General features: G+C 37.2%; 3 protein-coding genes across 3 annotated transcripts; 2 read left to right on the plus strand and 1 right to left on the minus strand.

The window, feature by feature from the left end:
* Positions 1 to 2,952: 2,952 nt before the first annotated feature.
* Positions 2,953 to 28,181, minus strand: LOC141391974 (aminopeptidase N). The gene is made up of 10 exons (XM_073964784.1): positions 27,520 to 28,181; positions 13,491 to 13,649; positions 12,943 to 13,420; positions 12,717 to 12,876; positions 8,123 to 8,204; positions 6,763 to 8,038; positions 6,643 to 6,697; positions 4,788 to 4,912; positions 3,428 to 4,723; positions 2,953 to 3,362 (listed from the first exon to the last, which is right to left on the minus strand). Exons 1-10 carry the CDS (start codon positions 28,110 to 28,112, stop codon positions 3,069 to 3,071), a joined length of 4,518 nt encoding a protein of 1,505 aa, XP_073820885.1. The 5' UTR covers positions 28,113 to 28,181; the 3' UTR covers positions 2,953 to 3,068.
* An 11,832-nt stretch (positions 28,182 to 40,013) lies between these two features.
* On the plus strand, positions 40,014 to 47,871 carry LOC141389580 (aminopeptidase N-like). The gene is made up of 5 exons (XM_073961290.1): positions 40,014 to 40,580; positions 45,097 to 45,252; positions 45,322 to 45,793; positions 45,946 to 46,184; positions 46,350 to 47,871. The coding sequence occupies exons 1-5, from the start codon at positions 40,024 to 40,026 to the stop codon at positions 47,800 to 47,802; spliced, it is 2,877 nt and encodes a 958-aa protein (XP_073817391.1). The 5' UTR covers positions 40,014 to 40,023; the 3' UTR covers positions 47,803 to 47,871.
* A 9,547-nt stretch (positions 47,872 to 57,418) lies between these two features.
* LOC141391291 (uncharacterized) lies at positions 57,419 to 58,664 on the plus strand. The gene is made up of 3 exons (XM_073964203.1): positions 57,419 to 57,601; positions 57,773 to 58,159; positions 58,233 to 58,664. Exons 1-3 carry the CDS (start codon positions 57,464 to 57,466, stop codon positions 58,296 to 58,298), a joined length of 591 nt encoding a protein of 196 aa, XP_073820304.1. The 5' UTR covers positions 57,419 to 57,463; the 3' UTR covers positions 58,299 to 58,664.
* Positions 58,665 to 72,089: the final 13,425 nt, after the last annotated feature.

Below are 72,089 nucleotides of genomic sequence, written 5' to 3' on the forward strand. Positions count from 1 at the left end.
ATATAAGCTAAAAAATGTGTTCAGCTAGGTGAAGGGTACCACCAACGGGGCTATATCAAAGAGTCAACCTATCTTTAAATTTTTTTGGCGGAAAAGTTTTATAGCTGCAGGAAACTTCAAGAGCCAAATTGAGGGTAGTTTCATCAAAACAATGTAGAACCTCAAAAATGGACCCATATTGACGAAGTGAAGAAATTTCGTGACCACTGAAAATTCCCGAAAATCGGGAGGTACAGTTATATGGGGGGATATACCAAAACATGGACCTATATTGACGACTATTTTTGAATAGACAAATTTGTAGCTAAAATTCTCAAAATACCGATCATTACAGCTAGTTCGGTTGAAAAGTGCAGCTAAAATTCTCAAAATACCGAAAATCGGGAGATACCGTTATATGGGGGCTATACCAAAACATGTACCTATGTTGACTATGCTTCGTTGGAGATGTTTTATGACCACTGAAAACTTCAAATGTCAAATTACAGCTATTTCGGTTAAAAATTTTAGCTAAAATTCTCAAAATACCGAAAATTGGGAGGTACCGATATATGGGGGCTATACCAAAACATAGACCTATGTTGACGATGTTTCGTGGAGATGTTTCATGACCACTGAGAACCTCAAATGTCAAATTACAGCTAGTTTGGTTAAAAATTGTAACTAAAATGCTCAAAATACGGAAAATCGGGAGGTACGGTTATAAGGGGGCCATACAAAAACATTGACCTATGTTGACGATGTTTGGTGGAGATGTTTCATGACCACTGGGAACCTCAAATGACAAATTACTGCTAGTTCGGTTAAAAATTGTAGCTAAAATTCTCAAAATACCGAAAATCGGGAGGTACCGATATATGGGGACTATACCAAAACATGGACCTATGTTGACGATGTATAGTGGAGATGTTTCATGACCACTGAGAACCTCCAATGTCAAATTGCTGATAGTTCGGTTAAAATTTGTGGCTAAAATTCTCAAAATACCGAAAATCGGAAGGTATCGTTATATGGGGACTATACCAAAACATGAACCTATGCCCATATCCTTTAAGATATAAGTTTGTTGATCACTAGAAACCCTAAGTGCCAAATTATAGCTTCGGTCTGCAAATGTGGCGAAGAACGTCAAAATACCGCAAATCCGGAGGTACCATTATATGGGGGCTATACCAAATAGTGGACCGATATAGCCCATCTTCGAACTTGACCTGCCTATGGAAAAAAGACCCTCGGGTGCAAAATTTCAGCACTCTATCTCAATTATTGCGGACGCTAGAGTGATTACAACAGACGGAGGACAGACGGACATGGCTAGATCGTCTTAAATTTTATCCTGATCAAGAATATATATACTTTATAGGGTAGCAAATGATTAGTTCGATGTGTTACAAATGGAATGACAAACTTAATATACCCTCCATACTATGGTGGAGGGTATAAAAACAAGTGAGCAAATGCTATATTTGGGACGGGGCCAACTATGTGATAGCATACACCACTACATTTCTTTTAAGGAGACACTAAAGTCTTCTATGAACAGAAGATCTTTTGAGGGCCTTTTATGAACAGAAGACGTTTTAAGGGTCTTCTATGGACCTTTCAGGAGCAGATAATCTTTTAGGGGCCTTCTGTGGACAGAAGTCCTTTAAAGAGCCTTCTATGGACTTAAGACCTTTAGAGGGTCTTTTATGGTCTGAATTCTTTTTAAGTGTGTTCTATGGATGGAAGACCTTTAAGGTTCTGCTATGGACAGAAGACATTTAAAGGGTATGTTATGGATAAAGGAACTTTTAAGGGTCTTCTATGGGTAGAAGACTTTTAGGGTTCTTCTATGGACTGAAGACCATTGGGGATTGAATATCTTTTAAAGTTTTCCACGGACAAAGGATCTTCCATGGAGAGAAGACTATTGAAGGGCATTTTATGGGTAGAAGACCTAAGGACCTTCTATGGACAGAAGGTCTTTTAAGTACTTTCTATGGACAGAAGACCTTTTAATGGTCTTCTAAAGAAAAAAGAGCTGTTAAGGTTCTTCCATGGACAGATCAACTTTTAAGGATCTTTTATGGGCAGAAAACGTTTCAAAGGTCTTCCATGGAGAGAAGACTATTAAAGGGTCTTTTATGAGCAGAATACCTATGGACCTTTTATAAACAGAATATCTCTTAGAGGCCTTCTATGGACAGAATACCTTGTAAAGGTCTTCCATGGACAGAAGAACTTTTAAGGATATTTTATTGCCAGAAAACGTTTCAAATGTCTTTCATGGGGAGAAAGCTCTCCCATAGGCAGAAGAATTTTAAGAGTCTTATATAGTCAAATACCTCTATGAGGGTAGTCTATGTTCGAAGGACCTTTTTATAATCACATTACATAGTATAAATTGCTTTGTAATGGCAATCCTACAACAACAAGTGTAGATCAAAGAAAATGCATTTTCCGAAAATAACTATTTTTAACCCAGCAAAAATTTAGATGCTTTAGTCATTATGTAACCCATTACAAAGTAATGTAAAAAAGCTATTTTCTACACTACCAGTAACCACATGCAAGCATTTAAACAACCCTTAATGTTCGTACGTGTGGCACAGTGTGTTCGGCTACAAATCAAAAGTTCGCATGAACAAATCCAGCAGAGAGCAAAATAAATTAAAAATATGAAGTGTGTTGAAATTGAAAACAAGTTCCACCTCAACTGTTATAAAAATCTACCATATGTTGTTTAGCTTATTTTTCAATTTCTAGTGGCCATAGAATAACTAGTTATTCTAGTGGTTACAGAATAACAAGTTATTCAGTGTGACATGCCTTTGTTAAAATAATGGGTTAGTAGGGGGTTTCGTAAGTAGTTACTACTAATAAAAAGTAGTATAAAAAACAGTTATTTGGTAATGAGTTTTTTTGCATGGAACCTAAACTTTTTTCTGAAATTCGATTTGGACTTTAAAATTTGTATATGTTTAAATATTTGTATGTATATATTTTAAATGTATGTTTTAACAATAATATGGCAATGCATTTCTGGTCTGAGAGAGAGAAGGAGGTAGACGATCCTTAATACAAACTTAAGTTTTATTTTTAAATAATTTTCTATAGAGATTTCCAGCTAAACGTAGGACGGGGCCAAAACGATTTTGTGCACTGTTTCGATTCGGCGCCAATGAAGCGGCATACATTGGCCTCTGATGCCTTGTCAACCATTCATAAATATCAGCTTCAAATTTATCCAAAAACGATTCGGTCATTTTTATTTGTTTTCCAATATCCTGGGAGTTGGATTCTATGAGCGGGGCATTATACTCCACTTTGTTGGATAGCAATTTCAGTTCTTTGGAAATCAGTTCATGGAATGAACGGAACTGTAAGGGAATAGAGAAGAAAAACACGTATAAAATAAATCGCTTAAAGGAGAAAGTGTACTTACCTGTTGACTGTGTGTGGTTGGTACATATTCCGCCATAATATTGAATATTTCCGTAAAGTAAGGCTGTTGCATAAGGCTTCTATAATTATTGGCAATATATTGGCGTAAAATCGATCTCGATTTGACATTGGTCCTAGACAGGCGTTTCACATTTAAAGCCGAATCATTTGGATTGACAATAAACTCTGTGGCATTTGGTCCAATAATCATATCCAAATATAGGCGAATATGAACGGGATTTTGAGTGCAACGCAAGGCAATGATGATATCGTCAAAGAACATCGTGTCGTGATTGGTGTTGACAAGTACCCCAACAACATCATGGAATTCATCATCCGTCAAATATTTCAGACCATAACAAAGAACATCACCCGTCACAACATAAAAATCTTCCTTGGAGGTGACAAATTCAATTTGTTGGAAGATGTAATCGAAGGCCAATTGTCGGGCATAATCCAAGCATTCGGTGAGATCAACTTGACAGGCCATTTTGAGAATATTTTGTCGTGAGGTATGTTCCGAGCCAGCTTCTTCACTTATGGCCTGACGTGCCTCATGTATGGAGGGGAAATATTTCAAATAAATGGGTCTCACCAAATGCCTTACAAACTGTTTGTAGTGTTCATGGGGAGCAGTGTTATCCAAGTGGCGCCCAAACAACTCCACAGAGGTTTGGACAAAATTCCACACCAGTAACTCCTCCTCATGGTTGAGATAACTTAACAACTCAAATATCACATTGACATTCTCCACTTCGTTGTGATCCAGCAGGGGTTGTAGGCAATAAAAAATATCAGCACGATTAAATTCGTGAATATCCAAGTGATTCTCCTGCAATGCCATGGCAATGCGTCGCAAATTCTCATCATCATAGAGGACATGATAGAAGCCGGTTTGTTGCTTATTAACAATCAGCCAATCCGAGGTGCCCAAAATAATACCCAACTCGGAAACATTTAAAACTTGTCGCTCCACCGGCGGCATGAAATAATCTGCTGCTGTATTGTGAAAATCATGATCCGAACTGGAGGCAAAATTCAATGGGATCCAAAGATTTTCAGCATATGACGCCCGTTGCTGTTGCACCAGTGTTACGGTGTTATTTTCATAGTTCCTGATCACTTTTATAATGGGAACTTGTTTACTATGGGTCCATGATAACATTATCTCGGGTACTAACGGTATCCACTGGGTCAAATTGGTCTTCTCTTCACTTTGTTCCAATGCCTTTTGCAGACATCCAAATAAATCCATTTCATTGGCCACCGAATATTGACTTGACATGGAGGGTAAAAACTTTTTCAGATTAATTGTTATTGACCATCATCATCTCTAAGAGATTTTCTGAGAATGGACTTACTATTTCTTCAAATACTGTTGTATGCCGCGCATAAAGGTTTTCTCTCCGAAGGCATGGTGGAACATTTTTATTACACAGGCGGCTAGAAGAAGAAAACAAGTGGAAAATTGAGGTTTCAGTATAATCTTTTTTATAGAGGGAAGAAATAATAAGGGCCTCCTATGGACACAAGACTTTCTGAGAGTCTTCAAGACAAAGGAGCCTTTAAGAGTCTTCTATAAACAGAAGACCTCTAGGGGTCTTTTATGGTTAGAAGACCTTTTAATGGTTCTCTATAGGCAGAATCCTTTTTAAGGGTCTTTAATTGTCAAATGAGAGCCTGCACAGTCTTCAGTGCAGGTCGCTTATGAATATAAGATCTGCCAAGCGTATTCTGTAGTGATCAACCCATAAAGGGTCTTCTACAGACACAATACTTCTTAAGCTCTCCCAATACCTATAAGGGTCTTCTGTGGTCAAAAGGACCCTGCAGGGTTCTTCTATGGAGAGAATAACTTTTAAGGATCTTCTATAGTCAGAAGACCTTCTAAGGGTCTTCCATGGACATAACACCTTTTAAGGGTCATCTATGGACAGAACACCTTTTAAGGGTCTTCTATCGTCTTTTAAGGATCTTTTATGGGCAGAAAACGTTTCAAAGGTCTTCCATGGAGAGAAGACTATTAAAGGGTCTTTTATGAGCAGAATACCTATGGACCTTTTATAAACAGAATATCTCTTAGAGGCCTTCTATGGACAGAATACCTTGTAAAGGTCTTCCATGGACAGAAGAACTTTTAAGGATATTTTATTGCCAGAAAACGTTTCAAATGTCTTTCATGGGGAGAAAGCTCTCCCATAGGCAGAAGAATTTTAAGAGTCTTATATAGTCAAATACCTCTATGAGGGTAGTCTATGTTCGAAGGACCTTTTTATAATCACATTACATAGTATAAATTGCTTTGTAATGGCAATCCTACAACAACAAGTGTAGATCAAAGAAAATGCATTTTCCGAAAATAACTATTTTTAACCCAGCAAAAATTTAGATGCTTTAGTCATTATGTAACCCATTACAAAGTAATGTAAAAAAGCTATTTTCTACACTACCAGTAACCACATGCAAGCATTAAACAACCCTTAATGTTCGTACGTGTGGCACAGTGTGTTCGGCTACAAATCAAAAGTTCGCATGAACAAATCCAGCAGAGAGCAAAATAAATTAAAAATATGAAGTGTGTTGAAATTGAAAACAAGTTCCACCTCAACTGTTATAAAAATCTACCATATGTTGTTTAGCTTATTTTTCAATTTCTAGTGGCCATAGAATAACTAGTTATTCTAGTGGTTACAGAATAACAAGTTATTCAGTGTGACATGCCTTTGTTAAAATAATGGGTTAGTAGGGGGTTTCGTAAGTAGTTACTACTAATAAAAAGTAGTATAAAAAACAGTTATTTGGTAATGATTTTTTTTGCATGGAACCTAAACTTTTTTCTGAAATTCGATTTGGACTTTAAAATTTGTATATGTTTAAATATTTGTATGTATATATTTTAAATGTATGTTTTAACAATAATATGGCAATGCATTTCTGGTCTGAGAGAGAGAAGGAGGTAGACGATCCTTAATACAAACTTAAGTTTTATTTTTAAATAATTTTCTATAGAGATTTCCAGCTAAACGTAGGACGGGGCCAAAACGATTTGTGCACTGTTTCGATTCGGCGCCAATGAAGCGGCATACATTGGCCTCTGATGCCTTGTCAACCATTCATAAATATCAGCTTCAAATTTATCCAAAAACGATTCGGTCATTTTATTTGTTTTCCAATATCCTGGGAGTTGGATTCTATGAGCGGGGCATTATACTCCACTTTGTTGGATAGCAATTTTCAGTTCTTTGGAAATCAGTTCATGGAATGAACGGAACTGTAAGGGAATAGAGAAGAAAAACACGTATAAAATAAATCGCTTAAAGGAGAAAGTGTACTTACCTGTTGACTGTGTGTGATTGGTACATATTCCGCCATAATATTGAATATTTCCGTAAAGTAAGGCTGTTGCATAAGGCTTCTATAATTATTGGCAATATATTGGCGTAAAATCGATCTCGATTTGACATTGGTCCTAGACAGGCGTTTCACATTTAAAGCCGAATCATTTGGATTGACAATAAACTCTGTGGCATTTGGTCCAATAATCATATCCAAATATAGGCGAATATGAACGGGATTTTGAGTGCAACGCAAGGCAATGATGATATCGTCAAAGAACATCGTGTCGTGATTGGTGTTGACAAGTACCCCAACAACATCATGGAATTCATCATCCGTCAAATATTTCAGACCATAACAAAGAACATCACCCGTCACAACATAAAAATCTTCCTTGGAGGTGACAAATTCAATTTGTTGGAAGATGTAATCGAAGGCCAATTGTCGGGCATAATCCAAGCATTCGGTGAGATCAACTTGACAGGCCATTTTGAGAATATTTTGTCGTGAGGTATGTTCCGAGCCAGCTTCTTCACTTATGGCCTGACGTGCCTCATGTATGGAGGGGAAATATTTCAAATAAATGGGTCTCACCAAATGCCTTACAAACTGTTTGTAGTGTTCATGGGGAGCAGTGTTATCCAAGTGGCGCCCAAACAACTCCACAGAGGTTTGGACAAAATTCCACACCAGTAACTCCTCCTCATGGTTGAGATAACTTAACAACTCAAATATCACATTGACATTCTCCACTTCGTTGTGATCCAGCAGGGGTTGTAGGCAATAAAAAATATCAGCACGATTAAATTCGTGAATATCCAAGTGATTCTCCTGCAATGCCATGGCAATGCGTCGCAAATTCTCATCATCATAGAGGACATGATAGAAGCCGGTTTGTTGCTTATTAACAATCAGCCAATCCGAGGTGCCCAAAATAATACCCAACTCGGAAACATTTAAAACTTGTCGCTCCACCGGCGGCATGAAATAATCTGCTGCTGTATTGTGAAAATCATGATCCGAACTGGAGGCAAAATTCAATGGGATCCAAAGATTTTCAGCATATGACGCCCGTTGCTGTTGCACCAGTGTTACGGTGTTATTTTCATAGTTCCTGATCACTTTTATAATGGGAACTTGTTTACTATGGGTCCATGATAACATTATCTCGGGTACTAACGGTATCCACTGGGTCAAATTGGTCTTCTCTTCACTTTGTTCCAATGCCTTTAGCAGACATCCAAATAAATCCATTTCATTGGCCACCGAATATTGACTTGACATGGAGGGTAAAAACTTTTTCAGATTAATTGTTATTGACCATCATCATCTCTAAGAGATTTTCTGAGAATGGACTTACTATTTCTTCAAATACTGTTGTATGCCGCGCATAAAGGTTTTCTCTCCGAAGGCATGGTGGAACATTTTTATTACACAGGCGGCTAGAAGAAGAAAACAAGTGGAAAATTGAGGTTTCAGTATAATCTTTTTTATAGAGGGAAGAAATAATAAGGGCCTCCTATGGACACAAGACTTTCTGAGAGTCTTCAAGACAAAGGAGCCTTTAAGAGTCTTCTATAAACAGAAGACCTCTAGGGGTCTTTTATGGTTAGAAGACCTTTTAATGGTTCTCTATAGGCAGAATCCTTTTTAAGGGTCTTTAATTGTCAAATGAGAGCCTGCACAGTCTTCAGTGCAGGTCGCTTATGAATATAAGATCTGCCAAGCGTATTCTGTAGTGATCAACCCATAAAGGGTCTTCTACAGACACAATACTTCTTAAGCTCTCCCAATACCTATAAGGGTCTTCTGTGGTCAAAAGGACCCTGCAGGGTTCTTCTATGGAGAGAATAACTTTTAAGGATCTTCTATAGTCAGAAGACCTTCTAAGGGTCTTCCATGGACATAACACCTTTTAAGGGTCATCTATGGACAGAACACCTTTTAAGGGTCTTCTATCGTCAGAAGTCCTTTTGAGGGTCTTCTATGGAAAGAAGACCTTTTAATGTTCTTCTATGGACAGAAGACTGTTTAAAGGCCTTCTTTGGGCAGAAAAACTTTTAAGGGTCTTCTATGGGGAAAAGACCACTTTAGGGGTTCTATGGACAAAGGACTTTTTAAGAGTATGCTATGGGCAAAATATCCTTTGAGCGTCTGCTATGAACAGAAGACCTCCAATGGTCTTCTGTGAACAAAAGATCCTTTAAAGGTCTTCTATGGATCCTTTAAAAATTTTCTATGGATCCTTCATGTGTCTATTGTAGTAAAAGGACCCTTCAGGGGTCTTTTATGGAGAGAAGAAGTTTCAAGGATCTTCTATTGTCAGAAGACCTTTCAAGGGTATTTTGTGGACAAAAGACCATTTAAGGACCCTCTATGGATTAAAGACTATTTAAGGACCCTCTATGAATTGAAGACCTTTCAAGGGTATTCTATGGAGAGAAGATCTTTTAGGGGTCTTCTGCGGACAGAGGACCTCTTAAGGGTCTTCTATGGACAGAACACCTTTTAAGGCTCTTCTATGGGAAGAAGACCTTTTAAGGATATTCTATGGACAGAAGATCTTCTAAGGGTCTTCTTTGGACAGAAGATCTTTTAAGGGTCTTCAATGGGGAGATGACCTTTTAAAGGTCTTCTGTGGGAAAAGGACTTGGTCTCCTATGGACGGAATACCGTATAAGGGTCTTCTATGGACAGAAAACCTCCTAAGGGTCTTCTGTGGTAAGAAGACTTTTTAAGGGTCTTCTGTAGACAGAAGATCTTCTGGGGACAGAAGATCATATAAGGGTCTTTTATAGACAGAAGATATTATAAGGGTCTTCTATAGACAGAATACCGTTTTAGGGTCTTCTATGGACAGAAGACCTTATAAGGACCTCCTGTGGACAGAAGACCTTATTAGGGTATTTTACAGAGAGAAGACCGTTTAAGGGTCTTCTCTCTAGGATAGAATGCCGTATAAGGGTCTTCTATGGACAGAAAACCTCCTAAGGTTCTTCTGTGGTAAGAAGACTTTTTAAGGGTCTTCTGTAGACAGAAGAGGGGTCTCCTTTTAATGGTCTCCTATGGACAGAATACCTATAAGGGTCTTCTATGGATAGAAGACCTCATAAGGGTCTTCCGTGGACAGAAGACCCGTGAGGAACTTCTGTGAACAAAAAGACCTCATACGGGTCTTTTGTGCACAGAAGACCTTATAAGGGTCTTCTATAGACAGAAGTCCGTTTTAGGGTCTTCTATGGACAGAAGACCTTATAAGGATCTCCTGTGGACAGAAGATCTTATTAGGGTATTCTATAGACAGAAGACCGTTTAAGGGTCTTCAGTGGACAGAATACCGTATAAGGGTCTTCTATGGACAGAAGACCTCGTAAGGGTCTTCTGCGGACAGAAGAAATTATAAGTGCCTTCTATGGATAGAGGACCTCATAAGGGTCTCCTATGGACGGAATTCCGTATAAGGGTCTTCTATGGACAGAAAACCTCGTAAGGGTCTTCTGTGGACAGAATGGTATGGGCAAAAAACCTATGTATAAGAGTCTTCTTTTAGGGGTCTTCTGCGGACAGAAGACCTCTTAAGGGTCTTCTATGGACAGAACACCTTTTAAGGCTCTTCTATGGGAAGAAGACCTTTTAAGGATATTCTATGGACAGAAGATCTTCTAAGGGTCTTCTTTGGACAGAAGATTTTTTAAGGGTCTTCAATGGGGAGATGACCTTTTAAAGGTCTTCTATGGGCAAAGGACTTGTTAAGGGTATTTCATGGACAAAATAGACAGAAGATCTTTTAAGGGTCTTCTATGGCCAGAAGAACTTCTGTGGACAGAAGACCTTATAAGGGTCTTCTATGGGTAGAATACCTTATAAGGGTCTTCTATGGATAGTAGACCTCATAAGCGTCTCCTGTGGACCGAAGTCCTTATTAGGGTATTCTACAAACAGAAGACTTCTTTGGACAGAACACCGTATAAGAGTCTTCTGTGGACAGAATACTGTATAAGGGTCTTCTATGGACAGAAGACCTCATAAGGGTCTTCTATGGGCAGAATACCTTATAAGGGTCTTCTATAGATAGTAGACCTCATAAGGGTCTTCAATGGACAGAAGACCTTATAAGGGTCTTCTGTGGACAGAATACCGCGTAAGGGTCTTCTGTGGACAGAAGAAATTATAAGTGTCTTCTATGGATAGAGGACTTCATAAGGGTCTCCTATGGACGGAATGCCGTATAAGGGTCTTCTATGGACAGAAAACCTCCTAAGGTTCTTCTGTGGTAAGAAGACTTTTTAAGGGTCTTCTGTAGACAGAAGACGGGTCTCCTTTTAATGGTCTCCTATGGACAGAATACCTATAAGGGTCTTCTATGGAGAGAAGACCTCATAAGGGTCTTCCGTGGACAGAAGACCCGTGAGGGTCTTCTGTGAACAAAAAGACCTCATACGAGTCTTTTGTGGACAGAAGACCTTATAAGGGTCTTCTATAGACAGAAGTCCGTTTTAGGGTCTTCTATGGACAGAAGACCTTATAAGGATCTCCTGTGGACAGAAGACCGTTTAAGGGTCTTCTGTGGACAGAATACCGTATAAGGGTCTTCTATGGACAGAAGACCTCGTAAGGGTCTTCTGCGGACAGAAGAAATTATAAGTGCCTTCTATGGATAGAGGACCTCACAAGGGTCTCCTATGGACGGAATTCCGTATAAGGGTCTTCTATGGACAGAAAACCTCGTAAGGGTCTTCTGTGGACAGAAGCCTCTTTAAGGGTCTTCTGTTGACTGAAGAGGGGTCTCCTTTTAATGGTCTCCTAGGGATAGAATACGTATAAGGGTCTTCAATGGATAGAAGACCTCGTCAGGACAGAATACCGTTTAAGGGTCTTCTGTGGACAGAATACCTTTTAAGGCTCGTCTATGGGCAAAAAACCTATGTATAAGAGTCTTCTATGGACAGAAGACCTCGTAAGGGTCTGCTATGGTCAGAAGATTTAAAGCTCTTCTGAGGACAGATGAGCATTTAAGGGTCTTTATGGTCGAGGGACAGAAGATCTTAAGGGTTTTCAGTGTACAGAAGACCATTATCGGATCTTCTATGGACAGAATACCGTTTAAGGGACATCTATGGACAGAAGACCTCTTAAGGGTCATAGGGAAGGCCTTTGATGGTCTTCTATAGGCAGGGAAACATTTAAGGGTCTTCTATGGAAAGAAGACCTTTTCAGGGGTTTCCTTCTATAGTCAACGCACTATTTAAGGGTCTTCTATAGTCAAAGCACCCTTTAATGGTCTTCTGTGGACAGAAGGTCTTTACAGGGTCTCCTATGGATAGTAGACTTTTTAATGGTCTTCTTTGGTCCAAAGAACCTTTAATTTTCTTATTTAGTCAAAGGACTTTTGAGGGGTCTGCTATTATGTCCATAGCAGATCCTTTAATAGTCCTTTGACTAAAGAAGGGAATTAAAGGGTATACTGACCATAGACACTCGCACAGTCTTTAGGGCACAGAATGCCTCTTCAGATCTTCTATGGATAGAAAACCTGTGGAGGTTGTCCAATAGTCAAAAGACCCTTTATGGTCTTTTGGTCTTCTATAGTCAAAGCGCCTTGAAAGCGTCTGCTATAAATATAATACCCTTTAAGGGTCTTCTGTGGACAGTAGGCCTCTACAGTTATAAGAATTTTCAAGGATCTTCAATAGTCTTCTGTAGACAAATCACCCTATAAAAGTCTTCTATAGACACTTTGTAATGGCCTTCTAAAGTGAAAACCCCTTAATAGGTCTTCTATAAACAAAATAAATTGTATGGATCTTCTATCGATATCTGATTTTTTAAAACTTTAACAGGTCTTTAAAATATCCTCTGTCTACAAAACAATTTGAAAACGTCTTTTTAAGACCCCTCCGAAAGAAGGCCTTCGAAAACCTTATTTACTGCCCTAGAATATTTTTTGTACTTACCTTTCTGATATCCAATTAAGTCAAAAATACCAGCAATATCTTTTTCCTCTTCCACATAATGGGTCATGGCACGCCAACGTGTACTATATTTATGATAGCTATAGGCCCGATAGGCAGTGTCCATTATGAAATATTCCAATGGTTTAAATTCGGGATGAAGCTAAAGAAAAACAAAAGTCATCTTAAATAACATCGTTTCACATTTTCCCCCCTGACAAATACTTACCATATCAATAATGACGTGTGAAAGGTACGTTGCAAATCCTTCATTCAACCATGCATAAGACCACCATTCAGGTGAGACAAGATTACCAAACCATTGGTGGACAATTTCATGCACAATAGTTATGGTATCTCGAAAACGTTGCCGTAAATCATCCTCGGAATAGAGTAGGCAATCTTCACGATATGTTATAAGGCCCCAATTTTCCATTGCTGCTCCATAGTTTTTATTCAACGCCACATGATCCAATTTATCCAAGGCATAATCGACACCCAGATATTCTTCAATGGCAGCCACTGTTCGGATGGCAAATTCCAATTGGTGTTCTCCTTTGTTCGCCGACATAGTGGGTGTAAAGACACGTTGTGTAACATGGCCTTGTCTCTTTGAAATATAACCGAAATTTGACACGACAAATGCAACCAGGTAAGTTGAGATTGGTGGTGTTGTATGGAAAATGGTTGTTGACAAGTCACTATCACTGTTAAGTGGGAAAAGAGAGTAGGACATTTGTTAGACGCTCTTTGTGAGGAGAAGAATAGAGATCTTACTTGTGATGTATTACTTCTTTCATTGGCATATTTGAAATGGCCGAATATATTTTTCCGTGCGTAATCTGTATTGTAAAGTTGGCCTTAAATGCAGGTTCATCATAGCAGGGTATTGCCAGTCTTGCACTTGTCGGTTCGAATTGTGTGGCAGCTTGATATCTGTAATTTAAAAAATAAATCAATATTTAAATGATATCTGCTTAAAGTGGTTTAGAGTTGTGTTGGGGTTTTAAAGATTTTCTTATTATATATAACTTATCGAATTTTTTTATTATAAATTTTGATACCATTAAAGCTCAGGAGGTAGTGTGATCATGGCTTTCCCGATGGTTTTAATTCAAAGTTTTCGTAAGCAAATTGAGTAGCAGCACCACATTTAAATACCTCGATATGCATAAGGGCTGTCTCCAGATGAAAACAACAAAAAACCAAATTGATAATTTTGTTATTGAAAGAAAAACCTTTTCCGCAGAAAAAAGTGAGAAATGGTAAAGCGGGAATGTGAAAAAATCGAGATGTCCCTAAAGTCTACCAAAGAGTGAAAAATCAATCTGGCTTCTGGCGTAAGAGTAAATTATTGATGGCTTTGGTACAGGTACATCCTCCTTTACCGACGAGCAACGTAATCTGGTTACAGATACATATAGTGTGCTAATTGTTCCAAACTGTTGGTATTCAATGCTAGTGAAGACGACGATGATAAAACAGAATAAATCTTAGACGATGGCAAATACAACAGTAAACCGGCTGAAGAATAATAAGTCAGCAGGAGCTGTTCAAAATCGGAGGAGATACGCTGATAAGGTGTATGCATCAGCAAGTTAGCACTATCCACAAGATAGAGATAAGACTATGTGTTCTAACTAAAACGGCTATGTCTGTTCTCTATTGCTTATAAGATAGTGTCAGGGATATTATATGAACGACTAAAGCCTATGGTCAACGGAATCCTGGCAAATCCTGGAAAAGATTCAACAGATGCAGATCGACACAAGCTATATCTTACAAAGGTATTAAAAGCCATGTCATTCGGCTCCAACCGAAGACAAGGACGAACAGACCAAAGATATATTCTACGAGCGCCTAGAAGAAACATATGACCGTTGTCCTGTCCATGACATTAAAATTATTCTAGGCGATTTTAATGCCAAAATTGAAAAGGAGAAAAGGAAAGGAACAAAAAAGGAGACTTCGCAACGTCAAAAAACATGGTACTTAGCAGTACCAGATTTAGGCATCTCGATATTCATAAGGCCACCTGACTGTCTCCAGATCAAAGAAAAATAAATCAAATTGATCACGTTGTGATAGATGGAAGACATTCATAGAGCGTGTTAGATGTGTGATCGTTCCTACGAGCAAACATAGACTCGGACCACTACCTTGTTGCAGCAAAGGTACGTTCTCGTCTAAACGTTGCAAATAAAACACGAACAGACGCAACACGGAAGTTGGACATCGTTAAGCTGCAAATACAACAGATATCCACAGCATATTCCACTCAACTAGCCCAGTTGCTTAATGAAATCACTCCTCGTCCCGATAAAATATCAGCACAATGGCAAAATATTGCCCACTCCATGCAAACAGCCGCAAAGTCCATACTTGGATACCAAAGACATCCACCGAGGAATCTATGGTATTATCAGGAGTGTCGTGCTGCTACCGAAGAGAAAAATGCGGCATATAGGGCTACTCTACAATCAGTAGCAACTCGTAGCGCACGAGAGAGGTATAAGGAGAAAAGGAGAGAGGAGAAACGGAAAGGCGGGAGTGTGAAAAAATCGAGATGTACAGGAGCCAGAATGAAGTCCGAAAGTTCTACCAAAGAGTAAAACATCAAACTGATGGCTTTGGTACGGGCACATCCTCCTGTAGAGGCCAGCAAGGTAATTTGGTAACTGATACATAAAGTGTGCTCGGGATATGGAAAGAAAATTGTTCCAAACTGTTGGTATCCAATACTAACGAAGACAACGAAGATACCACAGATCCAATCCCAGAAGATGGTGTTGAATGTATACCGCCAAGATGAGGTAAAGACAGCAATAAACCGGCTGAAGAATAATAAGGCAGCAGGAGCCGATGGCCTAGCAGCGGAGCTGTTCAAATCCGGAGGCGATTTGCTGATAAGGTGTATGCAACAGCTAGTTTGCACCATCTGGGAGGAAGAACGCGTACCCGACGATTGAAACCTGAGTATCCTGTGTCCCGTCCACAAGAAGGAAGATAAGATTGCGTGCTCCAATTACAGGGGCATAAGTCTGCTCACTATCGCATATAAGATGGTTATCTGGGATATTTTGTGAGCAACTACAGCCTCCCTTGTCCCTTATGGGATGTTTGTGGAACAATTATAACTACAGCCTATGGTCAATGAAACAATTGGATTCTATCAGTGGGGATTTAGACCGGACAAATCCACCATTGACCAGATATTTACCTTGAGACAAGTCGTGGAAAAGACCCAATAAATGCAGATCGACACCTATCACCTTTTTGTCGATTATAAGGCAGCCTTCGACAGCCCGCTAAGCCCAAAGGTATTCTAAGCCATTTCTGGATTTGGTATCCCATCAAAGCTCATTCGGCTTGACTTTAACTGATATTAGGTCCTCAGTTAAAATAGGAAAGAACCTCTCCGAACAATTCAGTACCAAAAGAAGTTTCAGACAAGAAGACAGCCTTTCGTGTGACCTGTTCATCATGCTGGAAAAGGTTATACCAGATGCAAATGTCAAAAGAAATGGCACAATATACAGCAACAGCCACATGTTATGCTTATGCTGATGACATTGATATCATGGGACGATCAGTAAAGGAAGTAATTGATACTTTAAGAAGGTCGAACATCAACATCAGTTGTGAAATAAAGAGAAGAATTGTATTGGCCAACATATGCTACTTTGGCTTAAGTAAGCGGTTTAAAAACAAGACCACATCTCGTCGAACAAAAAGAACGCTTTACAAAACATTGATACTACCTGTGCTAATGTAAGGTTCCTAAGCCTGGGTACTTGCGCAAGCTGATAAGGCAGTGTTTGGTGTTTTTGAGAAAAAAAATTCTTCGAAAGATCTACGGACCGATCTGCGTTGCCGGTGAATATCGACGTCGTATGAATCACGACATCAATATAGTTAAACTTATGGAGATGCAGCGATTGCGTTGGCTAGGCCATATGAAAAGAATGAGCGATGATAATGGAGAGAACAAGTGGAAAAAGATATAGAAATACGCGGTATTCCAAAAAGCGAAGTAACAAACAGAGAGAATTGGAGATATTTTCTTAGTTCGGCTTATGGAACAAATGTTCTGTAATGGGCCAGCTAAGTAAGTAAGTATTCCGTCACAAATTCAATCAAAATCGGACGTCACACATAAATAGCGTGTTTGGTACATCAATGAAATGCTACATCCAATTCTTTCAATATATTTTGGAAAATTTATGTACAGACATAATTCCGTCACACACTCCTAATGTCATGCAAATCGGATAAATAATAATGCATGTTTGGTGCATCATGGGAGCTACATACATATATCCAAAGCAATAACAATAAATACACGGACAGACGGACATGCATAAATCAACTTAGAATGAGATGCTATGTACCAGCGACAAATCACTAGGATACAAGCAGACTTTCCACCTAAAATTTGTCGGTATAGGACCACGCCTTCACTTACTCCCCATAGAACGGTATCTCCCGACTTTCAGCATTTTGAAGGTTCTGGCCTCAATATCCCACCGAAAAGGCCGAAATTTGGTATTTAGTCTTTCCACCTGCAATTTGTCAGCATAGGTTCACGTGTTCACACGGTGCTCTTGAACCAAATTTAAATGGAAGGTGCTTACAGCGGGGAAGTTTTTGCGGATGCTGAAACTACAATGTTCATAGATGAGAAAAATCAAAAACAAGTAAGAAAAAGTATCAGTCAGCTGAGCTGACAAAAAAAAACCAAACACAATAATTATGCCGTATATAAAATATATTGATTTTGTAACACGAGTTTGCTTTAAAATCTGCATGTATCGTAATGTGGGGCTATACCAAATCATTGACATATGTATACCAAATATGTTTAGTAACCAAACTTCTTCATAAAGGAATTGAAATATTTAATTACGTTAAACTAAGGTTGGAATACATTTTTGAAAAAGTTTTACAGTTGTCTTGCACAATATCCATTTTTGTATGCTTACTTCTCTTCTCAGGAAGTATTGACTTACACCGGAAAAAGATTGTACCGTTGTAAATGAGGCCGCTAGAACAACCTACTGAAACCAGAATCAAACCGATGTAGCCCATATTTCAACCAGGTACATAACTTGATGAAATAATTTTATGTGCAAAGTTTACACTAATCAGAAACTCCCTGCAAGAATTATTTTGCAGATTTGCCATTTTGGTTGGTGCAGTCAGGGTTTCTTAGAAATGTTAGGCCAATATCTCAGGAAGTATGGACTTGCGCAAAAAAAAAATTTACCGCCGTAAAGGGAGCCGCAAGGACAACTTACTGAAACAAATTTCTAAACGATTTGAGAGTAGCTCTTAGACTTCACTTTATCCGAATTTTGTGTGGGAGGCTTGCGAAGGAGTGGACCACTATAGTCCATATTCGAACCCGATCTATCTGGAAGGAATAATACGATGTGCAAAGTTTGGACCAAATCGATTGTTCCCTTTGAGAGTTATCGTTCACACCATTTTACAGACAAATTTTGAAATGTTGTGGGGGAGGTATCCGAAGGAACTTGAACTAAGTTTGGACAAAATATTACAATACCCAAAATTTGGTTCGAATCGGTTGATCCGTTCGAGAATTATCGTGCGCACCAGCCAGCCAGCCAGACTGACAGACAGACAGACGGACGGGTATGGCTAAATCGACTCAAAATTGTCTGAAACGAATTTCGTCCTAACATACTTGGGGTCTAAAACCGTTATTTCGATGAGGCACATTTTTGGTCGTATCAAAGTGTATATACCCTTTCTAGCCTAAAGGCTGAGGGTATAAAAAAAGTCGCCGGAGCTCTTTTTAAATACATCGCAATTCAAGTTGACATTTTTAAGGGGATTTTAGGTTTTCACGATTTTCTTGGAAACCACAAGTAATATCGAAATGGGACTAAAGAAATTTTGTAGCTATGAAAATTCTCTACAATATTGACTTTTTTGATATCTTCGTAGTTTTTACCGTTATTGAGGTATAGAAGTTCAAATTAGGACAATGGTTTAACTGTATCGCCTCCTTATAAAACAATGTCATGACTGCAATTTCCCAACTCAAACTTACATATCTCAAAAATGGTACAACCTAGGAAAAATTACGAAAGCCAATCTTGTAGAGAATTTCATAGCTACAACATATTCTTTAGTCCTATTTCGAAAGGATATGCAATTTTCAAACTAAATCCTGAAGACCTAAGAAAAAATCTAAAAATTGCATCTGATACAGTAGAATCGCGATAATTCGTAACTCGATAATTCGTGTAAACTGTCGGTCCCATGAAGCGGTTTCCTTTGTATTTTAATCTCGCTAATTCCAAATCGTCAATAATTCGTATTAAATTGCCGGTCCCTTGGATTACAAATTATCGAGGTTCTACTGTATCTCAAAAATGGTAAAACCTAGGAAAATATCAATCAGCCAATCTTGTACAGAATTTGCACAGCTATAACATTTTCTTTAGTTCCATTTCGATAGGACTTGCTGTTTCCAAGCAAAACCTTTTTTGGATTTTTCTCATCTATAAACATTGCCGTTTCAGAATCCGCAAAAACTTCCCTGACGTAAGCGGTTTTCATTTAAACTTAGTTAAGGTGCACTGTTCATAACATTGTAATTAATGGAGGCTACAGTCAATCCATTGTCCTTACTAGAACATTTTTATATTTCAATTTTTTGGATTTTTCTCATCTATAAACATTGCCGTTTCAGAATCCGCAAAAACTTCCCTGACGTAAGCGGTTTTCATTTAAACTTAGTTAAGGTGCACTGTTCATAACATTGTAATTAATGGAGGCTACAGTCAATCCATTGTCCTTACTAGAACATTTTTATATTTCAATAACTGTAAAAAGTACGAAGATATCATAAAAGTTAATCATATAGAGAATTTTCATAGCGCTTAAAAATGTCAACTTGAATAGCGATTTATGTATGTATTTAAAAAGCGCTCCGGCGATTTTTGTTTTGTTTTTTGATTTTTCTCATCTATGAACATTGTAGTTTCCGAATCCGCAAAAACTTCCCAGGTGTAAGCACCAACCATTTAAATTTGGTTCAAGAGCTTCGTGTTCATATAGCCCCATGGAACGGTACCTCCCGATTTTCGGTATTTTGAAGGTTTTAGCCTCATTATCACACCGAAACGATTGGAATTTGGTACTAAGTCTTTGTTGGGATATACAACTTTCCACCTGAAATTTGTGGGTATTGGTCCACGCCTTCATTTAGCCGCCATAGAACGGTACCACCGACGTAGCCAGGGGGCCGGGCCCCCCGGGCCCCCCCCGAAATGGTTTTCGTTTCCATAGGATATTAGCATATGTTACACATTTTTTTAATTTTTGAGTAAAATTTTAAAAGGTTTTAGATTTTTAAAGAAATATGTAAAGTATTTGGGTAAACTAGATTGGTTTACTTATTAAAAGTATGAAATAATGAAGAAGTTAGGTTTTTTGAGCAATTTTCTGCATAGTTGTTGGTAAGTTTTAAGGTGTTGTTTAAGCGTTTAATAGTAATTTTAGGCTGATTCTAAGTGTTGTTGAGTTCAGAACAAGATGTTTACTGGCTTGTAAACAATATCTAGAAAAACATTCTTGTGGTTCCTATTCTTTATTATGTTTCAAATTTGCAAAACAAGAACTATACCAACCGTTTTTTATGATAAAACTTCTGTTCCACCGCAGTCTCGTTCGTTGAGATTATTAGAAACTGGTCTCTTGTTACAAATTAGTAAATGTCTATTGTACAAAAAAGGATTTTTCTGTCGTACTTTTATGTTTTGTTCTACCTTTCGAGTGTTTTTAATAACAAGATTAACGAGATTGAGGTCAATATTTATATTTTATTTATTGCATATTATTTCCAATATTTCGAAATTACATTGAATTTCAACTTCAGGGATTTTTTCTATCGATTACACTGTGCAACATTTTTAATGTGATCTTGTGCAAACAATTCGAACTGATGATTTTTTGAAAGTACAGACCCAAACGACAAAAAACCTTAGTTGGGTTTTGCTGTGCGAGATCCAGCTCGGATTTTATGGCCCCATCTATACATGGTTAAATATTGAGTTTTTAAAGAAATTCGGCGCTATATCTCTGAAACCAATGCGAATCTTCTTCTGACCTCTGAACCAAATTTGTTGATAAGGACAAGAAAAAAATATTTGGAGAAATAATGAACTCGAAAAACTGCATTTAATGCCTAAAATTTAAAAATATATGCAAAAATTCCAAAATTTTTATACATTTCGCACCGTATCTCCACAACCGTTAATTTTTTCTGAATATTTTCTTTTGAAAAATATTCCCTGGAATGTAGTACACAACTCTTCAGAACATGCCATTGTTGTAAAATGCCTCTATGCTGTTGTTTTCAGTACATTTTTCAACGACGATTTAATAAAAATGTCAATAATGTAGTGAAATCCGAAATGCGAGAATAAACTGTTAGTGTGAACTGTGTTTGAAATACGTGTTGTAAAAGATATGATGCAAAATACCGCTGAAACAACATGAAACAAGCATTCCAGAGTTTCAGCATGTTCTAAAGAATTGTTGAGAACTTTATTTGGAAGATTTTTGCAAGAGGTTACTTGGTTCAACTCCCAATAGTTTAGCCCATACTGACCAGAATTTCAGCAGTTATGTAAAATTTTCTATATTTTATAGATGTTGATGCCGTAGATGGAGTTTTTCTTATGTGGGTTTTTCAGAAGATAAGTTCTGCTAGTACAGGGCTACAATATTGCTAAAGACAGCAAGGCCAAATTCCTATTCGTTTCTGAGATAAAGGCCTGATAAATGCAAAAACGTGTAGATTTAGCCCGGTTTAGATGAGGCCTTAAAATCCGAACTGGATCTGACAGGACAAACCCTACTAGGGTTTTTGTAGTCTAAATATGTGTTTTTAAAAAAAAAAAAATCATACTAGAAGTTGTTTGCATTTTCAGTGTTGCATAGTGTTACTCTTTGAATTGAATTATGGATGCACATTTGTAGATATGTTCCTTTTTCCTGTTTTGTCAAAGGACTTTGTGACGACAAACGAAATCAAAAATAATAAAAAAAGCTGATCGGAAACAGATTCTGTTCTTCGTCAAAATCTCAAAAAGAATCAGTCGGCTTAGCGGACTGAAATATACCCTGAGTCTGTGTGAACTGAAATATTCATCTATGGACAGATCGAATAGGGGCCACACAACCAAAATCCTTTAACCCAAAGCTATGTATTAGGAGATTTTCAGAATCGTGTACCCATTATCGGACGTATGAACTTGGCGACAAAATGGGGATTATATCATTGATCACAAGTGTTGTTGCGGTACCTGAAGAAATGGACCGGACCGACATAGGTCATTTTGGAAGTAGATATTATTTTGGAAGTCATTCCTTTTAAAAGAGTTTTGCTCCCACCAGTCATTTCAGTTCGTCACAGAATATTTTTCAGTTTTTTTTTTCAGGATATATGGACTTGCCCACGAAAAACACAATACCGTTCTAAACACAAGGAATACCTTCAGTAAACATTTCTAAGGATCCTCGAACAGACCTTAAACTGCATTTAACAACTATTTTGATGGTTTTTGAAGGATGTACCGCAGTATAAGGTTCGAAAGTTGTCGTGCGCACCAGTCACTACACATGACGGCCGTAGGTGTTCTTTACAGCTTTCGGGCCATTTTCTCTGAAAGTATGGACTTGCCTCTGAAAAACTTGTACTGTAGTAATAGTGGCCCCGAGAACACTTGTTGCAAAAAAGGAAAGCGTTTCCAGAGAGGTCTTTTTATTTATTAATTTATTTATATCATATTTTTACTTATAACTAAATTATTAGCAAAAAGGGAGTGAAGCCATGACTACTTAGGTCTTCAGCTTACACTTATCCACTTATTTATTGTCGAGAGAGGTCTTAAACTGCACATCTCTGAAATTTGTTTAAATACTCTGTGGAAGGTTACCGAAAGAATGGATTGATATGGTCCATCTTCGAAGTTGATCAAAATTTGGACAAAATAAAACGAAAGTCAAATTTTGGACCGATCTGTTCGAGAATCATCGTGTCCTCCACCAAGACGGATGAACATAGCTAAGTCGACTTCAAGTTTTCTGAAACAGATTTCTACCAAACACACTTTGGCCCTAAAACCATTATTTCGATGAGGTTTATTTTGACTAAAGGTTGAGATTATAAAAAATGTAGATTGGGAAACATTTTGTTAGTGGGTTTTTGCTGAAAGAATGTATGCATGTATTGATCTTGGGTTGGACGCCAGAATTTAATTTTAAAAGAATTCAAGACTGATTGCCAGAGTTTTCCTAGTTCCTGATCAATTTATGAGAAGATCCACGATCGAAAACCAGAATTTCTATAAGAGAAGTCCGACGATTGAACGCCAAAATAGTCTATTTACATGCACGATTGGGCAATAGAATTCGTCATTTACATACCGCGATTAGGTGCTAGAATTTTAAGATTGATAGACTCACTATTGCTTAGAATATTTTTTTATCAAGAAAACCACTATCTGCATTCAGAAATTCTTTGTGATAAGATCTACGATTGGACACCAAAATATCTTTAGGGAAATAACGATAGTTGGTTTCCTTATGAAAATAAAAACGATTGGACACCTGAACTTCCGAAATTGAAAAATTGACCATACTCTGAAGTGGAAAATTGAAGCCTGAAACAAGGGGAAATTGGCCAAGAAATCTTACTCCATTTTAATTAAATAATAGTAATAAAAATTATTTCATCAGTAAAATAAGCCTAAAATAAAGCTTAAATCATTGCTAAATAATAAATTTTCGCTAATATTAACTTTAAAAATTTTGGTCAGGTGGGCCCCCCCCGAAATGAAATCCTGGCTACGTCCCTGAACGGTACCTCTCGATTTTCAGTGTTTTGAAGGTTGTGGCCTCAATATCCCACCAAAAAGGCTGAAATTTGGTATTTAGTCTTCGTAGGGGGTATAAAACGTTCCACCTGAAATTTGTCGGTATAGGTCCACGTGTTCATATAGCCCCATAGAACTTTCCACCTGAAACTTGTCGGCATAGATCCACGTGTTCATGTCCCCCATAGATGGGTACCTCTCGATTTTCAGTATTTTGAAGGTTGTGGCCTCAATCCCCCACCGAAATGCCTAAAATTTGCTACTAAGTCTTCTTTGGGGGTACAAAACTTTCCACCTAAAGTTTGCCGGTATAGGTCCACGTGTTCATATAGCCCCCATAGAAGGGCACCTCCCGATTTTTGGTATTTTGAACGTTGTGTTCTCAATATCCCACTAATATGGCTGACATTTGGTATTTAGTCTTCATTGGGGGCATAAAACTTGTCACTTAAATTTGTTTGAACGATAGCTCCCGATTGTCGGTATTTTCAAGGTTGTGGTCTATATATCCCACCGAAATTCCTGAAGTTTGGTATTTAGTTTAGCCACATTTTTATACCCTACACCACTATGTGGGGAGGGTATTATAAGTTGGTTTTGGCCAAAAAGTTTGTAACGCATCGAAATAATGGTCGTAGACCCATACTTATATATATCAAAATTAATGTCTCGACGAGCTGAGTCGATCTGGCTATGTGTGTCCGTCCGTCAGTCCGTCCGTCCGTCCGTCTGTCCGTCTGTCCGTCTGTCCATCTAAACCTTGTAATCACGCTACAGATCGCAATTTTGATCGGATCGTCACGAAATTTTGGGTGTTGATGGGGGTCCCGGAGGGGAAGAAGCCTATTGATTTTGGTGATGGTCGGATAATATTTAGGGGTCGGAATGGGCAAAAAACTTATGTGGATAAAATGACAACGTTTTTTTCCAAAGCGAATATCTCAGCTTCTATATGGGGTATACCAAAAGCAAAACCTGACAATGAAAGTAGAAAATATCACCTTTCTAATGATGTAAAGTAGGTTCTTGTAGGTGATCAAGCAACGAAGATATCACAATAGTCGCAAATAAACCCCAAATGTTCATGTTTGCGATTTTAGTTATAATGACGAATATCACAGCTTTGGCTGGGGACTTTCCAAAAGCAAAGCCTGACTATGGAAGTAGAAGATTCCACCTTTACAATGATGAAAACTAGGTCGGCGTAGATGACCAAATAGCGGAGATATCACAATAGTCGGTAATTCATCCCATTTTTCAATTTTTTTGGAAATCACGCTACAGGCCGCAATTTTGATCGGATCGTCACGAAATTTTGGGGGTTATTGGGGGTTCTACAGGGGAAGAAGCCTATTGATGTTGGTGATGGTCGAATAATATTTAGGGGTCGGAATGGGCAAAAAACTTATTTGGATAAAAAGACAACGTTTTTTTCCAAAGCTAATATCTCAGCTTCTATAAGGGGTATACCAAAATCAAAACCTGACAATGAAAGTAGAAAATATCACCTTTCTAGCGATGTAAAGTAGGTTCTCGTGGGTGATCAAACAACGAAGATATCACAATAGTCGCAAATTAAACCCAAATTTTCATTTTTGCGATTTTAGTTATAATGACGAATATCACAGATTTGGTTGGATACTTTCCAAAGAAAAGCCTTACGATGAAAGTAGAAGATCCCATATTTACAATGATGCAAACTAGGTCGGCGTAGGTGACCAAATAACGGAGATATCGTAATATTCGATAATACATCCCATCTTTCCATTTTTTTGGAAATCACGCTACTGGGCGCAATTTTGATCGGATCGTCACGAAATTTCGAGGGTAAATGAGGGTCTCACAGAGGAAGAAGCCTATTGATTTTGATGATGGTCGGATAATATTTAGGGGTCGGAATGAGCAAAAACTTTATTTGGAGAAAAAGTCAACATTTTATTCCAAAGCAAATAACTCAGCGTCTATAAGGGGTCTACAAAAAGCAAAACCTGGCAATGAAAGTATAAAATATCACCTTTACAACAATGTAACGTAGGTTGTCGTAGGTGGTCTAACAACGAAGATATCGCAATAGTCGCTAATAAAACCCAACTTCTCATATTTGCGATTTTAATAATAATGACGGATATAACACCATTGGTTGGGGACCTTCTAAAAGCAAAGCCTGACAAAGAAAGTAGAAAATCCCATCTTTGAAATTATGCAAAGTAGGTTGGCGTAGGTAGTCAAATAATAGAGATATCGCAATAGTCGTTAATGCATCCCTTTTTTCCACTTTTTCTGCAATCACACTACAAGTCGGAATTTTGATCGGATCATCACGAAATTTTCTCACAGAGATAGAAGCCTATTGATGTTGGTGATGTCGACAGTAGTCAAATATAAAATTAAATATTAATTATTTTGGTTCAGTTCGCCTTAAGTCATTTGGTATAAAAGCCAGATAGGTGAAAACTTTCGTATCTCCATAAAAGAAATGTTTTCGAGTGAAAAGATTATTCACAGAAGTAGTGGTGTAGGGTATCACATAGTCGGCCCCGTACCGACTATAGCCTTTTCTCACTTGTTTCTTCTGAATTGGTTGTTAATTGTGTTCTCACTATACGTATTTGAAGGTTTTTTCGTCAAAATTTACAACCAAGGTTGTTGTGATTAAAATTGGTTGTTACCAGAGGATACAAAAACTCAATTCGGAAAAATGTCCATATTTTTGAAAGATCGTTAAAATATTCTGTTCCCATTTACTTCAATATAGTTCGTGGTGGAGGGTATAAAAAATTCGATCCGGTCGATTTTAACGCCGTTCTAACTTGTTTGTTTTTTTTACTTGCAAAAGTTCAAATTTTGTCCGTGGGGCTGGCTCCCCACCCGAAATGGTGTCTATATGAATTTCTGACTATGTCACAGCTGTGGGAAATATATCCTAAAAAATTATGGATCTATCTCGTTCCCTTTTTGTATGTTACATACAAATGCACAAAGATTTAATACCAATTTACCATAAGGTGGTGTAGTATATAAAAACATTCTGTTTACAGCGATATAATGTTTTTCGTCATTGGGGGCTCCGATAACTATCCAAAGGGGTTACATAGGGTAGATTTGGACAATCTAGGTCGTAGCTCAGTATCCTAGTTCAAAAAAGTAACGTCATACAAACTAATATGTGAAATTACGTATACGTAATCTCTTCGCACAAACGATCGGAGTGCATTGGACTAGATAGTGAACTAGGCCGTTGAATTGAACTAGATTGGCACAACTCTAAATAGGGCCAATGTCGATCCATTCTTTGACGTACCACCTCCACATGAGTTCAACACTTTTCAGCTCGTTGACTCTTTCTATAGCACTGCATTTTGTTTTGCTACAAGTGGAAGTTCTGCAGACTACATAATTTAAATTATTCTTCAATAGTAAAAATGTCGTTTCCCGGCAAAAGGTTGCGCACTGTTTTGTTTACAACTCACACAAACACAACCCTACTATCAACACACTGCGATAACAATATCTCAATACTATTATTTAATAAAACTTTCGTTTCAATATTATTGGCAAAAGATAATCGACAGCGAGACGCCAGAGTGCATAGTACTCATGACAACGCAGCAAGTTTACGTTTTTTTTCTTTTTGGTTTGTGTGGAGGGTTCTGATTGTTTTGTTTTTGTCTTTTTTTCGAACTTGCGATGACGAAACATTGATTTGAAGTGTTTATCTCCTTATCAGTGGTGGTGGTGGTCTGGCCCCTGCGAGTTTATTCATTTGTTTTCTTTGCATCCGTCGTTCATTTTGTCAATAAAAAACATTTCCACCGAATTTGACATTTGTTTTGATGAACGGTTTCCCCTCTGACTCACAATCTTTTCTCCCGAAAAAAATATGATTTACTTACATGACCTTATTTCCGGCATCACGATAGGCCAACCAATAAAGACCCAAATGATCTTCGTTCATTGTGCCATCGTAAAGAATTTCCAGGCGATATCTCTTTCCAACTTCGAATATTTGATAATATTCCTCGCCATGAATGATGAGAAAGTGACGACGATTATCCACGCTGTAGGTTAGATCGCGTAGCATATCACCGCTGTCCATTTCAGTGGCAGTGATAATAAAATTGCTTAGATTTTTGGCATGCAGAACAATTTCATCGGTCGTCTCTCGTATCTCAATGTCAATGGTAACATTCCCCTTGAAGTAGAGACCTCCCGCATGGATATTGGTGACAATATGGAGATTGTATTCCAGGGGGAAAGATGAATTGGGCAAACGTAGTGGTCTTTCCTTTAGTGATGCTGCTGGAGGAGGTAGTGTTGATGTTGAGGGGACTGTTGTCATCTCGTCCGTTTCCGTTACCACCACGTTAATATCGTCAGCTGTGCCTTGACCCAAGACCAATAGGGTTTTTGGCGCCAACATTAGCAAAATAGGCAACAGAAGAAATATCCATTTTTTATTTAGAAATTTTGTATATGGTCTTGCCATTATCAAATTAAACGTCCGCGTCCCCGTTTGACGCGACCTACAAACGAACCGTTCAATACTACAAATAAAATTCAACTGAATATAATATTCCGAAAAAATCGACGAGCCAAGGCTCTCATTGAATTTGTTGTGTTGATAAGTGATCAGGAAAATACATTGACAAATGAAATGTGGAACCAACGCGCTTTATTGATAAGATAACAATGCGTATTGGGGGAGAGAATCAATGGTATAGCAGTTTGTATAAGAGTTAAATTTAATAATGAAATGTGCATCAATGTTTCCACGCTTTTGTTATGAAAATACATATGTCAGAGTATTTGTGTAAAGCAGAATGCTTTCACAACTTTATGAGAGAAAGCCAATCAAAATAAAATGCAATTATTGTAGAGATGGGGGTAATGAATTATTAGTGATCCGAGAAGTGTCATTACAAAGGATTTAAGCGCAAATTGTTGAACTTTTATAGAGGAAGTACCTTAACCCCAATCAAGTAGGCACGATTACTTTTTATTTATTTTAGAGCTTTCGGGCCTTCTTTGTCGTCAAGTATGAACATAGGAACCAAAAGGACTGCGTTGCTGACGGAGATATACCCTCAGTCTCTAATAAAAAAGTATATACAATATATTGATTTTGTATCACAAGTTTGCTTGAAAATGCGTAGAATCTGTAGGTATCGTGATGTGGGGCTATACCAAATCATTGACATACAGCTTGTTTTTGTAAAAAAAACGTTTTTCTAACGAATATGTTTTAAATTTGGTTTTTATAAAATATTGGAAAGAATTCGTCTGATTCCGAAAAGCTTTTCATAACAGTATTTCCAAGATGTAAATTTTTGAAATTTTTGAATTGTTCGCACCATTATTCAGAAAATTTTTTGAATTTTTGTAGGGGGTACCCTAAGGAGTGGACCAATATCGTCCATTTTCAAACTTAAGCTAAGTTTGGTTAAACTATTACGAAATGAAGAATTTGGTTCAAATCGGTTGATCCTTTCGAGAGTTATCCCACCAGCCAAACAGAAGGACCGACAGATCTAAATCGAAACTTTAATCGAATTTTTGGGCATCGTAAAATTTCTTCCAAATGTACCTCAACCTCATAGAGACTCTGTGTCGAACAACATTTTCTCTTTAATGCAAATCACATGTTAAGACAAAATTAAATAGTCCAAAGAAGGCCAACAAAATCTGGAACCTCTTTAAATAAAGAATTCTTGGGAAAATTGATATGTAGATAAATTTCTCAATTCACACACGCAGAAAAATATATGTTAGAAGTATATTTGGATCCAAACAAACAAAATTTTGTTTGGGACTGATTGCAAACAAATATATGTTTGGATCCAAACATAATTTGTTTGTGTTCAAACAAATATATGTATGCAACATTTTGTAATATATCTCACTTTTATTTGTTTGGGTACCAACATATTTTTTATGTTAGAACATATTTTTTATGGGTGGAGAGAGGATTTTTGTCAAAGAGAGTAACAACAGGGCTCTCGCGGATGCGGAATGCTGTTTTATAATAAAGAGCTTCGTGTATTGTGTAATAGGAGACGCAGAAGCTTTGGTGGTGTGTATGCGGTAAGACACGTGCGTTTCGTGCTTTGTTGTTGTTAACCAACGTAGCAAGCGAAGAGAAAAAGAAAAAAATGGTATTAATTATATTGTTCTTTTTTCTTCAGTTTTCTAAATACAATCTTTGAGTAAAGACGGTAAAGTGGGTGAATAAATCAGTGTTATGTCTTTTCTTAAAGAAATGGAGCTTTTTAGGAAATAAAATGCGCAATACATTTTATAATTGAATCAAAAAGGTGAATAGAAATATTTTTTTTGGATAAGGAAGAAGGGCTCCGCGAAAAATGGCCCCAGGAAATATGGCCCCAAAAGGCATTGTGAAAAATGGCCCCAAATTTGGGGTGAAACTGTATAATGAATTTTGACCCCAATATACCTCGAACAATTTCCCCCCAAAATAATGCAATATTGCCCCAACAATAAAATGAAAAATTGCCCCAAGTTTGGGGTAATTTTGCCTAATGAAGTTTTACCCCAAAATAAAAAATGCAATTTCGCCCCAAAAATTTTATAATTTTTGTTGGTAATATAAAAACAATCAACCATAGTATCGTTTACAATTTCTATGCAGTAAGGACAAATACAATGTTTCGATTTACCCAATGTTGAACAACACTTTAACTGTTTGCAAGGAAGCATCACAACAATTTAAAAATTGTCCTTCCATAATACATATTCACACCATTTCTTCTAACTTTCTGATAAAAATCTAAATATATCGACACAATTAAAACAGATACAATTGAAGTAACTTGTATGATATTGCAAATTAGAATCTATTTTAATACATAATAATTAAGCGGGGAAAGATTGTATGATTAATAAATCGGAGAAGCCACTAGAGAAAATTAAAAAATCGCGCGATTTTTTAATTTTCTCTAGTGGCTTCTCCAATTTATTAATCATACAATCTTTTCCCTGCATAGTTATTTCACATAAAAACAGATTTTATAAACTGTGTGAAATCGATTTTTATTTGTAATACTTGTGTAGGAGCATTGGTGAAATCAATTTTTAAAACAAAAACATATATTATGAACTGTTTGAAATCGATTTTTATCTGTAATACTTGTGAAGGAGTATTGGTGAGATTGTTTTAAAAATCGCGCGATTTTAAAACAATCTTACCAATGCTCATTCACAAATTTGAAATCAATTAAAAAAAACAGATATTATGAACTGTTTGAAATTGATTTTTATCTGTAATACTTGTGAAGGAGTATTAGTGAGATTGTTTTAAAAATCGCGCGATTTTTAAAACAATCTCACCAATGCTCCTTCACAAGTATTACAAATAAAAATCGATTTCAAACCGTTCATAATATCTATTATTTATTATAATATTTCAGTTATCTTATAAAAATACTAACATCAAATGCTCTCCAATACGCACTCTGTACTTTTTCTTTCCTTTTTTTAATTACAAATTCACACTTCTTACGACTTCCACAGAACATCTAAGAATAAATGGTTTGCAAAGTTGATATATTTTACAACGGACTAAAACGTAAATTGCTATTGTACGATTATAAATATAAAACAAATTTTTGTAAAATTTAATTTTAATTTTTGAAAAATATCTCAGAAACGCAAAAGGCCCAAAACATCGACAGAAAATAATTTTGGGGATTTTTTGCATTTTTAATGTTTGGGGTCATATTTCATTTTTATTGAAATGCAATTATGCCCCAATTTTTTGGTGTAAAAATACCCCACAAATTTGTGAAAAACTGCCCCAAATTGCGTGTTGTTGTAATGTACACAATTTTTTGGGGTCATTTTGCACTTTTGCTTTGGGTCAATTTTGCATTGGGGCCATTTTTCGCGGAGCCAGGAAGAAGTCGCATTTAATATTGGTAATTACATCAATACATTTTTCATATACATACATATTAAGCCGGGGCGATTTGTGGGGAAGGAAAAAAACCTTAATGGGCCCTTCGCGTTTCTGATTCCTGGGATTGAACTGAATAAAAAAGTCCACTGGACCATATGTCTACCGCGAAAATCGAGCCTCCCGATTTTGACTTTAAGTTTTTAATTGGAGTTTTTTGGATATTTTGGAATATAACAGCCAAACCATTGAGACTTGCGACTCAACACAAAGGCCAAAATTGCAGCCAACACAATAATTAAGAACTCTCTAGTACATCGCAAAAGTATTGGAATGCTCCTTCACGAAGTGACTCAACCGAACCAAAAGTATTTTCGTTGTCCATGGACCCCAACACGATAGAATTTCGTAACAGAACGCTTGAATATTTTTCTGGGCAACTTTTGTAGCACAATGTCATTTATCGATATTTGCCGACAAATGTGCACTTTATCAAGACCAAAACTGCATGAAGGAGCATTCCAATACTTTTGCGATGTACTAGAGAGTTCTTAATTATTGTGTTGGCTGCAATTTTGGCCTTTGTGTTGAGTCGCAAGTCTCAATGGTTTGGCTGTTATATTCCAAAATATCCAAAAAACTCCAATTAAAAACTTAAAGTCAAAATCGGGAGGCTCGATTTTCGCGGTAGACATATGGTCCAGTGGACTTTTTTATTCAGTTCAATCCCAGGAATCAGAAACGCGAAGGGCCCATTAAGGTTTTCAAATCGCCCCGGCCTAATACATATGTATATTTGAAATGTGGATATACCCATTTATTACATTATATAATCATTTGATTCCAGATGCCGAATTCCCACTGATGATTTCAACTTTGAGGAAAATGTGTTATTTTTTTCACAACTAAGGAGAAGCGTTAAACGGTGTTTCTATATTATTTTTTCTTTTTAAAAGTGCCACGTTTTATAAACTATTCCATTCAGTTTTTCTTTTATTAAAGTCTGTTATGTATTTCTTTGGAACTTTTTATGTACCTATGTGTCTGTTGTTGCTTTTGCTTCTTTTCTATGCCTTTCAATAAACCACCATTATTTAATGTGTGTATATTTTTGAGATAGCCAGTGAGCGCTTACTGAGAGCAAGTGAGCATACATTTCAATGTGTTTCACCCAAACATATATGTAATTTGTTTGCACACAAACATATAATATGTTTGCACCCAAACATATATTTGATTGCAGGACCCAAACATATGTTATGTTTGGGACTGATGGCAAACAAATATATGTTTGGGATATATGTTAGATAGGCGTTTTTTTCTCCGTGCACAGGCTGAGGGTATATCTCTGTCAAAAAAGTGTCAGTCACTTTTTTACTTGTTTTATTTCGTTTTTCACTTGTTGACTGCATCGAAGCCTTGGACTTCCAGTTCTGCGTGTACTGCCATACACCCCTAAATTTCATACGACGCCGATATTCACTGTAGGCCCGTAGATGTTTCGAAGAATTTTTCTCACACACAAAACACTGTCTTATCTGCTTACGCAACTACCCCGGCTTCGACACCATGCATTAGCACGGATAGTAGCAGTGTTTTGTAAAGTGTTTGACGAGATGTGTCTTCGTTTTTAAACTGCTTACTTAAGCTAAAGTAGCATCTTTTTATTTAGTTCTTCTTCTTATTTCGTTTATGGTGGTACCTTAAAATTATTGGATCCAACTTCTTCAGTTGGTCCGAATTCTTTGAACGTATTGCGCCTCTATAAAACAACTTGGTCATTCTACTTCAACCTTCGCAAATGTATCAGTTACTTCTTTTAGTGATGGACCCATGATGTCAATATTGTCGGAATAAGCAAGTAACATGTAGCTATTGGTGTATATTGCGCCGCATCTTTTTATACCCTCCACCATAATACATCGAAATATTCGCTGGAGACCTTATATGGGGGAATTCTGAGTGAAATCGGACACTTTTTCAAAATGAGGTTTTTGATTACCTTTATTAAACTATTCTTTTCAACGGTGGCAAAATACCCCTCAGTAATGTTGGCGACATTTCCTGGGTATTTCAGCCATGTAAAACTTCTCTACAAAAGTGGTGTCTTAGACACTCCGTTCGGACTAGGCGATAAACTGTAGGTCCCATGTAATTGAGCTAATATGAATCGGGGTGCACTCATGGATATGAGAGAAGTCTCCCTTGTCCCTTATGGGATGTTTGTGAAACAATTATTAAATATCTGGTACTACTACGAGGGCGGTTCGGAAACTTCTTAGCCTATCAATGAAAGAGAATAGTTAGCTTTTCAAAAATATTTTTATTTTTCAATACAATCTCCTGAAACTTCAATACACTTAGTCCAGTTCAATACACTTTTCTAGCAATTCTATCCCTTGATTAAAATAGTTTTCCTCAAGGTCTTCAAAATAGTGGTTTACAACTGTAATTGCATCTTCATTTGAGGTAAAACGCTTGCCAGCAAGGAATTTTTTTAGATTTGGGAACAAGTAAAAGTCACTGGGAGCTAAATCAGGAGAATAAGGTGGGTGGTCAAGCAACTCGTACTTTAATTCGTTGATTTTATCCATTGTTAAAACACTCTTGTGCGTTGTCTTGATGAAAAATTATTTTTTTGTGTTGTAAGCCAGGACGTTTTTCTCGAAATTGTACATTTAATTGATCCAAAAGGTTGCAATAGTACTCTGAATTTATTGTTTTACCCTTTTGCAGATAGTCAATCAATAAAATACCTTTGAAGTCCCAAAAAACCGTTGCCATAACCTTACCATCCGATTGAATTGTTTTTGCCTTCTTTGGGGCACTTCCTCCAACTTCAGTCCATTGTTTGGATTGTTCTTTTGTCTCTGGAGTATAGTGGTGGATCCATGTCTCATCAACAGTTATGAAACGACGCTTAAAATCCATTTTATTTCGCTTTAAACGATCCAAACAAGCTTGAGAAATGTTCATTATTATGCGTTTTTGATCGACTCTTAACAAATGCGGCACCCATCTTGCAGAAAGCTTTTTCATCTGTAGTTCTTCATGCAAAATTATATGGACTCGATCATTTGAGATGCCCATGATATTAGCAATTTCACGCACTTTTATTCGTCGATCATTTAATACCATATCATGTACTTTGGCTACAATTTCTGTTGTTGTTGTTGCTCTTTTTGGACGTCCACTACGTGGTTCATCCTCAATGCTTGTACGACCACGTTTAAATTCAGCAACCCAATTTTTTACTGTTGCATATGAAGGAGCACTTTCACCTAACACATTCACCATATCATTATGAATTTCTTGTCCCGATAAACCTTTTTTATGTAAATATTTAATGACAGAACGCATTTTTAATTTTTCCATTGTAAAAAAATTGCGGATGCGTCTTTTTTGAACACCTGTTTCTATATGAAGGAGTTGCCAGATCGAAACAAAATTTAACATGTGTTCATAACAGAGATGGAAGATTCCAAAACACTTAACTTTTTTCTGTTTATACCGCGCTTTTTGTGCTAGGCTAAGAAGTTTCCGAACTGCCCTCGTAAGTCTCATTCCATTGTCGGAGGTTTCTCTCTGTAGACTGAATTTCCCTCCCGACTGTTGGGGCTGAGATATTCTCCTTTGCAATTTTGGCATTAAAATCGCTTAAATAATTTTAGACAGGAATATGGTCATATGTTTCTGCTAAGCTTTCGTAAAATATGTATGGTAACATGGGCGCCTTCGCCACGTTTTTGTTCAAAATGTTCTCATATCGACATCATTAAAGTTTTTCCAAATATTATTTTTGGTAAGAATATTAGCATGTCTTGACTATAAGTTTTGATATATAAATGATTATAATTTTGTTTTTAAAATATTATTTTTGAGAATTTACAAAATGTCTAAAAAGTGGCGAAGCCTCCCCACCCATGGGGTAGCTTCGCCATCGACATACTCTATAACTGACTCTTACCATATCAAATATCAACATTATGCATAAAAGGAACATGTTTTCTATTTAATAATCAAAAATGATTCTGAAATTTACAAAAAGAAACATATTCTAGCCGCTAATTGAAGTAGGTACCTTGAATTTAGGCATAAAAATGACATTTTTGCCAAATTAGATAGGTTTAGCACAATATTTGATTTCAACTTCTCATTATAGCGTGGTATATCAATAGCATAAACAATTTAAGTTAAACCTGACATATTTCTCACATTAACCCAGCTGCTTTGGGGAGTTTGATTTTATTATTGGTTTATAGCGGAATGTTTTTTTTATAGAATTGGGTTACTACCCGACGCCAACCCCACTTTTTGTCGTTCTTATGGGTTAACACGCAGCTCACTACCTTTAAAGGGGTTTAAAGGCAGCTCCTCAGGTGACACTACGGGTAGGTCATTGTCTATTTAAAGCAAGTAAAAAAGTATCAGTCGGCTGTGCCGACAAAGATGTACCCTCAACCTATGTGAATCGAAACGTTCATCTACGGACAGATCGAATGTATTTGGGGTTCTTTTCAGAATTTTGTGGCATTTTTTGGACATTTGAACTTGCCGACAAATATGTGGATTAGGATAAAAGTGTACAAAAGAGGTACTTGAAGGAATGGACCAACATTTCCATTACGGAAGTGGATCTTATTTTGTAAGTCATATCTTTTCGATATATACCGCGCTTACTGGTCACTTCAGTGGGTCATCGTATAACTTTTGGACCAGTATGCCAGGAAGCATGGACTTGTCCGCGGAAAACATAATATTGCTGTAAACAGGACCACAACGAACAGCATCGGTATAAATTTCCAAAGAATCTTCGAATAGACCCTAAACTGCACTTAGACACAAATTTTGAACTTTTGTGGGGAGGTACCCTAAGGAGAGGACAGATATGGACCATTTTCGAAGCTAAATTAAATTTGGACAAAATATTAGGAGGTCCTAAGTTTAGACCAAATTGGTTGCCCCGTTCAAAGGATGTCGTGCATACCATTTTAGAGACAATTTTAAAATATTTGGGGAATTGCTGGAAATTGTGGACCGGTATTGCCCATCTTCGAACTGAAACTAAGTTTGGACAAAATATGACGTAGACCAAATTTTGGACCAAATCGGTTGATCAGTTCGAGAGTTATCGTGCTCTCCAACCACTACATATGGTGCCATAGCGGTTTTTTACACCTTTCGGGCAGTTTTCTCAAGAAGTATGGACTTGCCCCTAAAAAAACTTTTGCCGTCGAATGCTAGTTGCTTCAACAAGCATCAACGTGATTCGAGAGCAGGTCTTAAAGTGGACTTATTCGAAATTTTGTGTGGAAGTTACTAGGGATACGCAAGTCGATTTTCGAGTAATCGATTCCTCGATTTGTTGATTTGAAGAATCTGAAAATCGAAGTCGATTTTTAACTTCATAGAAAATCAAAAGATTGATTTTCTATTATGATTTTTAGATTTTTGCACTTAAAAATCTGCAAAAATCGAATTGACATTGATGGTATCGGATTTATCCAACAAAGGACTTTGATCAAACGAATCAAAAGATCAAAAGATCGATTTTTGAGTTCTAAGTAAAAATCAAAAGATCGAAAGATCGATTTTTGAGTTAAGTTTTAACTAAGAATCAAAAGATCGAAAAGTCGACTTTTGCTTGCTAATGCGTATCCCTAGGAGCAACCCAAAGGAGTGGACAAATGTAGTCCATATTCGAACCTGATCTATATCTGGTAAATATATTAGGATGTATAAAGTATGGATCAAATCCGTCACTCCCTCCAAGAGTTATCGTGCGCACAATTTTTCCGAACATTTTCGAAATTTTGTGGGGGAGTGGACCGATATGGATTATCATGGAACTTAAACTAAGCTTGGACAAAATATTACGAAGGCCAAATATTGGACCGAAACGGCAGATCCGTTCGAGTGTTATCTTGCGCTCCAACCACTAAACACTGTGTCATAGGGTTTTTTTGCACCTTTCAGGCTATTTTCTCAGGAAGTATAAGACTTGCCCCTGATGAAACTTGTTCCGTCTCATGGAGGACAGTAAATACAAGTCGTTACATCAAAAATAAAAGTGATTCGGGAGCAGATCCTAAACTGAACTATTCCAAAATTGTTTGTGGGAGGTACCCAGAGGAGTGGGCCGATTGAGTCCTTCATATTGGAACTTAATCTATGTCTGGTAGAAATTTCACAATGTGCAAAGTATGGACCAAATTGGCTACAAATTGTCCGAACATTTTGGAACTTTTGTGGGGGAGGTACCGGAAGGAGTGGACCGATATAACCTAACTTCGAACTTAAACTACGTTTGGACAAAATATTACGAAAGCCAAATTTGGACCAAATCGGATCAACCGTTCGAGAGTTATCGTGCGCACCAGACAGACAGACAGACGGACGGACATTGCTAAATCGACTTCAAATTGTCTGAAACCGATTTCGTCCAAACATACTTGGGGGTCTAATACCATTATATCGATGAAGCTCATTTTGCCCGTATGAAAGTGTATATACCCTCATTAGCATAAATGCTGAGGGTATAATGAAAGAGAGACCGAGATAAGCCCTAGTCTAAGCTGGTCAGGACCATTTCATCATTTCATCGATTAAATGACGATTTTTTACCGAACTAGCTCTAATTGGCCATTTCGTCGGTGTCATTCTTAAGTGTTCCATACACCATGTTTGACTTTTTGAGATACATGTGGTTTCAATGGTTTTTCGGTATGCTCTTTCTGAATTTTTGGTCGGCTTTCTCCTGTCTGCTCTAGTTTCCGAGATATCCACGCTTCGACGCGAAAGCGTACAATTTTTTTTCAGTTAAATTAATATTTTAAAAACTTGCAAGTTTGAAAACAAATTTCAAAAATCAGAACTTTAATATTCGATTTAGAAGTTTTTAATTTATTGAGGCAAAGATGGAAAAAATGTTGTCACTTTGTTCCATATGGTGTACAATATTTCACATTTGTGTCATAAGTGTGTATATGGAACAAATCGTCAAAAATTCTATATTTAAAAACTTCACTGTAACTTTTATATTCCAATACATATTCTTCTTTTTTGCAAATATGTTCTATATACTATTATTGATAACACTGTGCAACATTTTTAAGGTGATCTTGTGCAAACAATTCGAATTGAAAATTTGTTGAAAGTACAGACCCAAAAGACAAGAAACCCTAGTTTGGTTTTGTTGTGTCAGATCCAGCTCGGATTTTATGGCCCCATCTAAAAATGGTTAAATATTGAGTTTTTAAAGAATATCGAGGCTATATCTCTGAAACCAATGCGAATCTTCTTCTGACCTCTGAAGCAAATTTGTAGACAAGGCCAAGAATAAAATATTTGGAGAAATAATGAACTCGAAAAACTACATTTAATGCCTCAAATTTCAAAATATATGTAAAAATTCCAAAATTTTTATACATTTCGCACCGTTCTGTAAATTTGTGCACAGTGTTCGGTATCCATTTTATAGTTTAACCGATTTTCCACTGGCACATTTATGATGTGAAGCATCTCCAGTGGAAAAATCGGAAAATCGGTTAAACTATAAAATGGATACCGAACACTGTGCACAAATTTACAGAAATGCAATAGAAAAACATAAAAAGCTTTAGTTTAGTTGTAATACTCTCGTGTCCGAAATAGGATGTCCATATTGTCGTTAAGGATAGAAAATTAAAATGTAATTATTGTTATAAATATTTTGTTTGATATTTATATAAAAATATTGTTATTGTTCTTTTTAAAGTTTAAATTCCCTGATGATGACCTTCGGAGAAGGTCGAAATATTGGAAAAATAAAAATAAAATAAAAAACAAAACTTATTGTTTTTATTTTCTGACCTTGAGCCAAACAAAATCAAGAAGTAATACAGTCCAAAGGTCAACAATAATTCTGCGAAAAAAAAAAATAGGCTAAAAATATTTTTGTGTACCTGATACATTACCTTATGTTAAGATACTGTTTATTTTCGAACGCTGATTATTCCAGTCCTCATATTGAAGAGCGATGTATTAATGTTACAAATCATGCAATATATTAAATACACCTACCTAACCCAAGAAGAGTTATCATAAATATACATTCCCCCAAAAATACTTGAAAATGTCACATTAAATTTTGATATAACTTCTGTCATTTAAAAAAAATCTAAAGATAATTACTGAAGAACTCAGGTGTTTGTACATTTCATAATGTGAAATGTTTGTGGACAAAGTGTGAAAATTATTGAACTAGACATGACATATGATTCTTTGTATATTACGATTTTTATACAACATGTCATCAATGGATAAATATGACATTGGAAGGTCTATTGGAACGTTTGAAACGTTTTCTAATCTAAATTTCCATTTAACTAATAATTGATTAAGTTAACATTATCGACGTTAACGAGCAAATCTTAGAACCTGATAATGGACATGTCAATTGGCTTATCTAAAACCATTCCGCCGAAGTCATAAATGGTCCAACAATGCCATGACTGACGTTCATAGTCATGTTGGTATTTGGCAAATAAACAACATGAACGGTGGTCGTCTACAAGTAGTTTTAACGGTTACAATCCTCCTTCTGGCAGGATCAGTTGAATCTGCCACACGTTTTAAATTTCCCATCGAAAAGGAACCGGTATCGCTGGCAACTCCACGAGAAGATCTCAATTATCGTTTACCAAACAACACAATACCCTCACACTATGACATTGTTTTGACCACGAGAGTCGATGAGGGTATTCGTGAATTTACCGGAGTGGTGACAATAGATTTGACTGTTGTTGAAGAAACTAATTCTATTGTTTTGAATGCACGTCAATTAAGTTTCACTACGGCTACGATACAAAATGGCAATGAATCGCCTGAGGAATTAAATATTGAATATGAAAGCCAGCGCGAATTTTTAATTTTAACACGACAAGTTGAAACACCTTTCGCCAAGAATTCCCAACTAAAATTGAGTGTGAACTATAATGGTGTGCTCCGCAATGATAATGCTGGTTTCTATATGACGACCTATACCGATGTTGATGGCAACGAGAGGTGAGTTTTTTAAGTAAAAATTTGAGGCACTAAATGGATATATGAATGTATTAACAAAGTTGTTTAGTAAAACCAGCATGGGGAAACCAACATATTCGTAGTTTCACTTCGTTGTAGAAATTAATTACATATGTTATCGGATATACTCTTGGTCTGTAAAATCCAATCGGCTTCTACAGGAGTGAAAATAAACACCTAAACAAATTTCAGTCGGGGTCACCGTCAGAAATCTAAATCTATATAAAATTTAAGTCTATTGAGTATTCATCCAATATTCATCAAAAACAAGTAAGAAAGTATCAGTCAGCTGTCCTGACGGAGATACACCCTCAGTCACTGTCCAGAAAAAATAACATAACCAAACCAAACACAATTATTATTCCGTATATAAAATATATTGATTTTGTATCACGAGTTTGCTTTAAAATGTGTAGGTACCGTAATGTGGGGCTATATCAAATCATTGACATATACCAAACATTTTTAGTAACCAAACTTCTTCATAGAGGACTCGAATTATTAAATTACGTTAAACTAAGTTTGGAAGAAATGTTTGAACAAGTTTTACAGTTATCTTGCACCATAGCCATTATAGTATGTGCCGGCAGGGTTTTGGAGCTTTTTGGGTCATTATCTTAGGAAGTATTGACTTACTCCGGAAAAAATTGTACCGTTGTAAATGAGGCCGCTAGAAAAAAGAATCGAAACGATGCGAGAGGAGCTCTTAAACTTCATTTTATACGAATTTTGTGTGGGAGATACCCGAAGGAGTGGACCGATATAGTTCATATTCCAACCTGATACATGACTGGGTGATCTAATACGATGTGCAAAGCCTGCACCAATCGGAATTATCTTGCGGATTTGCCATTTCGGTTGGTGCCGTCGGGGTTTCTTGCAGCTGATAGGTCAATATCACAGGAAGTATGGACTTGTTCAAGAAAAAAATTGTACAGCCGTAGAGGGAGCCGCAAGGACAACCTACTGAAAAAAATTTCAAAACGATCCGAGAGGACCTCTTAAACTTCACTTTATCCGAATTTTGTGTGGGAGGTACCCGAAGGAGTGGTACGATATAGTTCATATTCTAACCCCATATTTATCTGGAAGGAATAATACGATGGACCAAATCGGTTGGTCCGTTCGAGAGTTATTGTTCTCACCATTTTTACAGAAAACAATTTGAATTTTTGTGGGGGAGGTACCCGAAAGAGTGAACAGATATGGCCCATGTTCGAACTTAAACTAATTTTGGACAAAATATTACGCGACCCAGAATTTGATTCGAATCGGTTGATCCGTTAGATAGTTTCGCACCAGCCAGACGGACAGACATACGGACGGGAATGGCTAAATCGGCTCCAAATTGTCTGAAAAAAATTTCGTCCAAATATACTTGCTTTCGTAATATTTTGTCCAAACTTAGTTTAAGTTCGAAGATGGGTTATGTCGGTCCACTCCTACCGGTACCTCTCCCACAAAAGTTCGAAAATCTCTGGAAAATTTGTGCGCACGATAACTCCTGAAGGGAGTAACCGATTTGGTCCATACTTGCACTTTGTAAAATTTCTAGTAGACTTAGATGAGGTTCCAATATAGACTCAATCGGTCCACTTCTTCGTGTACCTCCCACACAAAAGTTGGGAAAAGTTCAGTTTAGCACCTGCTTTCGAATCGAATTGATTTTTGTTGTAAAAACTTGTATTTACCGCCCCCAATACGACGGTGCAAGTTTCATCTGGGGCAAATCCATATTTCCTGTGCAAATAGCCTTAAAAGTGCAAAAACCCCTATGACACCTTGAACGGATCTGCAGACTCGGTTCAAATTTGGCCTTCATAATATTTTGTTCAAACTTATTATAACTTCGAAGATAAGCCATATCGGTCCACACCTTCAGGTACCTCCCCCACAAAAGTTCAAAAATGTTCGGAAAAATTGTGCGCACGATAACTCTTGAAGGAAATGACCGATTTGGTCCATTACATATCCTAATGCATCTGTCATATGTATATCAGGTTTGAATATGGACTATATTTGTCCACTCATTCGGGTACATCCCACGCTAAATTTTGGATAAATTTAATTTAAGAGCTGCTCACGAATCATTTTGATTTCCGTTGAAGCAACTTGCATTCGCTGCCTCAATTACGACGGTAAATTCTTTTTCAGTGGCAAGTCCATACATCCTGGAAAAACAGCCCAAACGTTGTCCAAGCTTAGTTTCAGTTCGAAGATTGGCAACAACTTCCTGTACTTCTCTCTAATATTTAAAAAATTTCACAAAAATGGTATGCACGATATCCCTTGAACGGGGCAACCAAATTTATCTAAACGTTGGATCTCCTAATATTTTGTTTGTTTTGTTTTGTTTAGTTTAACTCTAAAATGGCCACAAAAGTTCAACAATTGTGTCGATCTGTCCACAGATGAAAGTTTTAATTCACATAGGCTGAGGGTATAACTCAAATTGAGTTTTTAAGTCACTTAAGCAACACAACACATGGTTGTACGTCAAACCATATTGAGTACGTTTAGGCTACAACATGTCAAACTTTCAAATGGAAATGTCAAACGGCGCCTGGCAACAGTTGGTATTGCCTAAGCCATAGACTTACCTACTAGCCTTCGTATATGCTTCATAGGGTCGCAAATGATTATTTCAATGTGTTACAAACGGAAAAACAATCGTAATATGCCCTCCTTAACATTTATGTTTAATTGATAGTAGACGGTGTGAGTTACAAATATAAAATTGAAATCGGGATATACAGTTACCTGGGGCCTATATCAAAACTTTTAACTATATCCAAAATTTTTGGGGAAAAGGTTTTCTATTCCCTGATTAGACGAAATGCGGGATTACAAGCAATATGTGGACGTTATGTCAAAAGTAGACCTGATATTGCTTATATCAGGTCCAATAGTACCAACAGATTACACTACTTATATTTAAAACGTCATCAATATATCTCGATTGGTTTCGAAGTTATTAATTTATCGTCGCTGGATCAGTATTTTCGACCACTGTACGAAGATCTGCCTTATACGCATTGATGAAATGCAATACAATTTTCGGAACTCCTTTCCTTTACCGACCCAACGCAGAAAATTATGAAAAAATTACCACAGATAGTGCTTTTTATCCCGATTCCAACCATGTATTGCTTTTGTTGCGGAAATGTATACTTCCCGAGATATGGGCCTACAAAAATTCACAAAGGCCCTAACCTATTTTTCTCTAAATAGCCGGACTTCGGCCGGGATTTAAGACTTTCTCCTATGGACAGGTGCAAATCTCGGGAACGGGAACAAACTTTTCTTTTAAGTTAAATATTTTTCTCTAGATAGCCGGCCTTCGCTCGGGATTTAGGACTTTCTCCTATGGACAGGTGCAAATCTCGGGAACGGGAACAAAATTTTCTTTTAAGTTAAATATTTTTCTCTGAATAGACGGCCTTCGGCCGGGATTTAAGACTTTCTGGTGCAAATCTCAGGAACGGGAACAAAATTTTCTTTTGAATTTAATATTTTTTGAGGCCTATATCTCGGGATGTAATACATACCCTTCAACAAAATAATAAATCGTTGAAATCAGTATAAACATCACTAATTGTGGTAATTTTTTAATAATTTTCTTCGCTGGTTTGCCAAAATTTTAGACTAGGGCCTTTGTCGAACTTTGGAGGTCCATATCTTGGGAAGTATACATTTCCGCAACAAAAGCAATACATCGTTGGATTCGGTGTAAAAAGTACTATCTGTGGTAATTTTTTAATAATTTTCTGCAGAGGTTTGCCAACATTTTAGACTAGGGTCTTTGTGGAACTTTGGAGGCCCATATCTCGGGAAGTATACATTTCCGCAACAAAAGCAATACATGGTTGGAATCGGGATAAAAAGAACTATCTGTGGTAATTTTTTCATAATTTTCTGAGGTGGGTCGGTAAAGGAAAGATAAGCCCAATTTTCTTGTCTGTAACATACGGCGATATATATAAGCTGTGTTCCTTTACTTACCTGAGGTTACCATTTTTACCATTTTTAACCTGCAAAGCGTTCCTTAACTCCGAAAAGTGGCAAAACTGGAAGCAATTTTTAAGAGAGTGAGCGTGGAGAGGGAGCGAAAATGGCTTTCTCTTCTACCACAGGCTACCAGTAAAATTTCTGCAGGTAAAATAAAAAAGAAAATGGACGAAAAAAAGGAGAAAAAGTCGAACGCTGACAAAACTAAATTAAAAACTGTGAAATAAAAGACGAAAATTGATTTTTTATGTTTCTTTTTGTCATTGCTGCCAGATCTACCATTTTTCCGTTCCTTTACTTTTCTGGTAAAAATGTTCATGAGAGAGCAATTTTGAGCAATTTTGACACTTTTCTCTTTTACCACCCTTACCATTAAAAAAGTAAAGGAACAAAGCTATAATGACTCATAAATTGTCAACTCGAGCGTCAAATTAAAAATCTTTTATTTGTGTCAACTAATTTTCATAAACCACACCTTTTTTCTTTGCAGACCCTTGGCTGCCACACAATTCGAAAGTACCAATGCCCGTCATGCTTTCCCCTGTTACGATGATCCTGGTAAGAGAGCCACTTTCACAGTTACCATCAATCACAGTCCAGCATATACCGCCATTTCCAATATGCCTGTAGATGAGACAGCCACCACGTAAGTTTTGCCCCACAAATTTCAAAAATTATAAAAAAAAACATTCTGATTTAAATTCTCTTATTTCAGTAACGGTAAAACAGTGTTCCAAACAACACCAAATATGCCCACCTATTTGGTTGCATTCATTGTATCCGATTTTAAATACAGTGAAGGTGAATTAAATGGCCTTCGTCAACGTCTCTATTCTCGTCCTGGTTCAGAAAATGAACAAGAATGGGGTTTGCTTTCGGGAATGTTGATTACAGCACGTTTAGCTGAATATTTTGATGTTGAATTTGCGCTGCCAAAATTGGATCAAGCTGCTATACCCAACAAAGGTGGTGCTATGGAAAATTGGGGTATGGCCACTTATGGTGAACAATATTTGTTATATAACCCGGGGCATTCTACGGTCAATACCCAGACAAGTGTTGCCAACATTATTGCCCATGAATATTGTCATCAATGGTTTGGTGATTATGTTACCATCCAGTGGTGGACATATTTGTGGTTAAAGGAAGGATTTGCTGAGCTATTCTCGTGGAAGGCAACCGATGAGGTATGTTTGAAAAGTGTTCGAAATGTTTTGATTAAAAAATCAAAATTTGATTTTTTTTTTTTTGAATATGAGCTTCACACCTATATTAAACTCTCTTTAAGTGTTCCCAGTATTTTCACTATTTTCATTTTTTTATTTTATTTATTTCTTAGGCCTTCCCCGAATGGGGTATTTGGCAACAATACCATGTTGATGACTATCAATCCGCCTTGAATAGCGATGCCAGTGATAATCCCAGACCTATGACTAACTACGTTCAGACACCCGCCGAAATTTCAAGCCTCTACGACGATGTGTCCTATGCTAAGGCTGGTTCAGTTTTAAATATGTGGAATCATGCATTAACCGATCCAGTTTTCAAACGAGGCCTACACAATTATTTGGATGCAAAGTAAGTAGATGGCATTAAAAACGATATACTAGTAGAATAATGAGACACACAAGAGTCGACAAGGATGGCCGATAACATGAGTTGTGGCCACCCATACATTCCTTCATTCCAGATCCGTCAGTTCCTATAGCTTTTAATATTTCATTTTTAAATTTTTTCTTTCAGTCAATTCACTTCCGCTAAGGAGGGTGATTTGTTCGATGCCATACAAATTGCTGCCAAAGAAGAGAATTATGCCGTACCCGCCCTTATTGAAGATATGATGGGCTCCTGGACACATCAAGGTGGTTATCCTCTACTCACTGTTGGCCGTAATTATGAAGATGGTTCCTTTACTGTCAGTCAAAAGGCATTCTTCGATAATCCTGACAAAGAATCCAATAATTTGTGGTATATACCCATCAATTATGCCAGTGCATCCAAGGCTGATTTCCGTGACACTGAAGCCAGCGATTATCTACTGAAAGTATCCAACATTACTGTGGATGCCAAATTATCCAAAGACGATTGGCTTATTTTGAATAAGCAATCCACTGGTTTCTATCGCATTAACTATGATGAAGAAAATTGGAAGCTAATTATCCAAGGACTTGTAGAGAAACCTTATAAGGTGCATCCACGCAATCGGGCCCAGTTAATGCATGATGCCTATCGTTTTACTCTCTCCAATGGTTTGCCTCATTCCACACTCTTGGAAATGCTAACCTATTTGGTCAACGAAGATCAGTATGCACCTTGGGCCACGGCAAAGGGTATTTTCGATACCTTCCATCGTTATTTCATTAACGATGACAACTATTATGCTTTCAGAGCCTATTTGGCCTATATTGTACAACCGGCCTATGAAAAGTTTGGTGTCAATGAAGATGCCGGTGAACAACATTATCACAAATATACCCGCAACATTATCATCCATTTGGCCTGTATGGCAGGCATAGATAATTACTGTCAAGAAGTCCACAAGAAATTCGAAGATGAAGTGGAAAATGGTGTAACCATTGAACCAAATCTTCAATCCCAAATATATTGCGTCGCACTAAAAGAAGGTAGCAATAAACAATTCAATTATGTCTTCGATAAGTTAATGTCATCCAATGACCAAGCCTTACGCAATTCCTACATCTCTTCCTTGGGTTGTGCTGAAAGTGATTCTCATTTGAATACATTCTTGAGCAGTTCAATTGACGGCAACAACAAATTACGTATTTCGGAACGTTTGGCAATTCTCAGTGCTGCCTATAGTCGTAGTCAAGCTGGTCTTAATGCTGCAATTGAATTTTTAAATAACAATTGGCAAGACTATGGTGATTTGGGAACTGGAAGTAATAAACCTTTGGATGCTGCCATACGTGGTATGGCCACCTATGTGGTTAACAGCGATCAAGAGGCAAAACTTGTGAAGTTAGTGGATAAGGTCAAAAGCAGCAACTATGTTAACAGTGATCTGGAGATGGCAGTTAAATCTAAAATTGAAAGCAACTACAATTGGCTTATGTCGAATCGTGATCCTTTCTTATCATGGATGAGTAACTTCCGCACAAGTGGTAGTACCAGTTTAACATTGTCCATGGTGTCATTGGCCACGGTGCTTTTAACTTTCGTACTAAGATGGTTTTAAATAATATTAATTTTAATGATGTAGATAATATTGAACAAATAAAAAAACGATTTAAGAAAAAAAATAAAAGAATATTGTGCCTTTATACTTTACATGTTATATTTTTACAGTGTTTTATTTAACTTGCTTTGGTTCCTGTCTGTTTAGTTCAAATCTAGTAACTCATTTTTAGCACATTTGCAGTTGACGAATTGATCTGAAACTTTGCACACTTTTCAGTTTTGGATGGCAATACATGAATATGAAACTAAAAGCACTATGGATTCATTTTTCCTAAAAGCCCTCATATAGCGGTACCACTCGATTTCAGGTGTTTTGAGAAATTTGTCTTCATTTTTAGTCCGAATTGGCATTTGGATCTCCCAATTGTACAGTAATTTCCCCACCAAAAATTGTGGACATGGGTCAGATTTTGGTGTATCGCCTATATATCGGTACCACCCAATTTCAGGCAATTGAAAGATTTTATCTACATTTTCGGCCTAAATTGACTGTAATTTTTTTATGGACTTCTCAGTGGTCAGAAAATTTATTTACTAAATAGTTAAAAATAATTAAAACAAGTAAGAAAGTATCAGTCAGCTGAGCTGACAGAGAAAGATCGTACCGTTTTAAATAGGTCACTAGAACAACCTACCGAAAAAAGAATCTAAACGATGCGAGAGGAGCTCTTAAACTTCAATTTTTTGGAATTCTGTGTGGGAGGTACCTATTCCAACCTGATACATGACTGGATGAAATAATATGATGTGCAATGTCTGCACCAATCAGAAACTCCCTGCAAAAAATATCTTGCGGATTTGCCATCTTGGGTGGTGCGCAAGAAAAAATGAAAATAAAATGTACCGTCGAAAAGGGAGCCGCATTGACAACTTATTGTAACAAATATCAAAATGATCCAAGAGAAGCTGTTAAACTTCACTTTATACGAATTTTGTGTGGGAAGGAGTTGGCCAATATAGTCCATATTCGAACCCAATCTATATTTGGAAGGAGTAATACGACGTGCAAAGTTTGGACCAAATCGATTGCTCCTTTCGAGAGTTATCGTTCACACCATTTTACAGAAAAATTTTAAACTTTTGTGGGGAAGTACCCGAAGGAGTGGACCGATTGAGTCCATACTAGAACCTCATCTAAGTATGATAAAAATTTCAAAGTTTCAGAAAAGTTCAGTTGAGGACCTGCCTTCGAATCGGTTTAATTTTTGTTGTAACAACCTTTATTCGCAGCATCTATTTATTTTGTAACGGATAAATGTCAAGATACTGAACACGCTGTAAATATAAAGGATCTAGACAGAAAATGTAAAATTACAGACGTTGGTCTCCGGTAAATAGAGCCGAATTGCAAATCTAATTTTACTTATGCACACAAATCCTCATTTCCTGAACAATTTCGATGTCAAAACGTTCTCTTTTAATACAAGACCCTATAGACATTATAAAAAAAAATAATTTGGCGATAAGGCATAGCTACAAAAATTGTCAGTTAAATTTTCAATAAAATCAGAGAATATTGTGGACTGATAAAAATATAGTTGAACGTAATTTATCTTAAAATACCCTCTTCGGTAAGCTTGAGTCAAACAAGTAAAAAAGTATCAGTCGGTTTTGCCGGCAGAGATATACCCTCAGCCTATGTGAATTGGAACTTTTATCTACTGGCAGATCGAATGTATTTATGGTCTTTTCAGAATTTTGTGGCACTTTTTGGACATTTGAACTGGCCGACAAGAATGTGGATTAGGATTAAAGTTCAAAAGTTTTGCGGAGGAGGGAATGGACTAACATAGTGTGACGACGTGTTTTCACTTTGAAGCTGGGGTATGCTCAGCGGGAGGCCCAGGTCGTCACAAAAATTCATTTTGATTTAGAGACATTAGAGAGAGAAACACATCAGTTCATTTCCTTTTTTCATAATACGTTATAAACACACTTTATTAACTATTTTTATCACACTAACACTACACATATTTAACACTGCATCGTTGTTCTGACAACTCAATATACTGGTACATAGATGGTCGGGCAGGTTTATATGAAGAAATTTTGGCACGAGATGATATGCTGGACGAGTCAGGTTTGATGTGGCTTGTACACGACGACAGCGAGATACAGCAAATAGGGGACAAGGCGGTAGGCACAGGCTTTAGCGCAGCAGCGGCTCGATGAATCTGACGTCAGGACGGATGGCAGCGACTCGTTGAATGACGACTGTGCAATTGGCATATGTTTTGGCACAGTAGTGGACCGACAAATGCTGGAGGCACGGCAATTTGCAGCGACGTAAGCACAGCAACGGCGTCCGGATGTAGCAGTGGCGGTCGGGTACGCGCTGAGGTGTTGTCGAAACGTCGAGGTTCGTTTTACAACCCCACTCGACAGTACAAACACTAATTCTTCTGAGCGTCGAGATTCGTTTTCCAACCCCACTCGACGAGACAGACACTATGGCTGACTTCATAAATGCAGTATGATGTGTCAAATGACATCGTCGCGACTTCATAAATGCAGCATGTCTTTTTATTGACATCGTCGCGACTTCATAAATGTCACGCGACACATCACACTGCGCAGCAATTGCCGAATTTGTGCAGTGTTTCCAAGTGGACTGCACACCAATTGACATTTCTTTTGTACTGTTATGCCAACTGACAGTTGCAAAGAAAACAGGAAAAATACATAAGGAACTATTAGAAATGGCGGATTTGTGGTAATTATTCAATATATTAAATTTATTTTCAAAAAACGGAATTTTACAAAAAGTAAAGCAATGTGTGCGTTCATGAATGCAGCAAAATGACACGTCTCTTTTTTGACAATGTCAGTGTTGCCACACATATTTACTTCATGTTTTTATGATATTGTCATTTTTTGCAATGTAAATACTGCATTTATGAAGTCAGCCTATTTCTACGGTGCGTCGAGGTTCGTTTTACAACCCCACTCAACGGGACAAACACTAATTCTTCTGCGCGTCGAGGTTCGTTTGCACCCCACTCGATGAGACAGATACTATTTCTACGGTGCGTCGAGGTTCGTTCTACAACCCCACTCGACGGGACAAACACTAATTCTTCTGCGTGTCGAGGTTCGTTTGCACCCCACTCGACGAGGCAGATACTATTTCTACGGTGCGTCGAGGTTCGTTTTACAACCCCACTCGACGACTAATTTTTCTGCGCGTCGAGGTTCGTTTCCACCCCACCCCACTCGACGAGACAGACCATGGTACAATTAGAAAGGTAGATGCCTCAGCCCAGCTGATCAAATCTAAAACGTCAAAAAACTATGAATTCGCCATGAAAAATCAAAACAAAAAACCATATGATTCGGTAAGTAAGGGATAGCATGTCTACACTTTATAGACAAACACAAGCGATAAAAAGAGACAACAAGAGACCTTTTGGCGAAAATTTTGACAGTTTACATTACAAAACAAGTGAGCAAAGGCTATAGTCGGGACGGGGCCGACCATGTGATACCCTACACCACTACCCCTGTGCATAAGCTTTTCACTGGTAAACATTTATTTTAGGGAACATAATCCGACTACCACCAAACATATTTTGGTTTTTAATCAAAAAAATATGCCTCTTTCTCTCTGGGACCCCCATAAGCACACAAAATTTTGTGACCATCCGATCAAAATTTCGACCTGTAGAGTGGAAGAATTGGATGCATTACCGACTATTGTGGTATATCCCTTGTTTGACCACCTTCGCCAACCTACTTTACACCAATGTGCAGGTAATATTTTCTTTTTCCATTGACAGGCTTTGCCGTTGAAATAACCCTACTAGAAATCGATATATTCACAAAGAATAAAATTTTGAATTTTTCTCCACATGAGTTTTTCCCCATTCCGATCCCTAAATAACTTCGTGACCATCCGATCAAAATTGCGACCTGTAGCGTGATTACAAAAAAAACGGAAAATGGGATGGATTACCGATTATTGCGATATTTCTGTTGTTTGAGCAGCTATGACAAGCTACTTTACATCATTGTAAAGGTGATATTTTCTGCTTTCCTTGTCGGTTTTGCTTTTGATACACCTCTTAAAGAAACAGAGATATTGGCTTTGAAATAAAACTTTGACCATTCTCCAAATAAGGTTTTGCCCATTCCGACCCCTGAATATTATCCGACCATCATTAACATCAGTAGGCTTCTTTCTCTGTGGGACCGCCATTAACCCCCAAAATTTCTTGACGATCCGATCAAAATTGCGACCTGTAGCGTGATTACAAAAAAATCGGAAAATGTGATGCATTATCGACTATTGCCATATCTCTGCTATTTTACCACCCACGACAACCTACTTTACATCGTTGTAAAGGTTATATTTTCTGCTTTCCTTGCCGGTTTTGCTTTTGATATACCTCTTAAAGAAACAGAGATATTGGCTTTGAAATAAAACATTGACCTTTCTCCAAATAAGTTTTTGCCCATTCCGACCGCTGAACATTATCCGACCATCATCAAAATCAATAGGCTTCTTTCTCTTTGGGACCCCCATTAACCCCCAAAATTTCGTGACGATCCGATCAAAATTGCGACCTGTAGCGTGATTACAAAAAAATCGGAAAATGGGATGCATTATCGACTTTTGCCATATCTCTGCTATTTGACCACCTACGACAACCTACTTAACATCGTTGTAAAGGTGATACTTTCTACTTTCATTTCCAGGTTTTGCTTTTGATATACCTCTTAAAGAAACAGAGATATAGGCTTTGAAATAAAATGCTGACTTTTCTCCAAATAAGTTTTTTGCCCATTCCGACCCCTAAATATATCCGACCATCAGCAAAATCAAAAGACTTCTTCCTCTGTGAGACCCCCATTAACCCTCAAAATTTCGTGACGATTCGATCAAAATTGGGACCTGTAGCGTGATTTCCAAAAAAATGGATAAATGGGATGTATTACCGACTATTGCGATATCTCCGTTATTTGGTTACCAACGCAGACATAGTTTACATCATTGTAAAGACGGGATCTTCTACTTTCATAGTCAGGCTTTGCTTTTGGAAAGTTTCCAACCAAAGCTGTGATATTCGTCAATATAATTAAAATAGCATAAATGAAAATTGGGGTTTTATTTGCTACTATTGTGATATCTTCGTTGTTTGATCACCTACGAGCACCAGTTTTACATCATTAGAAAGGTTATATTTTCTACTTTCATTTTCAGGTTTTGCTTTTGGTATACCCCATATAGAAGCTGAGCTATTTGCTTTGGAAAAAAACGTTGTCTTTTTATCCACCTAAGTTTTTTGCCCTTTCCGACCCCTAAATATTATCCGACCATCACCAAAATCAATAGGCTTCTTCCCCTCCGGGACCCTCATCAATATCCAAAATTTCGTGACGATCCGATCAAAATTGCGACCTGTAGCGTGATTACAAGGTTTAGATGGACAGACGGACAGACGGACGGACGGACGGACGGACGGACACACATAGCCAGATCGACTCAGCTCGTCGAGACATTCATTTTGGTATATATAAGTATGGGTCTACGACCATTATTTCGATGCGTTACAAACTTTTTGGCCAAAACCAACTTATAATACCCTCCCCACATAGTGGTGTAGGGTATAAAAAGTTGCTTTGTTGTAGCAATTCGCCGATGCATCAAGAAGTATGGACTGGACACTGAAAAAACTTCTACCGTCATAATTGAGACAGCGATTGCACGTTGCTTCAAATCAAACTTAGCCATGAGCAGGACTTAAAGTGAACTTATCCGAAACTTTGTGCGGGAGGTGCCTGAAATAATGGACAAATATAGTCCATATTGAAACCTGATCTATATCTTGGAGATGTTGTGAACTTTTGTGGGGGATATGGCTTATCTTCGAACTTGAACTTAGTTTGGACAAAATATTATAAAGGCCAAATTTTGGATCGAATCGACAGATCCGTTCTGAGTTATCTTCCGCTCCAACCCCTACACACGCTGTCATAGGGATTTTTTGAACCTTTAAGGCAGTTTTCTCAGGAAGTATGGTTTTGCCCCTGATGAAACTTGTACCGCTGTATGGGGGGCCGTGAATAAAAGTTGTTACAACAAAAATTAAAACGATTCGAGAGCAGGTCCTAAACTGTAATTTTCCGAAATTTTGTGTGGGAGGTACCCGAAGGCGTGGACCGATTGAGTCCATATTGGAACCTCATCTAAGTTTGGTAGAAATTTCGCGATGTGCAAAGTATGGACCTAATCGGTTACTCCCTTCAAGAGTTATAGTGCGAACAAATTGTCCGAACTTTTGTGGGGGAGGTACCGGAAGGAGTGGACCGATATAACCCATCTTCGAACTTAAACTAAGTTTGGTCAAAATATTACGAAAGCCAATTTTGGACCAAATCGGTTCATCCGTTCGAGAGTTATCGTGCGCACCTGCCAGCCAGCCAGGCAGACGGACGGACATTGCTCAATCGACTCCAAATTGTCTGAAACACATTTCGTCCAAACATACTTGGGGTCTAAAACCATTATTTCGATGAGGCACATTTTGCCCGTATGAAAGTGTATATCACCAATATTTTTGAAAATTTAACATAGCTGAAGCCAAGGATTACCCTTTTAGAACACGCGAATTGTGATTGTATATTATACAAATTAAATATTTTTGGATAAAATTCAATGTTTTCGGACGTGCCAAAAAATATTGGCCTTAAAAGATAATTTGCGTGGAAGCTGTGGGTATATTTATTTTAAAAAATGGGTACAAATGGGTTGAAGCCAACATGTCTTTTTTTGTTTTCTCCCGATTTGTGAGTAAACCACACTTCTCTCGATTTTCCTGTCAAAGTAAAAGCAGAAGCAAACTAAATACGAATCATCTCGCTAATGTATTACTTTTCAAAATTTGAACTGCTTCTACCATTAAATGATGCTGACATTTTGAAGCCAGATTTACAGTGTTTTTTGAAATTTTCTTTTAATTTCATTCCGCAAACAAGTTTTCAAAAAATCATATATAGGATTGTAGTACTTGCGATTCTGAGTTATTTGATACGTATATTGTGAATGTAGTCTGCACAGCTTCGTAGAAATCTGCATCCAAATGCGGATATTTTGTGCGAACATTTTTCTAAAAATCATATTTTTCGGGTCTAATATTTGTCTCTAGAATACCTCGTACTCCATTGTTTTTTAAGTTCCGGATCCAATAAATCATTCCTCGTGAAAATCCATCTACTAAAACGCGAGTTACGAGAAATTTCAAAGTAGAAAAATAACCTAATTTTTTTTTTTTAAAAATGTCGCGTTTTCTGCGGATCGTTTCCACTGCAATGAAAAAAACTAGCGCAGCATCTTCGTTTTAGCGGAAACAGAGATAAGGAAGCTACATTCATTTTATCCCAAAAAATAGTGTGTGATGCTACATCCACGGTTCTTGATTTATCGCCTTCAAATAGCTATATATCGATGTAGATTTTCATGGTGGACACTGAAATCGGATGCGGACAAAAATTGTATGCACTTTTTGCAAATTAGCGATATTTTATAGGTTTTTTAATGCTAAGATGCTGCCGACGCTACATCTTAGAGTCCAAATTATATTTCGAAAAATATACACAACTTAATATATATGGTCTTGATGTACATGAAAACCACATGCGGACAAAATGATTTTGATAATTACGCGATTTACACGTATTTAAAAATGCATATAAATTAAAATGGGTTATTTGACCTCTATTTCCATTTCAGAAGCTATGAGATATATCCTCAACAACCCAATTACCTTCCCTAAGAGGAAAGCTTTAATATGAATGTCAATAAAGCAAAATCCGTCTATTTTATTGGGAGATTTAAGCAAAATGAAGGAAGTATTCCTATAGATCTTTCCAATATTTTCTACTACATAATGCATGTGAAAAAATATTTTTTCAAACAAAAAATTATTTTTTTGACCAAAATATGTGCTTATTTTGGCTGTAACATCGAAACTATAACACCAATCTGTATGATTGTAGTCTCATTTGATTCGCCGTGAAGTTTTGATCCACAACAAATTTTTTATGCAATCTTCTCGCTGAAGTCACTTCGAGAGAACTTTTTTGTGCTCATTAAAATAATTAGCGTTTTTATAATATTTTCTTTCTTAAAAAGCGAAATAAAAGCGCCATAACTTTTGTCCGCAACAACCAAAAGTTGGCTCGCGACCAGATTCGTACTGGGAATTTTTTTCTTAACCTACATATCAAAAATCGTTGATGTATCGCGAAAAAATTTATCCTTTTTTTCTGAAATGGAATATGAAATAAATGACAATATTCGTGATATAGCCTCGTTAGCATAAATGCCCACAATCATTGTGGCAGAGCACATTGTGGACTGATAAAAATATAGTTGAACATAATTCATCTTAAAATATACTCTTCGGTAAGCTTGAGTCAAAAAACCGCTAAAAAATTGGCTATTTTTGTGAAATATATGGCCTTCTGATGCTACTTCCATACTCAAATGCTTCCAGGCATCAGAATAGTCTGATCCACCATTTAAAATACTGCGATATTTAATTTTTATCGTTAATGCTGTGGACTATAATGAATATTTGGGCACTTTTCATAGCAACATGGTAGTAAACTGATCGAAGTGTTATGTATTCAGTTGCAGAACGCTGTTACTTTGGTAAGACTGTATTTTGTGGAGCGTATTTTGGGTTCAAACTTAAGGGTATTTCCTTCAAATATCACATTTGTAAGAAAAAAGATGTTCTTACTCTTATAAAAAAAGTCGAATACGGTAAAAAACCAAACACATTATTTTTCAAACTTGTCAAAATAATTATGTCAGGCACTGTATATCGACTCAGTTCAGACGATGCTTTGCAATCACTAGGTCCAGTTGGTTTCTTAGGGAATGGTTCATATGATTCCGAAAGATGTTCTCCCAAACAAAAATTGAAATACTCAACAAAAAGACACTGAAAATACTGCATAACTCACCGACAATGTACAAAGTGGCGCAAAAGTAAAATTCCGATGTTTTTTGGCTGTAATTAAAAAAAAAGAATAACTTTGATTCTTCTTGTGGATTATTTTTATTTGGTCTTTAATTTTTTTTTACATCAAGTCGAGAATATAATGTCAGATAAATGGCCGCCGCCACAATTTATTGTCATTTGAGCCCTTTTTATGGCATTTTCCATCACTGTGGCCAAAACTTCCAGCGATAGGTCCTCATATTCATGACGGATATTGTGTATTGTATTGTCTTTAAGAGCTGAAAGAGTCTGAGGCTTGTTAGCACAAACCGGCGACTTCAAAAAGCCCCACAAAAAGAAGTCTGATGAAAAATCATCATAATGAAATAATGAATCGTCATGATGAAAAATCATAAATAGTCACTAATATTCCGCGTTCTGGAGCAGTGTAGCATAACATTGTTTATTAAAGTGTATTTCGCATGTGTTTACTACACAAATGTCAAAACAGAACTGACATTAGGGGACAATGGCAAAATTTATAGCATTTTCTGATAGTAGGATTACTTTTGCTCCACCTTGTACAACAACTATAATCAATGAGCCCATCATTAGCATCATGCATTCGTTCTCTCATCTCAAGCTTTAGCTTGATTATCTTCGGTTTGGAACCTGCTTTTTTAGTCGCTGTCTTAACGTTCAATCGAGAACATGTCTTCACATGCTGATCAACGCCATGCTTATCAACGAATTTTTATGGTCGTGCTCATCTTGTTGGCAGTGTTTGGGGAAAATGTAAATGCCGTGGAGGGCAACACAATCAAGAAATGTGCCGAAATCAATGAATATGTAAGTATGTAAAAGAAGGTGAAGTGGAACAAGTTTTTGTTTGATTGTTTATTTTGCCTTTACTTGTTGTGTTATCTTCAAAATATATTTTTATTTTTTGTTTATAATATGCAAAAATTACTTTCTTTGTTTTCGTCTTCACTTTTTGTTGATTATGGCTGTGCGAATTAGTGTCAAAATCATTGGGATTGCTGTTCCAATAGCTGTCTCAGTTATTTGTATCGTTGTGTACGCAGTTATAATGTCTATCCATATCCATTTTTGGGTGTAACTGTCATACCCACAGTGACATTGGAAGATATTATAGCACAGAATTTTGGACCACGAAATGTAAAACCACCTGCCCCAGCTGTGGCTCCTGTACCGGCTTATAGAGTGCCAACATTTGAGTCCAGATTTAATGGTGATGAGAATGCAATTCCCAATAATGATGAGGGTAATGATGTTAAGGTGGATATTGTTTTGCAAGGCGAACAACAACCTGTGTTGGAAACAACTACCACTTCTGCCGCTACAACACAGCGAGTTGAGGAGCCGTGCAAGGAAATTGGTTCCAAGGTAAGGGTATTCGATGCATTTTAATATATTTACTTAATAATTTAATTAATTTTCTCATTACATCTTCTGATAGTGTTACAGCGACAGTGAGTGTTGTTCCCAACGTTGTCATGGCTTCCTTCATCAATGTGTAACGTAAATATTGATTATTACACAGCATCACAGAGTTTCATCGTGATAAGAAATGACAATATATATTATCAAACTTTTATATAAATATTTACATTATTCAGGTCACGGTTATAAAGTCCAGCAGTTGTAATAATTGCATAATTTACACATAGGCTTTATTGGCCAAACGGTGTCTCTTTATAAATAAAGCACTGAAAAACAAAACACTTAAGAAAGAATTTGTTTGTCAATGTACCACCATAGCCGTGTCTGACGGCATGTAGCCTATCAACTAAATTATTATTTATTATAAATATTTTAAAATTTATTTTCAATATAATTATATGTACGTATGTATATGTTATTAATTATTAAAAAAATCCCCATACTCAAATTGATTTCTGTTTATTGGTGATTTAATACGCTTCGCTTATTTTCTGTCTATGAATGTTGTTGTTGCCCATTAATTAATGTTTCATTGAAGCAGTATTCTTAACAAATAACGGCTTCGAAGGAATAACATACTGTACTATGGAGTTCAGAGAGATTATAATGGCAAGGTTATGTCATGAGAATAAATAATGACGCCGCCGCTAGAAAAGCACATGAACGCCCGACTTATGGGATATTAGGGGAAGGCAAAGACTTCGATAAGGAAAAAAACCTTAAAATCTCAAAACATGAGATGAAAATAAAGATCGGGGTGATTACAAATCTGCTCTTAGTTATGATACACTGGATCTATTCATATAACTATATTTCAGAGCCTTGAAGCAGGGACGGCACAGGACTTTTCCAGTAGGATGTTAAGTAGCACTCACGATGGACTGTCACCTTGTCTGAAACCTCGTTTGGTATTGAAAGTCTGGGAGATGTTTTTTTATTAGACATGTGAAACGTGGTTTTCTCGTCGGCTGGTAAGTTCAATCGCGTCCAGGGTCTCCATAAGGACCCACTAAACCTTACGAAATGAAAAGACTAGTATTTTCCCTTTCCTGGGGACTAAATGGGGTATTTATTGATTAAGTACTAATTTACAATCTACTTGTGATTAGATGCGATAAGAATGAATTCATTGGGTACATATTTGTATTAGTAGTTAGCGTAAGGATTTTGCAAACTAAGGAAGGAAGGAAGATGATGTTTTCGGTGTTCGGTTGCAGATGATAAAAGAAGACGATGGATTCGGCGTTCGGCTGTTGATGTTCTGGAACACGATGGGTTCGGCTGTTGATGTTCACGACGGGTTCGGGTATTAGTCTATTGTTATGGTCTATTTTCTACCATGCGCTACTGGTTTTCAACTACGGAACAGCTGACCCGAAGGCCCAGTGGAACAGCTGACACGAATGCCCTGTGGAACTGCGGACCCGAAGGCGCAGTGGAACAGCTGACCCAAAGGCCCTGTGGATCAGCTGGCACGAATGCCCTGTGGAACTGCTGACCCGAACGACCAGTGGAACAGCGGACCCGGGTTTGGGTATAAGGATAGAGCTGGAATCCTTGAATTTGGAACTAAGATTGCTATTAGGGCATAGGATTGAGGTATTATTAGAAATTCGTACTTATGGGTACGAAGCGTACTAAATTTGGTACAATTTGTATTTGAGCTAACGGATAGAGCTGGAATCCTGAAATTTGGAATTAAATTACTGTTGGGCTATAGGATTGAGGTAGTTTTGGAAATTCGACTTGACTTGACTTTTTGACATTTTTCTTCAAAAATGATTTCCTGTAGTGAGAATAAATAAAAATTTTGCCTATAAATACCTAAAATAACATTAATTAAATTTTATTACTTAAAAAAAATTGGAAAAATTCTACGAAACGGAAAAGCAATTTTTTCTCACAAAAATATTTCCTGTTGCACGAATGAATGACCTTTGCCCATAAAAAACTACACCAACTTTTATTCATTTATATAATAATTGTTCCACAAACATCCCAGAAGGGACAAGGGAGACTTCTCTCATATCAATGAGTGCACCCCGATTCATATTAGCTCAATGATATGGGACCTACTGTTTATCGCCGAGTCCGAACGGCGTGTCTAAGACACCACTTGTAGAGAAGTTTTACAAGGCTGAAATACTCAGGAAATGTCGCCAACATTACTGAGGGGTATTTTGCCACCAATGAAAAGTGTTTGATGTTGACTGGCCGGGGAATCGAACCCACGACCTTTAGCGTGCAAGGCGGGTGTGCATACCATTGCACCACGGTGGCACCCATTCATTTGAGTACTGAAAAACGTCCCGCCCAAACCACTTTTAATTTTTATGATATATATAATAATATATATGTAATAATATAATGAGAAAATTAGTGAGAAACTGACTTTTGTGTTATTTCGTGTGCCTCTATACCTTGTTTTCAGTTAAATATCTGCTTACAATGACTTTAAAATTTTTCGAAACTTCTGAAAAAAAAACTTTAAAAGATTAACCATTAAAAGTACTAGCGACTACGGTTATCGGCTCAGATTTACCATATTTTTATACCCTCAGCATTTATGCTAACGAGGGTATATACACTTTCATACGGGCAAAATGTGCCTCAACGAAATAATGGTTTTAGACCCCAAGTATGTTTGGACGAAATCCGTTTCAGACAATTTGGAGTCAATTTAGCAATGTCCGTCTGTCGGGCTGGCTGGAGCGCACGATAACTCTCGAGTGGATCAACCGATTCGGTCCAAAATTTGGCTTTCGTAATATTTTGCCCAAACTTAGTTTAAGTTCGAAGATGGTCTATATCGGTCCACTCCTTCCGGTACCTCCTCCACAAAAGTTCGAAAATGTTCGGAAAATTTGTGCGCACGATAACTCTTGAAGGAAGTAACCGTAAAAAAAGTAAATGTATGGATAAAATACTTTACACATCGTGAAATTTCTACCAGGCTTAGATAAGGTTTCAATATGGACTCAATCGATCCACACCTTCGGGTACCTGCCACACAAAATTTCGGATAAGTTCAGATTAGAACCTGCTCTCAAATCGCTTAAATTTTTGTTGCAACAGCTTGTATTCACTGCCCCCTGAGAACATAGCCTGAAAGATGCAAAAAGCCTCTATGAAACCGTGTGTAGTGGTTGGAACGCAAGATAACTCTCGAACGGATTTGCCGATTCGGTCCAAAATTTGGACTTCGTAATATTTTGTCCAAACATAGTTTAAATTCGAAGATAAGCCATATCGGTCCACTCCTTCAGGTACCTCCTCCACAAAAGTTCAAAAATGTTCGGAAAAATTGTGCGCATGATAATTCTTGAAGGGAATGACCGATGTAATCCAGATATAGATCAGGTTCGAATATAGACTATATTTGTCTACTCCTTCTGGTACCTCTCACACAAAATGTCGGTTAAGTTCACTTTAAGACCTGCCCTCGAATCACTTTGATTTTTGTTGAAGCGATTTGCATTCGCTACCTCCATTACGACGGTAAGAGTTTCTTCAGGGGCAAGTGCATATTTCTTTGGAAAACAGCCCGAAAGGTGTAAAAAACCCCTATGCCACCATATGTGGCGGTCGGAGAGCACTATAACTCTGGAACTGTTCAAGCGATTTGGTCCAACATTTGGTCTTCGTCATATTATATCCAAACTTAGTTTCATGCGGCAATGCCGGTCCACAACTTCTGGTACTTCTCCCCAATATTTAAAAATTTCACTAAAATACTAGTACGATATCACCAATTTGGTCCAAGCTTTGGATCTCCTAATATTTTGTCAAAATTTAGTTTAACTTCTAAATTGGCCCATATCGGTCCTCCCTAAGGGTACCTCCCCACAAAAGTTCAACATTTGTGTCTTAGAGCAGTTAATTCCTAATCCACATTTTTGTCGGCAAGTTGAAATGTCCAAAAATGGCCACAAAATTCTGAAGATACCTTAAATACATTCGATCTGTCCGTAGGTGAAAGTTTCAAAGCCGACTGGCACTTTTTTACTTGTTCTTGATTATTCTGTGCAAAAAATTCAATTTTTTATTCAGAATGATGGAAAAAACCGAGTGATTTATGAAAGTACTAAAAATCTAAAACACTTGTATAGGCGTTTTTAATGTTTACATCGGGAAGTAACCAAAGTAGGCGGGGCAAGTTCCACCCATTTCTATTTTTTTCTCGAAATATTCGAATTAAGATTCCCAGCAATCCGTGCATTTTAGGTGTGTAGTGTTTTTAGCAACTTTATTGAGGAGGATGTGGGGAATACTTTTTGCTAAAAATATTTACCCTCATACGCTTCATCAAAGCTGTCTTTTTGGTCCTTTTTTAGAAAATCGTTCAAAGACTCTTCTAAAATGCGATCATATTAGATCAAAAAACTTTTACAAAATTGTTCGTCATAAAATTTTACTTTAGGTCTCAGAATACACCAAATGTATAAAAGTTGTTTAAACGCCACGGATCTCTAAAAATTTAAAACACGTTTTAGGGTTAAAGTCGTACTTCATCTGAGTATATTCAAAATTATACCACAACACATAATTTTATAGGGATGGCGTCAAAGACAAAAACATTCTCCTTCAAATTTCACTGTGGGTCACCAAAAAATTAGTCCATATTTGCATTTTATATCACAATACTATCCGAATCAATTTTGCCGAAAAATCACTAAATAATCTTCCAATTTTTGATGAAATTCGTTCCTCCTTTATTTTGGGTTGATGCATGAATGTAACATGAAACTTAGTTCTTAGTGAAAAAGGGTAAAAGAAAAAAAATTCTACACAAAATTTCACTATGAGTCTCAGAACAAACCTTATATATGAGGATAATCTTTGTTATGAAAATTATATTACAAATTTAGATAATATAGGATCCCAGCAAAATGTTCGATGCCAAAGATGACATTCAATCATGGGTGCAAGTGATCTAGCATGTCATCTTTTTAGCATCTTCATCGATGAATTTTATATGAGCGTGGACCCCAAAAGATGACGTTCTTTTCTGGATCCTAAGCATGTCATTTTAACCAATGCGTTGACATGTCATTTCCACCAATGCTTTGGCATGTCATTTCCACCAATGATTTGACATGTCATTTTCACCAATGCTTTGACACGTCATTTTCACCCATGCTTTGACATGTCATTTTAACCAATGCTTTGGCATGTCATTTTCACCAACCCCTTGGCATGAAATTTTCATGTCTTGTTTGGAAAATGGAAATGCTGTATTGAAATATGGTTTTCATGATAAACAAAACTCTTTATTAATTCAAACGAATTCATGAAATAGCTACAATTAATTTATCAGTTTAGGTTTTCAAAAGTTTACATCAAAAATTGCAATGTGATCACCACCGCTGCAACGCAAAAGATTACTTCCTCCGTTCTCCGCAACTGATATTCTTTCATCTTACAAAAGGTTTTTTCAATTATCTTCCCATCACCAGTTCAGATTTCAACATGGACTCCAAATGCACTCCTTTAAGTATTTTAATTTCGTAAATTGCTTTTATTTTATAATTTTGTTATTTTATAACAACATTTTGGTAATTTATACTTTTTGTTTAGTGACGGAAATATGTAGGGATCTACAACCCGGCTTGCTTTAGGGATCTCTAAGAACAAAATGTAACGAACGGGGAGGAGAGACTTTTTATGGAAAATACCATTCATGCTTAATTAATTTATTTTTAATTGTTTCTTTCCAAAAGTAGTTTCTTCTTTATTTTCAGATTCTTGTTACTCTTCGTTTCGGACTTTTTTTCAAATTCCAAGAAGCGAGATTTGATTGATTTCATTCTACATATGTCAGATTTAGAACAGACAAGGGAACTTTTAAAATAGCAATGTGTGCAGTCCGATTCTATTTTTAGCTCGATGGTTGGGACTTCATATAATACCAATTGTTTAGAAGTTTTAGTTGTTTGATATGCAGGAAATGTAAGACAACATCACGACGACAGTTCTAACAACTTTGGTCTGTTCCAGAAACTGCAAGAATCTACTTATTTATACTACGATAACAATTTTTCCTTTATGTTATCGGAAAAAATAGTAAAAATTCGTAGATTTTTGCAGTACTGGAACATACCAAAATAAAAATAAACAGGTGCGTAAATAAAAACACAAACATCATCTCTATTGGATCGATGGAATGGGTACAAATGCTGATGAAAAGATCGGATCTTTCACGACTTCCTTTGCATTGGTTCAAATCCTAATGAAAAGATCGGATCTTTCACGACTTCCTTTGAACCAATGCAAAAGATGACATGAAATCACGTCATCGCAAAGAACCCCTTCCGTCAAATTTTGCTGGGATGAAATTATTTGATTAAATTTTGGACTGCATATTATACATAATTCTATACTGAGTCAAAATCTCCGACAATCTTTCACTTTTGGGGGGATTTTGGTAAAAGGAGAAATGTTGCAAATCAAATTTCACTATGTGTCTTCGAACAGAAGATATCTGTAACCTAACATCAACTGGTCAACCGATTTGGTCCATACATTGCACCTCGTAATATTTTTCAAAACATACAGCTGATGGAGTCTGCTGACTATTTGGAGAAGGTCTATTTTTGCTGCTTAAAGGTTGGCAATAATAAAATCTAACAAAACTAAACCCTTTAGGCTAAAAAATATACAATAATTTGTTCCCTTTGAAATATAACCACCCTTATGTTCAGCAATTGTTCGAATAGTGGCTTGTTTATATTTTTTTACTATATTTAACATATTGAATCTTACAAATTACAGCAGAGGAAAGAAAAGAGGAGAGAGGCATTTGCCACAACGATCAAACAATGACCATTGCAATGGCACGAGAACAACAACAACATCAAGCGACACTGCTGGCCTGCTTGCATTGAAGCCACCGCTGTTTGTTTTTAAGTCGGCGTTGGTGGTTTGTTGTGAAATATGATATTGTTTTAGTTATGCATTTCCTTCATATTTTGTCTGACACTGTGTGACAATATGTTTATGCTACATTGTTACACTACACCTCCCCTTTTCGGAAAAATGTTCATATAATTTTTGAATTCTGTGGACATTCTTTGTAAACATAATTTGTTAGTATTCTTAACACATACTGGTATACCATGCAATATTTTTAGTACAATATTTTTTATACGTAGTACTTAAATTTTAAAATCTTAAGTGCATTTTAATGATTGTTTACATATATGATTCAAGTGTATTCTTAATTGCTATTATTTATACGTATGTTATAATAAATTATGGGTCATAAACTGTAAGTTTATTTGTATGAACTATTTGTTCTTTCTTTGTCACATCTATTGGATCCAATTTGTGGCTAACTTCATCCCGTAGAAAAATTTAATCGCCAATTTTTATATTATAATCTATAGTTTTCTTATCATAGATGTCTTTTTGTCTTAGTTTATCTTCATCTTTATTTGCTAATTCGATTTTCGAATGTAATCGACCATTCAATTACACTATGCAACACTGAAAATGCAAACAACTTCTAGTATGCATTTTTTGAAAGTGCATTTTTAGACTACAAAAACCATAGTAGGGTTTTGTCTTGTCAGAACCAGTTCGGATTTTATGGCCTCATCTAAACCGGGCTAAATCTATACTTTTTTGCATTTATCAGGCCTTTATCTCAGAAACGAATAGGAATTTGGCTTTGCTGTCTTTAGCAATATTGTAGCCCTAAACTAGTAGAATTTACCTTTTGAAAAAACCACATAAGAAAAACTCAATCTAGGGCATCCAAATCTATAAAATATAGAACATTTTACATAATTGCTGAAATTCTGGTCAGTATCGGCTAAACTATTGGGACTTGAACAAGTAAACTTTTGCAAAAATCTTCCAAATAAAGTTCTCAACAATTCTTTAGCACATTCCGAAACTCTAAACCGCTTACTTCATGTTGTTTCAGCGGTATTTTGCATCATATCTTTTACAACTCGTATTTCAAACACAGTTCACACCAACAGTTTATTCTCGCATTTCGGATTTCACTACATTATTGACATTTTTATTAAATCGTCGTTGAAAAATGTACTGAAAACAACGGCATAGAGGCATTTTACAACAGTGGCATGTTCTAAAGAGTTGTGTATTACATTCCAGGGAATATTTTTCCAAAAGAAAAAATTCAGAAAAAATTAACGGTTTTGGAGATACGGTGCGAAATGTATAAAAATTGTGGAATTTTTGCATATATTTTGAAATTTGAGGCAATAAATGTGGTTTTTCGAGTTCATTATTTCTCCAAATATTTTATTCTTGTCCTTATCTACAAATTTGCTTCAAAGTTCAGAAGAAGATTCGCATTGGTTTCAGAGATATAGCCCCGAATTTCTTTAAAAACTCAAAATTTAACCATGTTTAGATTGCGCCATAAAATCCGAGCTGGATCTGACACAAGAAAACCAAACTAGGGTTTCTAGTCGTTTGGGTCTGTACTTTCAAAAAATCCTCAGTTCGAATTGTTTGCACAAGATCACCTTAAAAATGTTGCACAGTGTAACTCTCCAACGGATCTGCCGATTCGGTCCGAAATTTGGCCTTCGTAATATTTTGTCTAAACTTAATCAAGTTCGATGATAAGCTATATTGGTCCACTCCTTCAGGTACCTCCCCAAAAAAGGTCAAAAATGTTCCGAAATATTTTACGCACGATAACTCTTGAATGGAGAGACCGATTTGGTCCATACATTACACATCCTTATATGTCTACCAGATATAGATCAGGTTTAAATATAAACTATATTTCACCAATCCTTTGGGTACATCACACACAAAATTTCAGATAAATTCACTTTAATGCCCGCTCTAGAATCACTGTGATTTCTGTTGAAAAAACTTGCATGCGCTGCCTCCTTTACGCCGGCAAGAGTTTTTTCGGAGGCAAGTCCATACTTCTTGAGAAAATAGCCTGAAAGGCTATTTTGGTTGGATCGCAAGACAACTCTCGAACGGATCAACCAATTTGGTCCAAAATTTGGTCTTCGTCATATTTTGTCCAAACTAAGTTTCAGTTCGAAGATGGGCAATATCGGTATTTCCCCCAATATTAAAAAAATGCCACAAAATGGTATGCACGATATATTTTGAACGGGGCAGCCAATTTGGTCCAAACTTTTGATTACCAAATATTTTGTCCACATTTAGTTTATTTTCTAAAATGGCCCATATCGGTCCTCTCCTTAGGGTACCTCCCCCACAGAAGTTCAACATTTATGTCTAAGTGCAGTTTAGGGTCTGTTCGAAGATCCTTGGGAAATGTATACCGATGCTGTTCGTTGTGGTCCCGTTTACAGCGAGATTATGTTTTCCGTGGACAATTCCATGCTTCCTGGTATACTGATCCAGAAGTTATACTGTGACCCACTAAAGTGTCCAGTGGGCGCAAGGTCCACATTTTTATCGGCAAGTCCAAATGTCCAACAAGAGCCACCAAATTCTGTACGTATATGAACGTTTCGATTCATATAGGCTTAGGATATATCTTTGTCGGCAAAGCCGACTGATACTTTTTTACTTGTTGTATTTTCCAATAATAAAGATACAAATAAATAAAAAAAAAAATACAAAACAATTTTACAACTTTTTTTTCTTAAAAAAATTATCATTTTAAAAAAATTTACTGAGGGGGGTGCTTTAGTTTTGGCCGACACTGTACATCTCATATCGCTGAGTGCACACCAAGACAAGTTTTTCATGGCTGAAATGCTGAGAAAATGTAAGTCAAAATTATTCTGAGGGGATTTGCCACCGCCGTAAATGAAGATATTCTGGTCAGGTATTAAACCGCAGACCTCCTGAGTGTAATGCGGGCATGATTACCTCTGCACCATGGTTACTCTATATTTGTATAAGTATAGTTTTTTTATATTTTGTTGGCAGAGGTGAACACTCCTTATCTTCTGGCCTTCAACTAAACTGCCTCACCGACATAGAAAACAATGTATCTAGAATATCAATGCTAATCCATGCTCATGAGCTTATTAATCTTGTCAAAAGGTTGATAGAATTAAAAACTGATTATGGATTACATATTTTTTCAAACTAAAACTAAAATGCATCTCTTCATAGAAAGTGCATTCATCTCCGAATAATGAAGCCGTTCTGACTATGGCGATGATGTTGATGTACCCAAGGTACACATGTGTATTGCATCCTGTACAACATCATGTTTTACCAGCAAACTTGAACGTACAACATATGTTCGATAATTTAATAATGACACGTTTTTGTTGTTGTTGGTGCTGCTCTTGTTTTTGTTAATTATAAATAGTCCTTTACCATAGAGACTGTAACATAATCTGAAACTGCAACTAATAAAATTTACTTGTAACTTTCTGTTGTTGATAAACATGCCAACCAACACTCACCCGCACACATACCGACACACACCAACACATAAACAATTTAAACTTTGCCATAGAGTCACAAAAATGCATCGTCGCATAAGACTTGATAATGAAATTAACACATAAATTGGAAAGCACTCAATATGTGTGTCACACACACACGGATACACACAACTCTATCCTTGCCCTGAAATCCCTTCGCTACCCCCATCAATCCCTTTGCCGAACATAAGTATACATATAACTCTTGTTACCACCAGTTCTGTAGAAATATTTTTGTAGCTTTTGTGGCCATATCTATGATCACATATTGGCTTCCATGCACTTACATTGCTTTGCATCTATGCACATTGACTTTGGTTTGGTAGGTAGTTAGTGGCAACATTAGCTTAAATTACACCTAGTCAAAGTTCTGCATTTGCCATTGAATGGCAAAGCAGTGTTGCACCAGGCAGCGGCAGAGACCGAAACAGAGACAGAGGCATGCATGCAACAACATCTTGTCAACGGTGAGAAAACAACATCCGTGCTGACTATTTCCTGTGGCACCATCTAAACACGTTGAACAGGATGTGTGCATTTTAGCACAGACATACACATTCTCTCAGGTACTCGTTACAGCATGTGAGTGTGTCGGTGTTAGTATGTGTGGTTAACAACATCAACATATGTACATCGAATATAACGCGAATTCTTCAAGGCACTGATAACCTAAAAAAAGAGAAATATTAAAGCATTCGAAATGATAGAAGAAGAAGAAGAACGTGAACGTATGCATTTTGCCAATAAATTTCGTTTGACTTTTTAGGGAATTTGGAAAAATTTAAATTGAAAGTGATATGGCTTAGGGAAATAATGATATGCCTTTGATCTCAAGTGGTAACTATAATAACGCCTTCATATGGGGTCTATATGAAGGCGTAGAACTATACCGAAACATTTCTGGGGAAAAGTTTTATACCAGCAACGAAGATTAAAGATAAAATTTCAGCCATTTCTGAGGAATATTGAGGCAACAACCTTCAAAACACCGAAAATCGGGAGGTACGTTCTATGGAGGCTATATGACGGAGTGGACCTATGCCGACAAACTTCATATGGAACGTTTAATACTCTAAACAAAGACCAACAATATCAGCCATTTCGGTGGATTATTGTGGCCACAACATTCAAAAAACCAAAAATCGGGAGGTACCGTTCTATGGGAGATATATGAAGGCGTGGACCTATACCGAAAAAATTCTGGGGAAAAGTTTAATTCCACCAATGAAGACTAAATACCAAATTTCAGCCATTTCGGTGGATTATTGTGGCCACAACCTTTAAAATACCGAATATCGTTCTTTGGGGGCTGTATGAAGGCGTGGACCTATGCCGACAAATTTCTGGGGGAAAGTTTCTTATCCCCCAACGAAGACTTACTTACTTACTTAGCTGACCCATTACAGAACATTTGTTCCATAGACCGAACTAAGAAAAGATCTCCAATTCTCTCTGTTTAGTGGAATACCGCTCCTTGTCATCTCTTCATCCACTTGTTTGCGCCAATTCTGCGTGCACCGGCATGTGGCTCGAATTTATACGCCTTTTTAGCGGGTTCATCATCGCTCATTCTTATTATATGGCCTAGCCAACGCAATCGCTGCATCTCGATACGTTTAACTATATTGATGTAGAAGCAGATACAGCTCGTGGTTCATACGACGTCGATATTCACCGTCAACGCAGATCGGTCCGTAGATCTTTCGAAGAATTTTTCTCTCAAACACGCCAAGCACTGCCTTATCTGCTTGCGCAAGTACCCAGGCTTCGGAACCACACATCAGCACAGGTAGTTATTTTTGTTTGACCAGTTGTGGCTTTGTTTTTAAAGTACTTACTTAAGCCAAAGTAGCATCTGCTGGCCAATACAATTTTTTTCTTTTTATTTCACAACTGATGTCGTTTGTTGTGTTTACGGCGGTGCCGAGGTATACGAAGTCTTTTACTACCTCAAAATTATAGGAACGAACTTCAACAGTTGGTCCGATCTCAATGGACGCATTGCGCTTCGACACCATCAGCTTGGTCTTCTCGCCGTTTACCGCCAGACCCACTTTAGCAGATTCTCCTTCGACCTTCATAAAGGTATCGGTTACTTCTTTTACTGATCGTCCCATGATGTCTATATCATCAGCATAAGCAAGTATGTAATATGTGGCTATTGGTGTAGATTGTGCCACTTCTTTTGACGTTTGCCTCTCGTATAACATTTCTAGCAGGATGTTGAAAAGGTCACACGAAAGGCTGTCTCCTTTCCTGAAACCTCTTTTGGTACAAACTCTTCGGAGAGGTTCTTTCCTATTTTAACTGAAGATCTTGTGTCAGTTAGAGTCATTTTACAAACCCGAATGAGCTTTGCGGGGATACCAAATTCAGACATTGCTTGGAATACCTTTGAACGTAGCGGGCTGTCAAAGGCTGCTTTATAATCGTCAAAAAGGTGGTAGGTGTCGATCTGCATCTCTTGGGTCTTCTCCAGGATTTGGCGCAGGGTAAATATCTGGTCAATGGTGGACTTGCCAGGTCTAAAGCCGAATTGGTATGGTCCAATTATTTCGTTGACTATGGGCACAATATCCCTGACACTATCTTGTATGCGATAGGGAGAAGACTTATGCCCCTATAGTTGGAGCATAAAGTCTTATCTCCTTTCTTATGGACGGGACACAGGATGCTCAGGTTCCAATCGTCGGGTACGCGTTCTTCCTGCCAGATGGAGCTAACTAGCTGATGCATACACCTTATCAGCGTGTCGCCTCCGGTTTTAAACAGCTCGGCTGGTAGGCCATCAGCTCCTGCTGCCTTATTATTCTTCAGCCGGTTTATTGCTGTCTTTACCTCATCTTGGCCGGGTGGTATACATTCAATACCATCTTCTAGGATTGGATCTGTGGTATCTTCGTCGACTTCGCTACAATTGGATACCAACAGTTTGGAAAAATGCTCTTTCCATATCCTTAGCACACTATCTGTATCAGTTACCAGATTACCTTGCTGGTCTCTACAGGAGGATGTGCCACTTCCAAAGCCATCAGTTTGATGTTTCACTCTTTGGTAGAATTTCCGGACTTCATTCTGTCTCATTTGTTCACACTCCCGCTTTTCCATCTCTCTCTTTTTCCTGCGGAAAAAACGTTCCTCCTCTCTCCTTTTCTCCTCTCTCCTTTTCTCCCGATGCATGAGAGAGGTCATGCACTACGCGTTGCTACTGATTTAAAGTAGCCCTATATGCCGCATTTTTCGCTTCGGTAGCAGCACGACACTCCTGGTCATAACATTGATTCCTTGGTGGAGGTCTCTGGTATCCAAGTACTGATTTTGCGGCTGTTTGCATGGAGGGGGCAATGTTTTGCCATTGTCCTGATATGTTATCGGGAGGAGGAGTGCTTTGATTAAGCAATTGGGCCAGTTGCGTGGAATATGCTGTGGCTATATGTATGTTGTGATTGCAGCTTACCGATGTC

This window comes from Musca autumnalis, unplaced genomic scaffold (assembly GCF_047663935.1).
Source record: "Musca autumnalis isolate F117 unplaced genomic scaffold, ASM4766393v1 scaffold_1, whole genome shotgun sequence".
NCBI lineage: Eukaryota > Metazoa > Arthropoda > Insecta > Diptera > Muscidae > Musca > Musca autumnalis.

Coding starts and splice junctions, on each gene's coding strand:
- LOC141391291 (XM_073964203.1), top strand. CDS start 57,464: ATGTCTTCACATGCTGATCAACGCCATGCTTATCAACGAATTTTTATG. Junction 57,602..57,772: donor GTGCCGAAATCAATGAATAT/GTAAGTATGTAA, acceptor TGTGCGAATTAG/TGTCAAAATCATTGGGATTG. Junction 58,160..58,232: donor GCAAGGAAATTGGTTCCAAG/GTAAGGGTATTC, acceptor ATCTTCTGATAG/TGTTACAGCGACAGTGAGTG.
- LOC141391974 (XM_073964784.1), bottom strand. CDS start 28,112: ATGGCAAGACCATATACAAAATTTCTAAATAAAAAATGGATATTTCTT. Junction 12,877..12,942: donor CACACGTCATTATTGATATG/GTAAGTATTTGT, acceptor GTTTTTCTTTAG/CTTCATCCCGAATTTAAACC. Junction 4,724..4,787: donor CAACAGTATTTGAAGAAATA/GTAAGTCCATTC, acceptor AATCTGAAAAAG/TTTTTACCCTCCATGTCAAG.
- LOC141389580 (XM_073961290.1), top strand. CDS start 40,024: ATGACTGACGTTCATAGTCATGTTGGTATTTGGCAAATAAACAACATG. Junction 40,581..45,096: donor GATGTTGATGGCAACGAGAG/GTGAGTTTTTTA, acceptor TTTTCTTTGCAG/ACCCTTGGCTGCCACACAAT. Junction 45,794..45,945: donor CGTGGAAGGCAACCGATGAG/GTATGTTTGAAA, acceptor TTTATTTCTTAG/GCCTTCCCCGAATGGGGTAT.